Source organism: Aulonocara stuartgranti, assembly GCF_965226115.1.
Source record: "Aulonocara stuartgranti genome assembly, chromosome: 22".
Classification (NCBI taxonomy): domain Eukaryota; kingdom Metazoa; phylum Chordata; class Actinopteri; order Cichliformes; family Cichlidae; genus Aulonocara; species Aulonocara stuartgranti.
Genome location: NC_138957.1, coordinates 8273290 through 8345378, shown reverse-complemented (window position 1 = coordinate 8345378; position 72089 = coordinate 8273290). Strand labels below are relative to the sequence as shown.

At 44.3% G+C, this 72089-nt stretch overlaps 1 protein-coding gene across 1 annotated transcript; it reads right to left on the bottom strand.

The window, feature by feature from the left end:
• Positions 1 to 30570: 30570 nt before the first annotated feature.
• LOC309698356 (CMP-N-acetylneuraminate-beta-galactosamide-alpha-2,3-sialyltransferase 1-like) lies at positions 30571 to 52804 on the bottom strand. The gene is made up of 8 exons (XM_082520735.1): positions 52721 to 52804; positions 52376 to 52439; positions 51729 to 51997; positions 50386 to 50585; positions 44679 to 44846; positions 44287 to 44332; positions 43722 to 43841; positions 30571 to 31342 (listed from the first exon to the last, which is right to left on the bottom strand). The coding sequence occupies exons 3-8, from the start codon at positions 51978 to 51980 to the stop codon at positions 31175 to 31177; spliced, it is 954 nt and encodes a 317-aa protein (XP_082376861.1). The 5' UTR covers positions 51981 to 51997; positions 52376 to 52439; positions 52721 to 52804; the 3' UTR covers positions 30571 to 31174.
• Between the last annotated feature and the right edge of the window lie 19285 nt (positions 52805 to 72089).

Sequence of the window (72089 nt, the reverse complement as noted above, 5' to 3'; positions counted from 1 at the left end):
GTACTTGGTGGTTGCAGCCTTTCTAGCGGCCTCTTCATGGTTCCCATTCGCCTGCGGGATCCCCAGGTACTTGTAACTGTCCTCTATGTCTGCAATGTTGCCTCAGTTCTGACTACCTTCCCTCTCTTTGTTACCATCCGACTACACTTCTCCAGTCCGAACGACATTCCAATGTCATTGCTGTATAGCCTGGTAGTGTGGATCAGTGAATCGATGTCTCGTTCACTCTTGGCATACAGCTTGATGTCATCCATGTACAGGAGGTGGCTGACAACTGCTCCGTTCCGTAGTCGGTATCCGTAGCCAGTCTTGTTAATGATCTCACTGAGGGGGTTCAGGCCTATGCAGAACAGCAGTGGGGACAGAGCATCTCCTTGGTAGATCCCGCACTTGATGGTGACTTGTGCTATGGGCTTGGAGTTGGCCTCTAGTGTTGTACGCCACATCCCCATTGAGTTCCTGATGAAGGCTCTTAGGGTCCCATTGATCTTGTACAATTCTAGGCATTCCAGTATCCAGCTGTGGGGCATTGAGTCATAGGCCTTCTTGTAATCAATCCAGGCAGTGCACAGGTTGGTCAGTCTGGTCTTGCAGTCTCGGCTGACTGTTCTGTCTACCAGTAGCTGGTGTTTTGCGCCTCTGGTATTCTTGCCAATTCCTTTCTGTGTCCCACTCATGTATTGACCCATGTGCCTGTTCATCTTAGCCGATATGATGCCTGACAGGAGCTTCCATGTAGTACTGAGGCAGGTTATTGGTCGGTAGTTGGAGGGGACCGGTCCCTTCTTGGGGTCCTTGGGGATCAGGACCGTCCGACCTTCGGTTAGCCATTCCGGGTGTCTCTCGTTAACTAGCAGCTGGTTCATTTGTGCTGCCAGATGCTCGTGGAGTGCAGTCAGCTTCTTTAGCCAGTAGGCGTGAACCATGTCGGGCCCTGGTGCTGTCCAACTCTTCATACTGGAGACCCTTTCTTGGATATCTGCCACTGTGATGGTTACTGGACCCTGTTCAGGGAGGTCGCTGTGGTCTGCCCTCAGATCCACTAGCCACTGAGCATTGCCGTTATGGGTTGCGTCCTTCTCCCATATGCTCTTCCAGTGTTGCTCCGTCTCCAGCCTTGGTGGTGCTGTTCTCTTATTATTGTTCCCTTGCCACTGAGAGTACACCTTGCTGGTTCTGTGGAGAACAGCTAGTTTATTCTCCTGCCTTCTATCTCTCTGGTGTACCTCCTCAAGCGGCTGGCCAAGGCTGTGAGTCTTTGCTTGGCAGTTTCCAAGGCCTCAGGTATGGACAGCTTGCTGTATTTCTTATGCACCTTCTTTGTCGCACCTTTCTGCAACTCCGTTAGTTGGCTAACCTCCCTCCGTGCTACTTTGATCTTGCCCTCTAGCCTCCTTCTCCATGGAGGGTACTGCCCCTTGTGGCCGCGACCTCTCACAATGAACGTAATATGGCTAACACCTTGGAGATGCTTACAGCTGCTGTGAAGGCTCAAAATAACACCATTGAGCGTATGGGGGGATACATCAGAGAGAGGCCTGCTCAGAATGAGACCCTTGAGCGACAGTTGGAACACATCGTGGAATGGATCACTGCAGTTGTGAGGTCTCAGAATCAAAGAATGACAACACCATGGAACAGAAGTTTGATACCATCATGGGGAGGCTCGCGGCTCTCCAACGGGAGATTGAGAGACCAGCGTCGGAGTGTTAAAGAGCAGCCTGAAAATTCTCCTGGGCTGCTCGCATGGAAATTTACAAAATCAATATCAAAATTGACCCCCATCACGGCGCCAGCTGCAGGCCCAAGGCTGGAGCCGAACAATCACTCCCTGATAACGACTATGTTATGACTGTTCTTCCCATCCCATGCAAGGCCACCTGAGTTGGCTGGAAGACTGTTTACTTAGCCTGTCGGGGCGAACTCTGGATACACACACACACATACACTGATATGCACACACTGATCCCCCCTCCCTTTGAAGCTTGTGCCCTACCGGGGAAGATGGCAGTCAACTGGACCAGCGCAGATATGCTGCAGGACCGGATGCGCTGTCTACACCGGCTCTCTCTTACCCCTTACCCGCCCCTGTTGCTTGTCTTGTGTTTCTATGGTGTATTGACACTTAGAGTCCCCCGAGAGCAGCAGTGCCCAGCCTTCTACCTTTCTACCTTTAAAACCCGCCTTCCAGCCAAATGGCTGGTAGGTGTTTAGCTAGGCTTTAGCTTCAGCCAAGTGGAAGCTAAATTGGCTAGTCATTCATATGTAAATTAGGTTGTTATCTGGGAATTCTGGAGGGGAGTGGGGGTGTGTGAATGAGGGGGTGGGGGAGCTGCTAAAAGCTGTGAACTTCCTTTTATGTTCATCTTGATGCATTCTCAATCATCCAGGGAAATAAATCTCCAAAAGTCACCAACTTGGAGTGTTTCAGTTTGCCATCTTAGGGAGAAATCAACACACATGGGTGTATTTCCTTTGTTGCTGAGATTTATTGATAAAAACAGTACAAAAAACCAACCATTTGTACACATATTTACAAATAATAATAAAAAGTGAGTGAGTACATTTCAACATTTTCAGCAATCACTCACAATCCTGGCACTGCCATGGTATCTGTAGTCTGCATTTACCACATGTGTATCTGTAGCAGTGAACACATCGCACAGTGGCATGATTGTTCTTGCATTTGTGTTTGACCTGACACATGGCTCTTTTTCCAGGGCTAGGTGTGGAGGGTTGTGTCCAAAGCAACTGTTCTTTTCTTGCCTTCTTCCCAGCTTCCCAACACTACCAAAAGGAAGGCAAACACTGTCACCCTTTACAACAAAACAAAGTGTGGCGTAGATGTGATGGACCAGATGGTTCGGGAGTACACTGTCTGCAGAGGAACACGGCGCTGGCCAGTTGTCGTGTTTTACACGCACACTTTACTTACTTTTTATTTTACTTTACTTACAACATGATTGACATGGCAGCACTGAATGCACATGTGCTGTATCAAGCATGCACCGGGACGAAGGAAAGACGGGTGGACTTCCTGGTGGAGCTTGCAAGAGAGTTGGCTCACTCTCATGTAGCTGGGAAGAAGGCAAGAAAAGAACAGTTGCTTTGGACACAACCCTCCACACCTAGCCCTGGAAAAAGAGCCATGTGTCAGGTCAAACACAAATGCAAGAACAATCATGCCACTGTGCGATGTGTTCACTGCTACAGATACACATGTGGTAAATGCAGACTACAGATACCATGGCAGTGCCAGGATTGTGAGTGATTGCTGAAAATGTTGAAATGTACTCACTCACTTTTTATTATTATTTGTAAATATGTGTACAAATGGTTGGTTTTTTGTACTGTTTTTATCAATAAATCTCAGCAACAAAGGAAATACACCCATGTGTGTTGATTTCTCCCTAAGATGGCAAACTGAAACACTCCAAGTTGGTGACTTTTGGAGATTTATTTCCCTGGATGATTGAGAATGCATCAAGACGAACATAAAAGGAAGTTCACAGCTTTTAGCAGCTCCCCCACCCCCTCATTCACACACCCCCACTCCCCTCCAGAATTCCCAGATAACAACCTAATTTACATATGAATGACTAGCCAATTTAGCTTCCACTTGGCTGAAGCTAAAGCCTAGCTAAACACCTACCAGCCATTTGGCTGGAAGGCGGGTTTTAAAGGTAGAAAAGCCAAATGGCTGCTCTCGGGGGCTCTAAGTATTGATAGTCATGTGCTTTTGTGCTGAGGTGTTTTTTCTGTTCACAAACTGTTCTCCCACTAGGAACTCAGTCTGAGTGGAGTTTTTTTTCTCCTCCTCTTACCTCATGTAGTGTATTTTCGTTGTTTTTTCCTATCAGCCTACCTTTCTGACATGTCTCCCCAATGTGATGTTTGTGTAAAGTTGGTCAAAAGGTTCCTTTGTAAGTGCGCATGCGCCATTAGCGTGCTGCCTGCTGTAACCCTAATTTCCCTCGGGATTAATAAAGTACTCTGATTCTGATTCTGATTCACCCTCCACATCCTCTCGAGCTCTTCTCTAAGCCCTTGGTATTTCTCCAGCTTCTCGTGTTCCTTCTGCCTGATATTGCTGTCATTCGGAACCGCTACATCGATCACTACGGCCGTCTTCTTCTGTTTGTCTACCACCACTATGTCTGGTTGGTTAGCCACCACCATTTTGTCCGTCTGTATCTGGAAGTCCCACAGGATCTTAGCTCGCTCATTCTCCACCACCCTTGGGGGCATCTCCCATTTTGACCTTGGGACTTCCAGGTTATACTCGGCACAGATGTTCCTGTACACTATGCCGGCCACTTGGTTATGGCATTCCATGTATGCCTTGCCTGCTAGCATCTTGCACCCTGCTGTTATGTGCTGGATTGTCTCTGGGGCATCTTTACACAGCCTGCACCTGGGGTCTTGCCTAGTGTAATAGACCCCAGACTCTATGGATCTTGTACTCAGAGCTTGTTCTTGTGCTGCCATGATTAGTGCCTCTGTGCTGTCTTTCAGTCCAGCTTTGTCCAGCCACAGGTAGGATTTCTGGATATCAGCCACCTCCTCTATCTGCCGGTGGTACATACCGTGCAGGGGCCTGTCCTTCCATGATGGTTCCTCGTCTCCCTCCTCTTTCTTGGGTTTCTGCTGCCTGAGGAATTCACTGAGCACTCGGTCATTTGGGGCCATCTTCCCAATGTATTCTTGGATGTTCGTTGTCTCATCCTGGATTGTGGTGCCGACACTCACCAGTCCCCGGCCCCCTTCCTTCCGCTTAGCGTACAGCCTCAGGGTGCTGGACTTGGGGTGAAACCCTCCATGCATGGTAAGGAGCTTTCTTGTCTTGATGTCAGCGTCTTCTATCTCCTCCTTTGGCCAGCCTATTACCCCAGCAGGGTACCTGATCACGGGCAGGGCGTAGGTGTTGATGGCCCGGATCTTGTTCTTACCATTCAGCTGACTCCTCAGGACTTGCCTGACCCTCTGCAGGTACTTGGTGGTTGCAGCCTTTCTAGCGGCCTCTTCATGGTTCCCATTCGCCTGCGGGATCCCCAGGTACTTGTAACTGTCCTCTATGTCTGCAATGTTGCCTTCTGGTAGTTCAATCCCCTCAGTTCTGACTACCTTCCCTCTCTTTGTTACCATTCGACTACACTTCTCCAGTCCGAACGACATTCCAATGTCATTGCTGTATAGCCTGGTAGTGTGGATCAGTGAATCAATGTCTCGTTCACTCTTGGCATACAGTTTGATGTCATCCATGTACAGGAGGTGGCTGACAATTGCTCCGTTCCGTAGTCGGTATCCGTAGCCAGTCTTGTTAATGATCTCACTGAGGGGGTTCAGGCCTATGCAGAACAGCAGTGGGGACAGAGCATCTCCTTGGTAGATCCCACACTTGATGGTGACTTGTGCTATGGGCTTGGAGTTGGCCTCTAGTGTTGTACGCCATATCCCCATTGAGTTCCTGATGAAGGCTCTTAGGGTCTTGTTGATCTTGTACAATTCTAGGCATTCCAGTATCCAGCTGTGGAGCATTGAGTCATAGGCCTTCTTGTAATCAATCCAGGCAGTGCACAGGTTGGTCAGTCTGGTCTTGCAGTCTCGGCTGACTGTTCTGTCTACCAGTAGCTGGTGTTTTGCGCCTCTGGTATTCTTGCCAATTCCTTTCTGTGCCCCACTCATGTATTGACCCATGTGCCTGTTCATCTTAGCCGATATGATGCCTGACAGGAGCTTCCATGTAGTACTGAGGCAGGTTATTGGTCGGTAGTTGGATGGGACCGGTCCCTTCTTGGGGTCCTTGGGGATCAGGACTGTTCGACCTTCGGTTAGCCATTCCGGGTGTCTCTCGTTAACTAGCAGCTGGTTCATTTGTGCTGCCAGACGCTCGTGGAGTGCAGTCAGCTTCTTCAGCCAGTAGACGTGAACCATGTCGGGCCCTGGTGCTGTCCAACTCTTCATACTGGAGACCCTTTCTTGGATATCTGCCACTGTGATGGTTACTGGACCCTGTTCAGGGAGGTCGCTATGGTCTGCCCTCAGATCCACTAGCCACTGTTATGGGTTGCGTCCTTCTCCCATATGCTCTTCCAGTATTGCTTCGTCTCCTGCCTTGGTGGTGCTGTTCTCTTATTGTTCCCTTGCCACTGAGAGTACACCATTCATGTAGCCCCTTCCGCCAGGGTTACTTGCGTAGTAGCATTCCAACAACACCCTGTTTTCGTCTCTTGCCCACCTTCTTGTTCCAGTAGCCCACTTGTCGTCAGGGTGCCCTGGTTCCTCAACACCTGACGCGGACCTTGTTGATCCGGGCGACGTCCGAGCTGGCATGCCTTCATATTTATCTGTCTCGCTCATGTCTGCGGTAGGCTCGCTTAGCATAGGGGGTCTAGTCTTAGGACCCTTACTGGATACAGACGCCCCAGGCAGGAATCGAACTTGCAATCCTCTGGGACATGATGTTAGGGCCAAGTTTTGTTTTTTTACCTGTTTACTAAAACATATTTCAATTATAGTTATATAATGGAAATGGGTATAATGTGTAGACTCTCACTTTTTATTTGAGGGTATCCACATTCGAATTGGATGAAGGGTTTACTCGTTCCAGCTCCCGAACATGTGCTACCCTCTGTTTAAAGGGACCGAACCTAATTGGATATTTGACTCAAAGGCTCTTCCGTGGGCTGGTGTGCGCATTTTTTTCTTTATGTCATTATCAATTAAACAGATAAAAGGCCTGGAGTTGATTTAAGATCAACGATCGCAGTGGAGTGATCGTAGCTCAAGAGTTGGGAGTTCGCCTTGTAATCGGAAGGTTGCTGGTTCAAGCCCCGGCTTGGACAGTCTCGGTCGTTGTGTCCTTGGGCAAGACACTTCACCTGTTGCCTACTGGTGGTGGTCAGAGGGCCCGGTGGCGCCAGTGTCCGGCAGCCTCGCTTCTGTCAGTGCGCCCCAGGGTGGCTGTGGCTACAATGTAGCTTGCCATCGCCTGTGTGTGAATGGGTGGATGACTGGATATGTAAAGCGCTTTGGGGTCCTTAGGGACTAGTAAAGCGCTATATAAATACAGGCCATTTACCATAAGATGTGATGCTTGTATTTGGAAGATTTTGCTGTGAACAGACAACAAAGGAACTCTCCATGCAGGTGAAACATAACCCTGCATAACCCTGTACATTTTATATATATCTCCGTACATTTTTTTAAAAACATTTTTCAATCTTCAATTTTCTATACATATTCTGTACATTGTTAACTGTATATACCTATATATATGAACTTCGGTTGCTTATGTTTATAGGACCACCCAGTGTCTTCCTTTTATATTTTATTTTCCCTTGCTGTAAGAGCTCTGTAACACTGAAATTTCTCATCCGTGGGATAACAAAGGTTTATTCTATTCTATTCTATTCTATTCTATTCTAACAAGCCATCCTTAAGTTTCAAAAACAGAAAAAACAAAACAGAGAAATTGTTACAATATTAGTTTTTTGGCACATCCTTAGAAAGAAAGAAAGTACTACCACACTAGTGGTGAATGATCGCAGAATCATTTCCATGTTGACGAGATATCCCTTCACAGCAGCCAACCAAGTAAAAAACACTCTCCAGGAGGTGGGCGTAGCAATATCCAAGTCTACGATAAAGGGAACACAGCATGAAATTAAATACAGAGTGGTCATCTTATGTATGGACACATACAATGGCTAAGCCACCAAGCAATTGGAGTCCTTCAAGGCCAAGAGCAGCTTGCGATCGGAGAGCCTCAATTGAAAATTGAACAGACATCATAAGAAGAAAGATTAGTTTCTGGCTTACTATAAGCAGATGAGTCTGCTGTCTATTTAAGTATTGGTTATTGGTTCAGAGTCCCCCCGATTGAAATTAAAACCTTGTTATTCTATAAAATAACTAATTTGTACATTATAATTTCTATCAAATAGAAAAACTTTAGTTGCCCTGTTTGTGATCTGTTCTTCTGCCTTGGAAGTATGAAAGAAAGAGGGAGGCATGGGTGTCAGAATGGCCGTAACTACTTCGGTACCTGATACACTGGTGTATAAGGAAGATAATCACTCGTGGGATTTGATCAATCCACTGATCATTCTATTGAGAGATACGGAGCCAGCAAGGAAGAGAGGTGGTTTAGTCACATGCAAGTATTTTGAGTTGATTTTGGTCAGTCGGGTGGGTTTGCTAGGTTTCTGTTCTTGTTGTTTGCTTTTGCTTTGTGTGTGTTTATTTTTATCTGTAAACGTGAGAAAATGTTTTAACAAAACAACAATCACATTTTCATAATATAAGTATCATTAAATTACTTTAGAAAGACTACCATTTTACGCTTTAAATGTAATCAGTTTATTCTTTTTAGGTGATAGTCTGGGGGACCCAGGGATCTCCCAGAAAGGAAACAGACTTGGCCATTGCACCGTGGAACAAATTCTTTTTTTAAATAAAAACCAAACAGGATAACCTTAAATGCATATTTTCTTTACTTTACGAGTTTATAAGCATTTTCCCTTTCCAGTTCACAATTAATTCTACCCCTAGGTGAAAAATATGTGAAGGAAAATTGGCCTAATACAATATTATTGTTTTTACCAACATCAAGCAAAGAGCAACCACACCATGGTACATGTTTAGCTAAAAAAGTTTATTGATCAAATGTATTTATTAAACAAATAGAAAAAAACCAGCCAAAAAAAATACATGTTCAAAGCAACACAACGTTAGCCCGGTATAAGACAGAATTGTGAAGTCCACTCTGTAGAGTGGGCAGTCATAATGAAGCAGTACACTTTAATTTCTACATTCAAGACGTTCTTCATATTTTTGGCCACCAGATGTCACCAGACAGGACTATCTTGAAACGCTTCGATTAATGAACCTTAATGAAGCTTCAATGCTTCAGAAAGCTTCGTTTGGCCATCACTAGTTCTAGTTCAAGCAATCCAAATACAATGTTCTCCTATGGCCTATTCCATTCAATTGAGAAGACTAAACATTACCATCATAATCATTTACTTATGATGCTCCTCTTTACCAGCAATAAAACACGCTTCTAAGATATAGCTCTTACATTTTACAACAACACATATAACTCTCAAGCAAACAAATCCTTGACTTTATTAAACTACAACCCCCCCCCAACTACCCCCTCGCCTGGTCCCTTCCTGTGACATCAGAACTAAATAGGAACCTATAAATACAGGAAGTGAGACAGCACTTCCTCCTTTTGCTCCTGGAACACAGGTAAGTAAGGGGAGTTCAACCAAAGTAAACTAGGCAAACTAACAGTTGGAATAAATAAAATGTTAACTTAACAAACTATCAAAGTTGAAACGTTTGTGTCTGTGTGTACCTGTTCGTCTGTGTCTATATGTCTCCACCGCACTGGCAACATCTCAAGCCCTCTAAGGCAGTAGTTCCCAAACTGGCGTACGCGTACCCTTGGGGGTACTCAAGTGGCTGTAGGGGATACGCGGATCGGGGTTGGAGTGGGAATCAAAAATTTTAAAAGCCGAAATTTGCGCTAATGCAGTTTTATGTGGCTATCAAATACATGACTATATACCACCCTGTTATGTGCCAAGAGGTGTGGCTTTGCTTTTGTGTTCTATTTATCTTTCAGGTGTCAAGCCTCCACCTATTGGCCAATTCGAAGTTGATTGCCACGTGTCTATTGGCTGGTCTGGGCCCAGTTGGCCAATCACACGCCGAGGATTACTACAAATGAGCAGCTCCCCCTGCCAGCTGCTGGCTGCTGCTTTGACAAACATTTGCGAACAGGCTTCTTTATATTGTGTGTGGTGGGAGGCTGGACAGGTAAGCTGGGGTACCATATACACTGGTTGTAGGTTTTACTCTGTTAGTCACACTAGGTTATGCGGTTGATGCCACTCTTGTATGTTTTCACTGACCTTTTGTCGAGTAGCTAGGTAGGCCTTTTGTTTTGCATTTTTTCTTTCAGTTAGGCCCTGGAAGCTATCGACCTCTTTTTGTTTTATTAATTTCTTTGATTTGGATCAACCGCCCAGTCCTCCTCCCCCACCTCTTTTCTGTTAAGTTTGACTATCCAGGCAAGCAACCAATAAATCCTGCCTGATACTTAACTGTTCTGTGGTCTTCCTCCTTCATTGATTGTGGTTGTCCAGTATTGCTGTCTCCTTCCTACCTTTGCCTCCACCATGGTGGGGGGGACGTAACACAAGTGGGGGCTCGTCCGGGATCGTTTTATGCTGTGGACAACCTAAATTAATGGAAGTGCACCGTGATTTTAGGGTGGCCACATTTCATGGTTGCGGTTGAAGATGAGTTTTGACCTGCTTGATTTTGTTAATCAGCCTAGCGTTGAAAAAATTGACTTGTGTCGCAAAGACGACTTGTTAACCCTTGTATGGTGTTCGGGTCTGTGAGACCCGTGTTCAGTTTTTTTCAAAAGAAAAATTAAACAATTAATTATTTTTTCACGTGTAAATGTGTTGTGTCTTTCCACTCACTCCACTTGATTATAACTGATTTATTTATAACATTTTATATAAAAGAAAAACGAGAAGCACATTAATTCATAAATGTGATCTAACAAAGGTAAAGGGGAAAAAATTAACCATGTTTACTGTTCATATGTCTTGTAATTGGGATGAAGTAAACATCTGTTGAGTAATTTAACATAAAATTGTTTGATAGTGTTAATTTGGAAAGCCAAAACTCTAGCGGGTCCACCAGACCCATGAACACTGGCTGAGTAACAAAAATACGAACACCACACAAGGGTTAAGTATTGCTGCCCAGTATAAACTTTCCGTACCAAAATATGGAGTGAAGAAGGATATTAAGCAGGCTTTGTTGGAGGGGTTAATCGAGTTGGGTATCTTAATTAGCCCTGCTACAACTGAGGTACCTTCTCAGGATTCCTTAGCTTCCCCTGGATCCTCTGCTAATCCAGCTTCTCCAGAGAGAACTGAAGCGCAAGCTCTACTTGCTACACCTCCGGGTGCCCAAGTTAAATCAGATGTGGCTCCCCAAACTCTGCCTCGCTTTAAGCCTTTCACTCCAGAATCCCAGACATCTGGCAGTGATGCAAAGCTCAAGGTTCGCTTACTACGTTTACAGTTGGGGGCACAAGAGAAGGATAAGGTGCGTAAAGCAGATTATGATCTCCGGCTGGAGGTCCGTAGGCTTGAGATAGAAGCTGAAAAGGAAATCAGGTTAAAGCAGTTTGAAGTAGAAGCACTGAAGCTGTCATCAGGGCAGAAAACAGATGCCACCAAAGAAACCCCAAAAGTTTCCCCAAAAAGTTTTGATGTTAGCAAAGATATTGCTCTAGTACCTACCTTTCGTGAGACTAAAGTAGATTCATATTTCAATGCTTTTGAAAAGGTAGCTACTGCTCTGAACTGGCCAAGAGATATGTGGCCTATTTTACTTCAGTGTAAATTAGTGGGCAAAGCTCAGGAGGTAGTAGCTTCACTTTCGTTAGAGCAGAGCATGAAATATGAAGTGTTGAAGGAAACAATTGTACGTGCCTATGAACTGGTACCTGAGGCCTACAGGCAGAAATTTAGTAACCACAAGAAGTCCAGCAGTCAAACATATGTGGAGTTTGCACATGAAAAAGGGGCTCTTTTTGATAAGTGGTGTGCTGCTAACGGAGTTGGGGATGATTATGAGTCCCTGCGCGAGTTAATGCTACTGGAGGATTTTAAAAATTCATTACCTGAGAGAGTCATAATGTTCTTAAATGAACAGAACGTGACGTCAATGTCAAAAGCAGCTGTGTTGGCCGATGAGTTTGTGTTGACACATAAGAATGTTTGTATCCCTATTTCCCATCCAGATAGGCCCACAGCCTTGCGCTCAGCACGGCTTGAGTCTAGTCGCTCTGCTGCGAGGCCAGTGAGGTTACCTTCACCTCCCCATGGTGAGCGTGAATGCTTTTATTGCCATAAAAAGGGTCATCTTATTGCAGATTGTCAGGCATTAAAGCGTAAACAGCAACTATCCTCGCAACCAAAAGGGATGGGACTGATTAAAGCTACAGAGAACGGGAGGGCACTTCAACCGAACAATAACCACCCTGATCCCTGTTTCAAACCATTCATTCTAGAGGGAGTGGTTTCACTGACTGGGAATACAAAAGATCATCAACCAGTAAAAATACTGAGAGATATAGGGGCCTCTCAGTCCATCATTAAAGAAAATGTCTTACCGTTTTCAGAGGAGTCATTTTGCCAGTCTAGTGTCATTGTCCAGGGAGTAGAACTCGGATTTGTTTCTGCCCCTTTGCACACTATTCACATTCAATCTTCATTAGTCAGTGGGATTGTTAAAGTGGCTATTCGTTCTGCATTGCCTATACCAGGTATTGACTTCATCCTAGGTATTGACCTTGCTGGAGGCAAGGTCATACCCATTCCTGAAGTGTTAGACAGACCCGAGCTGAGCCTGGATTCTGACTCAGCCCAAGACCAGCCTGCCATTTTTCCAGCTTGTGTAGTTACGAGGGCCCAGACAAAAAAGTATGGTCCTGACTTGGCCGATTCCTTTATGAGGTCAGATCCCTTTGGTGACGTTATCAAATTTACCTCTGGATCTAAGGTTCAGGCCACAGTTCCACCTGCTTACAAAACACAAGCAATTCTGGATTTGCCAGTCTCCCGAGAGGAGTTCATTACTGCACAGAAAAATGATGTAACCCTGTCCAAGTGTCGTTCTTCTACCCTCAATCAACAGTTCTCAGATGGTCTTCTGATGCGCAGATGGACAAGTGAGGTCTCAGAAGACGCAGATTGGTCTGCAGTTTATCAGGTGGTTGTACCTACTGCCTATCGTACCCAGGTATTGTCCTTAGCACATGACCATCCATGGTCAGGACATTTGGGGGTTAACAAGACATACAGCAGAATCATGAAACATTTCTTCTGGCCAGGACTGAAATCTGATGTATGATGATGAACCAAATAATCCCACCAGCTCCTCTCTGTCCTATCCCAGTAGTAGAGGAGCCATTTCAAAAAGTGATTGTTGACTGTGTGTGGCCTCTACCTAAATCCAAAACTTGAAACCAGTTTCTGTTGACGGTCATGTGCGTTTCAACTAGGTTTCCTGAGGCAATCTCACTACGGAGGATAACAGCTCAGATTGTTGTCAAAGCGCTGTTGAGATTCTTTTCAACCTTTGGTCTGCCTAAGGTTGTGCAAACAGACCAAGGCACTAACTTTAAGTCTAGAGTAGTTGCCCAAGCCCTGAAAACATTAGGCATTGAACACATAACCTTGAGTTCTTACCATCCTGAAAGTCAGAGGGCGCTAGAGAGGTTTCATCAGACTTTGAAGTCCATGTTAAGGAAACGCTGTTATAGTTCTGAACGGGACTGGGATGAAAGTGTTCCGCTTTTTTTATTTGCCTGTCGTGAAGCAACCCAAGAATCTCTGGGCTTTAGTCCCAGTGAACTTGTGTTTGGGTGTGAGATGAGGGGTCCTTTAAAGGTTTTTAAAGAGAAGCTGGCTAATCCAGTTGATAACACCAAAAGCCTTCCAGAGTATGTCAAAACACTAAATGACAGGTTAAAAAGGGCTTATTCCTTAACAAGGAATGTACCAGCCACTTCACAAGCGAAAATGAAGAGACACTTTGATCAACGGGCTGTTGACCGTTCATTTCAGCCAGGTGACAGAGTGCTCCTTCTCCTTCCGGTGCCCGGCTCCTCTCTTTCCGTTAAATTCTCTGGTCCTTATGTTGTTGAGAAGAAACTCAGCAAGACCAACTACATTATTCAGACATCCTACTCGGGTGTGTCATGTCAACATGATGAAGCTGTACAATTCTCGTGAACCTTCAACTGTGCCATCTGTGGTCCAAGAGCAAGTGGTTACATCTCCGATGGCTTCTGTATCCAAGGTGGAGATTACTCCAGATGAAGATGGGTTGGTGTTACGAGGTGCTGAGCCTCAAAGTGCTCGACTAGGTAATTCTGTGATATTGTCAACACTTCCACAATACCTGTCCCACCTTCCTGCTGAACAGAGCAATGATATCATAACACTCATATCAGGATTCCCATCTCTGTTCAATCACATCCCGTCTCAAACCACTGTCATAAAACATGATGTGGTGCTGACTAACCCTACACCAATCAAACAGCGCACTTATCAGGTTAGTCCAGCAAAGAGAGAAATCATAAAACAGGAAGTTGAGTATCTTCTTCAGAATGGATTTGCGGTGCCAAGCTCCAGCTCTTGGAGATCACCATGTCTCTTAGACACAAAGTCAGATGGAAGCCCAAGATTCTGTACTGACTTCCAAAAGGTGAACTCTGTCACTGTACCAGATGCACATCCCTTACCTCTTATCGATGACTACATTGATGAAATTGGGCCTGCAAAATACATCACTAAACTTGATATGTTAAAAGGGTATTGGCAAGTGCCTTTGACACAGCAACCATCTGACATTTCAGCTTTTGTCACTCCTGACCACTTCCTGCAGTATACGGTTATGCCTTTTGGCATGTGCAATGCCCCTGCAACATTTCAGAGACTGGTCAATAAAGTGTTGGGAAGCATCCCCAACTGCAGAGCATACTTGGATGACATAGTTGTGTATAGCAGTGACTGGTCAACCCACATGGCTACATTGGAAGAAGTCTTCATTAGCCTAGAAAATGCATCTCTCACTGTAAGGTAGAGGACTCCCTTACTATATTTATTTATATTATATGTATAGCACTTTAGAGTAGTGATGTGACGTTCTGTATCGAGGCTTCGAAACTTGTGTCGAGTAATGGAGGGGGCGTTTCCGCGATGCGCGTATCGAGGTTTGCTTCATTGATAGGAGGAGCTGAAAATGATGACGTCCGAAGCCTCGCTGCCCGGCTGTACCACGTGACTGGTTCATGAAGTGGTTCGAACTTTGCCGCGAGCTATGACAGCGATATAAACCCCTCAGACTTATTCAAAATGTGGGTGTTTGATGGAGAGCTGCGGTTAGTGAGAGTTTGTAGACAGTTTGGAGGTTTAGGAGAGTGAGGAGAGAAAGTCAGGAGAGAATGGAGCCAGCTAAGAAGAAGAGGATGTCCTCCCCTGTGTGGGAACATTTTGATCTTATTCCTCCCAACAAGGTATGTAGATTTCTACAGAAGATGTATTTTCATAATACTGATGGTGCAATACAATTTATGTTAAGCTGTCTTGACTTTTGTACAAGGTGAAGTGTTTGCTATGTGCCAGGGAGCTGGGATATAACAACAACACCTCATCCATGCTTAGGCACTACAGAGCTTTGCATGAGAATAAGGGGAACACCGATTGTGGAGCAAGACCAGGTGAGCCATCAAATGCCATGACAATATAGCATGCAGTAATGTTACTAAATGATATAACAATATTATACAACTGTAATAAGTTACGTGTGTGATATTTATATTTGTGCTTTGTCTTTATTGTCTTTCCCCAGCAGAGCAATCTCAAATAGATGAAGACCTGGTTAGCATGGTGATTGAGGGCTCCCAGCCATTTAGCATTGTGGAGGACAAAGGATTTAAAAGATTTGTTAAATCGTTAAATCCTAGCTATGTTCTCCCCACTAAAAAGGCCATAAAAGCAGTGGAAATTTAGTTTTTACAGTATAAAATGTGGGCAGGACTGAGGCTCAAAGCCTCAGTGTGTAGCTGTCTATACCTCAACGTTACAAAAGCACAACTACTGTCCACACCCCAACCACACCTCACCTCACAGTAAATGATCGTTTCCATTTTAAGCATTTCCAAATGATCATTTTCTATACTTCCAGTATAAGTATACACAGTATACTGCCATCACTACAATATACATGTGTTACACACTCCTTTTGTTGTTGACATTTACAGGCTGTGTGCAAAAGGTCACACTCTTCAAATTCATGCCAACTAATATTTTTACGTCCAGTAGGTGTCCTACTAGAGCAAATGAAGCTTCAAGAAGCTTTGCGCTGGGGTGAATCAATTGGATGAAAAGCTTCAGTGCTTCATGAAGCTTCATCTGCCCATCACTACTTTAGAGCACACCTTTCACTTTATTAAAAGCACCTTATCAAGCACTTTATTTAGCATTGCACTTTAAGCATGGATTTGCACACAAGAAGTTTAAATATTTATTGACTATTTATTGGGAATTTTAAAATCAGTTGGTAGCCTTATTTCAGATCCTGCACAGCTGCTCCTCATCAAGGAATGTGGTGGTTGTCTGTCAGGAGAGAAGAATGGTGGTTGTGATCAAGGTTTACCAGTAAGGAAAACTAATGCAAATTTGTGTGTGAAATCTAGGGATAAAAGTGGTGCAAATAGGTGTTTGTAAGATAATGATTACTCACCTTTCTTGCCTGTGTCCTCTTCAAGGTGTTTGGGCAAATGTTTCCCCAGGGGTCCAGACACCATTTAAAGGTTCCGGGAGAGACCACTGGTAAAGAGAGTGTGGTGAATCTTGTTGTGCTTGGGTTTCTGGGTTTTTATAATATTGGGTTTGGTGTAACATTAAAATGTGAAATATTTATTAATATGTAAATGTGAAAATGTATTTATGTATTTATTTATTCTAATTAATATATTGTATACTATGGTGGAAGGTTGGGATTTAAGAATTTACCTGAGAGTGGAATAATGGTTAAGTCTGTGACAGCTGAACATATTTAGGGCTGCCATTTGTCATTAGAGGATGGATTTTTGTGCTGTGAAGAAGCTCGACAAAGTAATTGTTGTAAGGAGAGCTGTATAGCAAATAAATACTTTGTTCCACTACACTTGCCTTAGTCCATCTCACTGTGTTTCCAGCCGCTAAGGGCCGCCCTGTTACACTCACTTTGATCCTTGCCAAATGTGATTTTGCTAGAGGCAGTGTCCTGTACCTTGGCCAGCAAGTTGGTCTAGGAAAAGTGCACCCTGCAGATGCCAAAGTCACTGCGATTAGGGAGTTCCCCCAACCAACCACCAAGAGAGAACTGCTGCGTTTCCTTGGGATGACAGGATATTACCGACAATTTTGTAAGAATTTCTCTTCTGTTGCTGCCCCTCTCACCGACTTAACCAGTCCCTCAAAGCCGTTTATTTGGTCTGAGAGTTGCCAGCAGGCTTTCGAAAGCCTTAAGGGCTTACTTTGTTGCAACCCTGTTTTGTCCGCTCCTAACTTCTCTTTACCATTCAAACTGGAAGAGCAAGGGTCACCTTCCAACGTGACATGAGGGACTGCAACATTCTGTGCTTCACGGAGACATGGCTGACCCCCACCGTGCCGGACCAGGCCGTAACTCCGTCGGATTCATTCTTTGTGCTCCACGCGGACAGAACGGCAGAGTCAAACAAAACCAAAGGTGGGGGAGTGTGTTTCATGGTAAACAGAAAGTGGTGTGATGCCAGGAGCATTTCTACTCTCTCCAGCGGCTGCTCGCCACATCTGGAGTTCCTGAGCATTAAGTGCCGCCCTTTCTATCTGCCCCGTGAGTTCACCTCGGTCATCGCCACGGCGGTCTACATCCCACCCCAAGCGGACACAGGTATGGCTTTGTCCGAATTACATGATGTGCTGAGCTCGCTTCAAAACAAGGACCCGGGCGCAGCCCTCATTGTAGCAGGAGACTTTAACAAAGCGAACCTCAGACAAGTCATGCCAAACTTTTACCAGCATGTCTCGTGTCCAACGAGAGGGGATCGAATTTTGGATCACTGCTACACGCCATACAAGCAGGGCTACAAAGCTGTCTCACACCCGGCTTTTGGGAAGTCTGACCACAACGCCATCTTCCTCATCCCCCAGTATAAACAAAGCATACGGAGGGAAGAAGTAACCACGAGGGAGGTAAAACGGTGGACTGCCCAATCAGAAGCTACGCTACAGGACGCACTCAACGACGTCGACTGGGACATGTTCAGAGCATGCGCAGTCGACATCAACGAGTTTACGGAAGTAGCAGTATGCTTCGTCAATATGCTAGTGGAGGAGATTATCCCCACTGCGAGAGTCACCACATTCCCAAACCAGAAACCGTGGATGGACAGATCGATCCGCACTGCAGTAAACGCCAGGACCGCCTCCTACAATGCGGGTCTCGCCACTGGCGATATGAGAGCCTACAAAGCGGCCTCATACGGCGTGCGGCGCGCGGTGAGAGATGCCAAACGCCGGTACCGGGAACGTGTGGAGTCCCACTTCCACCAGGGCGACACACGGAGTATGTGGCACGGACTACGCACCATTACGGACTACAAAGCTGATCAACGCTGACTCTGCATTCACCAACGAGCTGAATCAGTTCTACACCCGTTTCGAGGTTAGCCAGGCGGCTAATGCTATCTACCGCCTGACTACCGAGGACAGTGACGTCATCAGCGAGAGACCGGTGACCAGCATCGCGGAGCATGGCGTCCGAGCGGCACTGAGGAGAGTGAACACAAGGAAAGCGGCGGGGCCAGACGGCATCACCGGCCGTCTGCTGTGCTGACCAGCTAGCAGGTGTGTTCACTTACATCTTCAACGAGTCCCTGGCGAAGTCTGTGGTCCCCACATGCTTCAAAAGATCCACCATCATCCCTGTGCCCAAGAACAGCAAACCCTCATCCCTGAACGATTACCGGCCAGTTGCACTGACCTCGGTAGTAATGAAGGTGTTTGAGAGGCTGCTGAAGAACATCATCTCCTCCTCCATCCCAGACACCACAGATCCGCTGCAGTTCGCCTACAGATCCAACAGATCCACAGAGGATGCCATCGCCCACGTCCTACACACCACTCTCAGCCATGTGGACAAGAAACAGGGTAACTATGTGCGAATGCTGTTTGTTGATTACAGTTCAGTGTTTAACACAATAGTGCCCTGCAGACTGTTCACAAAGCTGAGGGATCTGGGACTTAACAGCCGTCTGTGTGCATGGGTGTTGGACTTCCTCACTGGCAGAACTCAGGTGGTGAGGGTGGGCAGGTGCTTCTCCAACAGCATCACCATCAACACAGGAGCACCTCAGGGATGTGTCCTCTCGCCACTGCTCTACTCCCTCTACACTTCAGACTGTGTGGCCACCCATGGCTCCAACACCATTGTGAAGTTTGCTGACGACACAGTGGTGTTGGGTGCCATCTCCAACAACGATGAGACGGCCTACATGGATGAAGTGAAGAATCTGGCATCGTGGTGCCAGGACAACCACCTCCAGCTGAACGTCAGCAAGACCAAGGAGCTGGTGGTGGACTTCAGAAGGGGTCAGCATAGAGACTACAAGCCCATTATCATCAATGGAGCTCCAGTGGAGAGGGTGCAGTCCTTCAAGTATCTTGGTGTCCACATCTCCTCAGACCTGACATGGGCTGCCCACATTCAGGTCCAGACCAAAAAGGCTAGGCAGCGCCTGTATCACCTACGACAACTGAGGAAGTTCAGGGTCTCTCCAAAGATCCTCAGGATTTTCTATACAGGCGCTGTGGAGAGCATCCTCACACAGAACATGACATCGTGGTTTGGGAACAGCTGTGTGAAGGACCAAAAAGCTCTCCAGAGACTGATCCGTACAGCAGAACGCTGCTGCAGGATTGCTCTCCCCCCGCTTCAGGACACCTACACCAGGAGATGCCGGACTAGAGCAGCGCAGATACTGAAGGACCCGTCCCATCCTGGCAACAAACTGTTCCAACTTCTGCAATCTGGTAGAAGGTTCTGCATCTTCCGGGCAAGGACAGAGAGACTCAAGAGGAGCTTCTATCCCCAAGCCATCCGTGCCCTAAACACACACACCCGCCCTCTCACATCATCTATAATTGACTGAGTCAGGACTCTTCCAGACACTAAACCAAGGCACAATGTACATTTCAATTCCTTTAATTTTAAATATGTTTATATTGTCTATCCTGTAAAATAGTCAGATGTCTATTCATATTAATGTACAGAATTCACCTGCTTGCTGCTACTACTGCACATTCACCCAATGTATATACTACATATATATATATATATATATATATATATATATATACACTCAACAAAAATATAAACGCAACACCTTTGTTACTGCTCCCATTCCCCATGGGATGGACGTAGAGACCTAAAATTCATTCCAGATACACAATATAACCATCCCTCCCGAACAGAGGTCACAAATCAGTCCAAATGTGTGGTAGTGGGCACATCTGCTATATTGAGATAATCCATCCCACCTCACAGGTGTGCCACATCAGGATGCTGATCTGACATCATGAGTAGTGCACAGGTGTACCTCAGACTGCCCACAACAAAAGGCCACCCTGGAATGTGCAGTTTTTTGCGCTATTGGGGGTCTGGGGACCCAGAACCGGTCAGTATCTGGTGTGACCACCATTTGCCTCATGCAGTGAAACACATCGTCGCATGGAGTCTATCAGATTGTCAATTGTGGCGTGTGGAATGTTGGTCCACTCCATTTCAATGGCTGTGCGAGGTTGTTGGATATTCGTGGGAACTGGTACACGCTGTCGTATACCCCGGTCAAGCACATCCCGAACATGCTCAATGGGTGACATGTCCGGTGAGTATGCTGGCCATGCAAGAACTGGGACATTCTCAGCTGCCATCTGCCCTGAACAATGTGAACCATGATTCATCCGTGAAGCGCACACCTTTCCAACGTGCCAGACGCCATCGAATGTGAGCATTTGCCCACACAAGTCTGTTACGGCGACGAGCTGGAGTCAGGTCAAGACCCCGATGAGGACGACGGGCATGCAGTTGAGCGTCCCTGAGACGGTTTCTGACAGTTTGTGCAGAAATTGTTTGGTTGTGCAAACCAATTGTTCCAGCAGCTGTCTGGGTGGCTGGTCTCAGACGATCTTGGAGGTGAACCTGCTGGATGTGGAGGTCCTGGGCTGGTGTGGTTACACGAGGTCTGCGGTTGTGAGGCCGGTTGGATGTGCTGCCATATTCTCTGAAACGCCTGTGGAGACGGCTTATGGTTGAGAAATGAACATTCAATGCACGGGCGACAGATCTGGTTGACATTCCTGCTGTCAGCATGCCAATTGCACGCTCCCTCATTGCTTGTGGCATCTGTGGCATTTTGCTGTGAGACAAAACTGCACATTCCAGGGTGGCCTTTTGTTGTGGGCAGTCTGAGGTACACCTGTGCACTACTCATGATGTCAGATCAGCATCCTGATGTGGCACACCTGTGAGGTGGGATGGATTATCTCAATATAGCAGATGTGCCTACTACCACACATTTGGACTGATTTGTGACCACTGTTTGGGAGGGATGGTTATATTGTGTATCTGGAATGAATTTTAGGTCTCTACGTCCATCCCATGGGGAATGGGAGCAGTGACAAAGGTGTTGCGTTTATATTTTTGTTGAGTGTATATATATATATAATGTAGAGGAAAAACATTATATATATATAATGTTTTTCCTCTACAACCCCCCCACCCCCACCCCCACCCCCAATTTTTTTTTTTTTTTTTGCACATGTCGAGGAGCGTGTCAGGCTACATTTCACTGTGTGTTATACTTGTATAACTATGCATGTGACAAATAAAGAACCTTGAACCTTGAACCTTGGAAATAGATGCCAACGCAGTTGGGGCAGGAGCGGTGCTTCTCCAGGAGGATACCCAGGGCATTGACCATCCTGTAAGTTACTTCTCTCGGAAGTTTGATAAACATCAGCTCAGGTATTCTACCATTGAAAAGGAGACCCTTGCTTTGTTGTGGGCCTTGCAACATTTTGAAGTCTATACAGAGTCAGGTCAGAGTTCAGTTCAAGTATTCACAGATCACAACCCTTTAGTTTTCCTCTCTAGAATGTATAATCACAACCAGCAACTTATGCGTTGGTCACTGATTATTCAGAATTATCCCCTCAATATCCATCACAAAAAAGGTTCAGAAAACATTGTAGCAGATGCACTCTCCCGTGCTCTTTAGAGATGTCACCAAACCTTTAGTTTGGTTCTTAAAGGGTGGGGGTGTTACGTGGCAAGAGGTGTGGCTTTGCTTTTGTGTTCTAGTTTGTGCTCTCAACAAAACAGTGAATTCTAATAAATCTTTTGATACACTGCTAGTATTAAGTAGTAAAGTTCCTTATTAAAATTCTGTCATAACTAAAATATATTAATAAATTCATTTGGTGGTGAGAAATAATAGACTGCAGTATTTATTTTTATGCATGCGGTATTGCAATGTATTTCTAGATGCTAATTAAGAGTCGTTCGTAGCAAGGGGTATGCGGCTGAGGGTGACATGTCTCAAGGGGTACGTGGCTGGAAAAAGTTTGGGAAGCACTGGTCTAGACAACCCAAAATGTGATGTCCACATATGTGGACGCCAGGTCCTAGGAGGTTAATGTTATCTGTCTGATTTCAAAGTATCTGTCGCATCTGAAACTTGCAGCTGAACTCTGCACTGGTCCAGCTTAACCAATATATCTGTGCAGCAACGCTAATACTGGGATTACCTAATTTGTAATCTTTTTAAAACCATCTGTTTAATCTTATTATATGTAAAAAGAAATAACAGAAATAAATAAACAAAAACACATTGAGCCATCTCCCAAAATAAAAGTACATGACACCCTACAGGGAGTGCAGAATTATAAGGCAAGTTGTATTTTTGAGGAATAATGTTATTATTGAACAATAACCATGTTCTCAATGAACCCAAAAAACTCATTAATATCAAAGCTGAATGTTTTTGGAAGTAGTTTTTAGTTTGTTTTTAGTTTTAGCTATTTTAGGGGGATATCTGAAATTTGCTGAAATTTGATAGCTGAAATTTGGAGGAAAACACATCGGGGATGCAGAGGTCAAGGACAGAAGAGAAGAAAAAAGGTGACGGTGAGACAGCAGAGGCTCGAAGCGAGGAGGAGGTTTAAACCGTGTCTGCCGTCTATCGTGATGGGTAATGTGCGATCGTTGGCAATTAAAATCGACGAGCTCTCAGCACTGGTACGGAGTCAGAGGGAATACCGAGAGTGTAGCCTGATGTGTTTCACCGAATCATGGCTGCACCAGGACATTCCCGATGAGAATGCTTCCGTGGAAGGCTTCCACACTGTTCGGGCGGACAGGGACAGCATCGCTAGCGGTAAGCGGAAAGGAGGTGGGCTTGCTGTTTTAGTTAACAACCGGTGGTGTAACCCTGCCAACATAACAATCAAAGAAAGGATTTGTTGCCCGGACACTGAACTGTGTGCTGTTGGACTCAGGCCGTATTATTTACCCAGGGAATTCTCTCACGTCATCTTGGTGGCTGTTTATGTACCCCCCTCTGCTAACCCCACAGCTGCATGTGACACTATCCACTCTGCCATAGCTCGGCTACAGACTCAGCACCCGAGTGCCTTTATTGTGATCTCGGGTGACTTCAACCATGTATCACTGGACAATACACTACCAACATTCAAACAATATGTGGACTGTCCCACCAGGGGAGAGAAAACTTTAGACTTACTGTATGCTAACGTCAAGGATGCATACAGCTCCTCCTCCCTCCCCCCACTTGGTAGGTCAGATCATAACCTGATTCACCTCACCCCCCGCTATGTGCCAATTGTGAGGAGGGAACCTGTGACCACCAGGACTGTCAGGAGGTGGTCAGAGGAGGCCTTAGCAGAACTACAGGGCTGTTTCGAGGTGACCGACTGGGAAACACTCTGTGAGCCTCACGCCGAGGACATCAATGGGCTTACTGAGTGTATCACAGACTACATAACTTTCTGCACCGACTCCATTGTTCCAGCTCAGACTGTTCATTGTTACCCAAATAACAAGCCGTGGGTGACTAAGGACATCAAAGCCCTCCTCAACAACAAGAAGAGGGCTTTCAGAGGGGGCAACAAAGAGGAGGTGAGGAAGATCCAGGTGTTACTAAAGGACAAGATCAGAGAGGCTAAGGACAATTACAGGAGGAAGCTGGAGTGGAAACTCCAGCAGAACAGCATGAGAGAGGTGTGGAGGGGCATGAAGACCATCACTGGATTCAGGCCAACCAACAGCAGGGGAACTGAGGGAGGTGAGAATAGAGCCAATGAGTTGAATCTGTTTTTCAATAGATTCGACACCACAGTGTCTGCTCCTACCCCCACAACCTCACCTGTAGTCAGCCTGGAATCCAGAGCCACACCACTGTGCCAGCCTCTCTCTTCACATGGCGCTGTTGCCTCCTGTGAGATTCCTGACACCCCTCCCCCACCCATCACCTTCACTCAATACCAGGTTGAGATGCAAATGAGGAGACTTCACTCAGGCAAGTCTGCTGGACCAGACGGAGTGAGTCCCCTTGTCCTCAAGACCTGTGCCCCCCAGCTGTGTGGAGTCTTTCATAAACTGTTTATGCTGAGTCTGAGTCTGCAGAGGGTCCCGGTGATGTGGAAGACATCATGCCTCGTCCCTGTACCAAAGACGCCACGTCCCAGTGGCCCCCAGGATTACAGGCCCGTGGCATTGACCTCCCACATCATGAAGACCCTGGAAAGGCTCATCCTGGACCAGCTGCGACCCATAGTAAGACCACACCTGGATCCCCTTCAGTTCGCTTATCAGCCTCGTCTCGGAACTGAGGACGCCATCATCTACCTGCTCAATCGTGTCTACACCCATCTGGACCAGCCTGCGAGCACTGTGAGGGTCATGTTTTTTGACTTTTCCAGTGCTTTCAACACCATCAGGCCGACCCTCCTGGGTGATAAGTTAGCAGCGATGCAGGTGGATGCTTCTCTGGTGTCCTGGATTGTTGATTACCTGACAGGAAGACCACAATATGTACGTCTCCCACAGTGTGTGTCTGACAAGGTGATCAGCAACACAGGGGCACCACAGGGGACTGTCCTCTCCCCCTTCCTCTTCACCCTCTACACCACAGACTTCAGCCACTGCACAGAGACCTGCCATCTTCAGAAGTTTTCTGATGACTCTGCGGTGGTTGGATGCATCAGCAGGGATGATGAGACAGAGTACCGGGCTGTGGTCGACTCCTTTGTCACGTGGTGTGAGCAGAATCATCTGCAGCTCAACGTGGCAAAGACCAAGGAACTGATCGTGGACTTCAGGAAGACCAGGAAACACTTGACCCCTGTTTCAATTCAGGGGGTCAGTGTTGACATTGTGGAGGACTATAAATACCTTGGAGTACACATTGACAATAAACTGGACTGGGCTAAAAACACCACAGCACTTTACAGGAAGGGCCAGAGTCGTCTCTATTTTTTGAGGCGACTGAGGTCCTTCAACATCTGCCAGAAAATGCTGAGGATTTTCTATGAGTCTGTTGTGGCCAGTGCGATCCTCTATGCTGTTGCATGCTGGGGGAGCAGGCTGAGGGTCGCAGATGCCAACAGACTTAATAAACGAATCCGTAAGGCCAGCAATGTTGTGGGGATGGAGCTGGACTCCCTCAAGGTGGTGTTGGAGAGGCGGATGCTGTCCAAGATAAAGACAATGTTGGATAACACGTCCCACCCACTCCATGACATGCTGGTCAGTCACAGGAGCACGTTCAGTGAGAGACTGAGATTACCGAAAAGCACCACTGAACGACACAGGAAATCATTCCTGCCTGTGGCCATCTCCCTGTACAACGCATCCACTTAACACACTGTTTGCTGCTACAACTACACATGTTTATTTTCCAACTATTTATTTATGAGTGACTTATGTATGTATGTATGTATATATATGTATATATTGTACTATTCTTAGTTAGTGTATTGTCTGTCTTGTCTTAATGTTGGTTTAAAATGGAGCACTGTAACAAAAAATAATTTCCCCCAGGGATCAATAAAGTATTCTGATTCTGATTCTGATTCTGATCTGTGTGTGAAGGTGACTATTACTGTGCATAATTATTAGGCAACTTAACAAAAAACAAATATATACCCATTTCAATTATTTATTTTTACCAGTGAAACCAATATAACATCTCCACATTCACAAATATACATTTCTGACATTCAAAAACAAACCAAAAACAAATCAGTGACCAATATAGCCACCTTTCTTTGCAAGGACACTCAAAAGCCTGCCATCCATGGATTCTGTCAGTGTTTTGATCTGTTCACCATCAACATTGCGTGCAGCAGCAACCACAGCCTCCCAGACACTGTTCAGAGAGGTGTACTGTTTTCCCTCCTTGTAAATCTCACATTTGATGATGGACCACAGGTTCTCAATGGGGTTCAGATCAGGTGAACAAGGAGGCCATGTCTTTAGTTTTTCTTCTTTTATACCCTTTCTTGCCAGCCACGCTGTGGAGTACTTGGACGCGTGTGATGGAGCATTGTCCTGCATGAAAATCATGTTTTTCTTGAAGGATGCAGACTTCTTCCTGTACCACTGCTTGAAGAAGGTGTCTTCCAGAAACTGGCAGTAGGACTGGGAGTTGAGCTTGACTCCATCCTCAACCCGAAAAGGCCCCACAAGCTCATCTTTGATGATACCAGCCCAAACCAGTACTCCACCTCCACCTTGCTAGCGTCTGAGTCGGACTGGAGCTCTCTGCCCATTACCAATCCAGCCACGGGCCCATTCATCTGGCCCATCAAGACTCACTCTCATTTCATCAGTCCATAAAACCTTAGAAAAATCAGTCTTGAGATATTTCTTGGCCCAATCTTGACGTTTCAGCTTGTGTGTCTTGTTCAGTGGTGGTCGTCTTTCAGCCTTTCTTACCTTGGCCATGTCTCTGAGTATTGCACACCTTGTGCTTTTGGGCACTCCAGTGATGTTGCAGCTCTGAAATATGGCCAAACTGGTGGCAAGTGGCATCTTGGCAGCTGCACGCTTGACTTTTCTCAGTTCATGGGCAGTTATTTTGCGCCTTGGTTTTTCCACACCCTGTTGACTATTTTGAATGAAACACTTGATTGTTCGATGATCACGCTTCAGAAGCTTTGCAATTTTGAGACTGCTGCATCCCTCTGCAAGATATCTCACTATTTTTGACTTTTCTGAGCCTGTCAAGTCCTTCTTTTGACCTATTTTGCCAAAGGAAAGGAAGTTGCCTAATAATTATGCACACCTGATATAGGGTGTTGATGTCATTAGACCACACCCCTTCTCATTACAGAGATGCAGATCACCTAATGTGCTTAATTGGTAGTAGGCTTTCGAGCCTATACAGCTTGGAGTAAGACAACATGCATGAAGAGGATGATGTGGACAAAATACTCATTTGCCTAATAATTCTGCACTCCCTGTACTAACGTCTAAGACCCGAAGTCTTTCATGGCATGCATTTTTAATTTCTCTTTGCCATTTGGGCTGATTGGGACCTGATGAATTTAAAAACCAAGAATTACCAGATTTTTTTTTTTACCTGATTTTTGTTTCAGAGAAAAAATAATACCACATAAGAGGAAATTCACTTTAAATTTCGATAGAACAGTGGCAGTGTAATGTCCTCGTAAGTGGATATCAGGTCCTTGTAGAGTGAAATTTAGTATTTTGGTCTACACCAGGGGTGTCCAAACTTTTTTCACTGAGGGCCACATATATAAAAATATAGGAGGGGCTGGGCCACTTATTAGAAATTAGGTATATAACCTTAAATTTAGTGTATTAAAGTTAGAAAAATCACTTAAAAGTGGTCGAATATGTTATATTGTTGAAAATAATTAAAGAACTGCCTTCATCACAGCTTTCCATAAATGGATCTTTATTGATTTATTCAGAAAAAGCTTTGGTAGCTCATTCTCAGAACAGCAGCCTCAGATTTCTTCTTAGACAGAAGATTTACAGTACAAAAAAAAAAAACAAAGAGAAAAATGGGACGGGTACATTTCAAGTTTGTTATTTAAGTTATTAGGTTTAGCAACACACCTATTAACGTTAATTTGAAACCGTTATCAACATTAACAGACTGAACTGGACTTAATAACAGGAGTGCATATAATTTTAGTAAACTATTCTGGTGAGTATCAGCTGCGCTGGGTATGTAAATCGGGCCATCCAGCTGCGGTGCTGATCATACGCCAGTCGTGCCAAAAATCCGGACAAATGTCACTTGATCAAGGAGCAGGTCTGCATCAGATGAGAGAAGCTGACTTTGCGTGTGCGTGCGCTGTGCACAGCGGTGTGTACTCTGTGTGTTAAGAAGAAAAACGCATATAAGAAAGTGGTGCGCAAAAGCAGGGTAGTGACAGAATTGATGCGCATTATTGATATTTGAAGCATGTGTACCTGCACATTAACACACGGGTACTGTGGAATATATTTTTTACTCACCTAAAGTGCTCGTGCTCTCGTCCACTCCCCGCAAAAAAAAAGCAGCTGTGCGGTGTCTGTGGCATCGGTGCTCTCATCGCATGCGATGGAGTAAAAATCAAAAGCACAGCTTTATCAGACAGTTGCAGTTTAATGTTGGCTGAAAAGTCTTCAATGCGTCGCACAACTGGATTTCTGGACATGCTGATGTTGTTGAAGTCCTGCACCTTTTCCGGGCACATTATTTCGGTGATTTTAACGAGGCAGTGTTTTATGAGGTCTCCATCTGAAAAAGGCTTGCCATGTCTTGCAATGAGTTGGGCGACCTCATAGCTGGCTATTGTAGCCTTTTCCTGGACCTTTTGAGCACGAAAATAATACTGTTGCTGACCCCGCAGGAGAGCTACCCTTTGCTTTAATTTCTGCTCTCGCTCAGCACCACTGTAGGATGCATAGGCCTGATGTTTGGTTTCATAATGACGTCGTACATTATACACTTTCATAACTGCCATAGTTTTACTGAAGAAATATTCAGTCTCCCACCATGTCTGAAATTTTCTGCATTCACTTTTCTACCTTTCGCTTCTTTGGTTCTGCCATGTTTAGTATCGTGGGGTAAATTTCTTCTGTGATTGTCCTTTTTGGTGGAGCAACTGCCTTGATCAACAGTAGCTCCCCCTGGTGTTAAAACTAAGAAGTGCAATACACTCAAGCAAAAGTTGAAGTGCGGGCCATATTCTATTCTACTTATAAAATTACTTGCGGGCCAATTAAAAATGGATCGTGGGCCGATCGATGTCACTGATCAATTAGTGACATCATATCCCCACAATTAGTTGTAACCAAATGAAGGGCTGTTTTTTTGTGTAAAATTGTGTAAAATTGTTAATATAACCTCCAGAGTCAGATTTTGTGAAGAGATTGACTTCACAAACCGTTTAGTTGAGTGAATGAGTTTAAGTGGAAGAATGATTTTATTCCGGTTTCCTTGTTTAGACTGTGTCATTTAGTCTACCCTGTTGTCTCAGTGGTAAAGGTTAATGAGATTTAGATGTGAATGGAATTCTGTATAAAGCAGGTGAGATTTTGACTGTCAGGTCTTATGTTTTGCGAGACAATTGTTGAAAGGCGACGCCAGAAAATAAAGGACACTTGAACGAAACTTGATGCAGTTGATTGCAACAGGATGTCAGTGGCCACAAGAAGAATGGGCACTTCATCTAGCTCCACTTCTCAGTGGTAAAGCACGTGCTGCATATGTTGCTATGGACACTGAAGAGACAGACATGATAAAGTAAAAACAGCTGTTCTTGAAAGTGCTGAGGCTTACCGAATGAGATTCCGCGACATGACGGTGAAGGACCCAAAAGAGCTACGATCGCGCCTTCAAGACCTGTATGAAAAGTGGATGCTTCCAAAGGAGAAGACAAAGGACCAAATAGGAGATGTTATAGTGATGTAGCAGTTTCTCAGGGTTCTTAGCCCGGACCTTAGGACCTGGGTGAAAGAGCACAACCCCACCGTTGTGCCATCTCTGGCAGCCTCTCTGGCAGAGGCTTTCCTTGCAGCCCGACGCCCACAAAAAGGGTACATGACAGGAAAACCCAGTTCAACCCCGTAATCATGGGTAAGTCAGGGGGTGGGAATGTATACAGAGCTTAAGGCCCTAAACAAAGTTCTTGTAACTGACTGTAAAAAGTAAACTCCACCTAAACTTGGTTTATATCTGACCCAGATAGACTGCAGGTCATAACTTCTTACCTGAAGTTCAGTTCACCGCCTCGGGTCTCTGCTCCTCCTGCCTTTCCATCATCCACCTGCCAGCGTGTTGCATCTGCTGGCCTCCACTACTTGCTAATGTTACTGAATCTGTGGAAGCTCCGCAATAGCCACCACCAAACAATTGAGTTATTTTTACACATCTCCCAGCATCTGGCCAATCCGTTACCGTGCTGGTCCCCTTCTTCTCCACAGTGTGACTCACCGGGATGTCGAAAGTGAGCGGCACCTCGTCCATGTTAGTGATGTGGCTGGGCTGGATGTGTTTGTCGGCGATGTGTTTGCTGCAGTAGGAGTCCTGGTCCGGATGGAAAAATGGCACCGTTTCATGAAACGAAAGCACCAAGACGGACCTCCTTGGAAATGTTAAATTTTCATTTCTTCTGCTAGCGTTACTGCTTTTAGTCGAATGGTGACCGTCGAAACGCTTCTGCCACTCGTTCTTTGCTCAATGATCCACTGCTCGAGTCTTTCCTCCAACTCGGGCCACCTCCAACTCTCCCACAACCCTGATGAGGATAAGCGAGAATGGATCGACGGAAAATTGGCATTCCCAAAAAGAACACAAATCAAACACACTGCTCTCAGGCACATCTGTTTATTTAAAGACTTGTTCAATCTTTATTATGGAAAGGTATGACTTGTCTTGAAAGGTATACTTGAAAGGTATCAGAATCAGAATCAGAATCAGAATACTTTATTAATCCCGAGGGAAATTAGGGTTACAGCAGGCAGCACGCTAATGGTGCATGCGCACTTACAAAGGAACCTTCTGACCATCACATTGGGGAGACATGTCAGAAAGGTAGGCTGATAGGAAAAAACAACGAAAATACACTACATGAGGTAAGAGGAGGAGGAAAAAAAACTCCACTCAGAGTTTTTTCCAGTTTTATCCAGTATGACTATCAAATGTATTCAATAACCCTTTAGCAACAAACAGCTATACTTTTCTTTTTTTTTTTTTCATGAACAAGTTACAGGGGATTATGACTGCACTTTGAATTTTGCATTGTATTTTCTATTATTTTGGAGGCAAAATGTATATAAGATTACTAGTGATAAAGTCAGATATAGATAAAGTTAGTATATAGTGGTATTTATTTTGAAGGGGGGGGCAATTACCATCACTTATTCATTTTTATAACACAGGTCTATGGTTAGGTGATTTGCAACTGATAAAGACAGAAATGAAAACATGAAAAAGAAATTACCATCCTTTAAAAAAAACAATTGTCTTCTTTTTGTGTAATTTCTCTATCATTTTATATTCTTCTTCTCCTGGATGTGCTCCTGTTTTAAATTTTTTGTTTTTGAAGATTTCAAAGTAATGGCTCCAGCTTCCCCCGCTGTCTGCTCCAAACCCAAAGATAGTGACCTGGGGAAAAAAAATTGAAGTAAAGATTTAATGTATTGTTTCCACTAGGAGCATTCTATTTATTTGTTTATTCATTCATTCTTTTATATATATTAACTAATAGCATTCTTAAAAGACATCATTATCTCCATGTCCTATTGAGGACATGAAGAATCTGTCTCTTAGTAGCTTGTTTAAGTTATACCACAAAGCTGACTGAGGAGTTAATGAAAATCAGCCCATAGAGCACTTTATGCATAAATGCTGTTATGACAGGGATTCTGCAAAATGAATAGGGATGGGTAGTATCTTCACTGACAGTTTTAGCGTTAATGAGAGCACTCACTGGAGTGAAGGTTCTTCTAACAGTACAACAACCCTAAGCATGCAACCAAGATAACAAAAAAGTGACTTCTTGACCACTCTGTAAATGTCCTTGAGTGGTACAGCCAGATTCCAGACTGGAACATAACTGATAATCATTGATAATTGCTTGTCAGTCCTGGGATCCCCTAAGTGTCATGTTTCTGGGTCCTTTTGACCCAGGCTTTTGTTTTCTTTTTTTTCTTTTTTTTTGGTGGGGGGGGGGCGTTGTGCATTTTTGGTCATTCTGTATTATTTTTGAGTTCACTTGTATTCTATGGTTCCTAGCTTATTCTGTTCAGTATGGTTTATTAGATCTCCCCTTGTGTCTTTGTCCTCTGTCTCACCTGAATGTCTGTGTTTATACAATGTGAGCCTTGTGTCTTGTTTCCCCTCCATGTGTTTTATTCCTTCATATTTCCCTAGTCCATCATTTTTGTTCTCTCTCTCCCTCGCTCCCTCTCGGTTGCCTCTCCTCCATACTTTGATAGTCTCCCGTCAGTGTGCGTTATTTTGTGTTTGCTCTTCCCCTGTCTCTTTATGGTTATTCATGTCAGCTGTGCTTTACATGTGTTTTCACTTCCCTCATGATCCGTCTGTGTATTTATGTCCGCATCTCCCTCAGTTCCGTGTCCTCATAGCTTTGTGACTCTCCCTGTGTTTCCCTGTGTGAATGATTATTAGAATTCCCCAGTTTAGTTCTGTACAATTTTTCCTTTTTCCAGCAATAAATCCGTGTTTTTTGAGTTCACTTCCTGCTTCTGGGAGTCTGCTTTTGGGTCCTATTCCTGCCTGCACACAGCGAGTTCATGACACTGAGGCCACTTGCCCACTTTGTTGTGTTGCCTTCACCCACCAGATCTTCTCAAGGTCCAACATGTTGTGTCCATCTTGCCGATGTACTCATGGATCTTTTGTTTCATCCTAGTCAGTGGTTGTGACACTCAATAGACCTTGGTCACCTTCCCTTCTTAGGACAATGTCTCAGGTGGCTGAGTTGCAGCTTTTCCAGTGGCCTCTTCATGGTTCCTATTTGCCTGTTGAAGTCCCTGGTACTTGTGGCTATCCTCAGTGTCTACAATGTTCTGGTAGTGCAATTCCCTTGGTTCTGAGTAGTTTCTTTCTCTTTATTACCATCTGACAACAGTTCTTCCGTCTGAATGACATTCCAATGTCATTGTTGTACATCCAAGAGAATTGATGTCACTCCTGGCATACATGTAACACCTGTCTCATGTAGCTGTGAGTGGGGCCTGGGTCTCAAAGGTGTAATTTGCTTTTGATATTGTCTTGTTCATGCTTATAACCCAAAATATAAATCAACAAGCAACGAGACAAGCATATCAATTGAAATGCACTTCACTTTAGTGAGTGATTCCCAGTAGAAAGAAAAAAACGAAATAAAGTAAAAACATTTGAGTTTAGTGGTAAATTAATATGTAGAACTGATAAAGTGGTGTTCACTACATTTCATTCACTATGATCAGGGGCGCACATAAGTGGTCCGCAGGTGCGCATGCGCTGTCAAAATAAAAGACGTGCACCAGATAAGAAGTTGCAACGCGCGCTTGCGTACATATAAAAAGCACTGTTTTTGTTTGCTAGAGTGGGATTTTCACGGCATATTCTGCACCACTTCTCTGTGCGTTCATCATTTGTTTGAAGCCAGCTCACCTCCTGCAACCACTTTTCCGAGAATACGCGCTTCTTTTGCGGGTTCAGACTCCTTCTGACATTTCTTTGGAAGTGGAGGAACACCAAAGTAATTGCTTAAAGGAGCTTGCTTCTTCGACATCTTTAAGTGTTCTAAACAAATGTCTGTCCTCCTCCAGAAAATCTTATGTACGCAAATGCGCGGGTAGCCCACGCACACTCAGTCCCAGACGTTCTTAAAAATAAAACCCTTGTTGCAGGCCTAAATCATGGCTGGGGTGCACTGTGGCCACTTCACTTATAAACAACCAATAAAATAAAAGGCGCATGCCAACATCGATATTCAGAGCTTCAGACAATTCAAAGGGACAGATGGGAAAAAAGGGCATCAAGGCTACCAGCAGGGTTCAGCCACGACACACAAAACCCACAGTCACACTAAATTCAAAACTCAAATCAGCAGAAGAGACCATATGAGCTTTGCTTCCATCACACTGGTAAAACGTCTGTCTCCTCCTCCTCTTGGTAGGTTACAACAGCTCCACATATGAGGTACTTTCAACCATGAAAGTAACAGCATGTTGCTAGTTTACAGACTCAAATGTCCACTCGATAGCAGTAGCTTATCTCTCCTCCCTCTCTCACACACAGTAGACCCCACAGCCCACGCCAAATCCCACCCCTTTACCTAAAACTCTTATGGATTGGCTGGGGGCACACGAGCTTTATTACATGCCTATAAAATTAAACAATATAATAAAGGACACTTCAAAATGTAAATAAGAAGGCAGTGAGTCTAAACAATACACATCACATACGTTAAACACGTGCATTCCAAACTTTTCCACTTAAAGGTTAAATGATATAATTTTTAAATAGTTTCTCTCTACATTTTAACTATTTGTCATGGTCCTGGGTCAGTGACCCAACGCTTATGATGATGATTATTATTTTTTGAGTTCTGTGTTATTTTTGGTCTGCCTTTGAGTCTGTGTCTCTGTCTGTCTATGGTGTCACCCCATCTGTTTGTGAATCTGTCTGTTTAGTTCAATGTCTTGTCTGGTTCCATGTTTCTGAGTTTCCTGTTTTATTGTGAAGGTCTGTGTCATATGTGAGTGTGCTCAGTTTACGTTTCCCCTGCCTCGTCAGCTGTGATTTCTCCCAGGTGTGTTCCCCTCCTGTCTCTCATCCCTTGATTACTGCCATCTGTGTATTTAAGCCCTGTGTTTCTCTGTGTTAGTGTCGCGTCGTACCCTCAACTAGCTGTGTGTTCTGCTTCTATGTTCCTAGTGTTTGGTCTTCTGCTCCAGTTTAGTGTTTCTTTCCAGTGTTTCAGTCCTTGGTTCCTCTGTTCTGACTTTTGGTTTTCTTTTGGTGAGTTTAGTTTGTACGAGGTTTTTCTCAGCAATAAAGCTGCGCTTTAAGTTTCACTTCCGTGTCTGAGTTCTGCATTTTGGGTCCACCACTCCTGCTTGCCTGCCACACAGCGATTCATGACACTATTAATATACTTTTTAAAATTTAAGAACATAATGACCTGAGATCGCTTTTTCAGTAATCAAAATAAACAATTTGTTTTGGCAAAGGCTACATACAGCTTGATGTCATCCAGATTGAGTTGTTGAATAACAGTTGCACTATTCTGTAGTTGGTTTCCATAGCCAGGCTTGTTAATGAACTGGCTAAGGGGATTCGAGCTTATGCAGAACAGCAGTGGGGACAGAGCATCTCGTTGGTAAATGGCACATTTGATAAAACTTGTGCAACTGGCTTGAAGTTTGCCTGTATTGTTGTTCACTACATCTCTATTTAATACACTCAGTACAGTTTTCACAATTTCTGTTGCTGGGATCTTAGCTCCACTAGCCACTGAACATTGTTGTTATAGGTTGCATCCTTCTCTCATATGCACTTCCACTTTTGTTAAATCTTCAGCCTTGGTGGGGCTGTTGTCATATTGGCAAGTGGTACATTTATTTATATATATATATATATATATATATATATATATATATATATATATAAAACACCCAGCACGCCCCTGCGGGCGGTTTATCCTTCAAGCTCGGGTCCTCTACCAGAGGCCTGGGAGCTTGAGGGTCCTGCGCAGTATCTTAGCTGTTCCCAGGACTGCGCTCTTCTGGACAGAGATCTCCGATGTTGTTCCCGGGATCTGCTGGAGCCACTCGCCTAGCTTGGGAGTCACCGCACCTAGTGCCCCGATTACCACGGGGACCACCGTTACCTTCACCCTCCACATCCTCTCGAGCTCTTCTCTGAGCCCTTGGTATTTCTCCAGCTTCTCGTGTTCCTTCTTCCTGATATTGCTGTCATTCGGAACCGCTACATCGATCACTACGGCCGTCTTCTTCTGTTTGTCTACCACCACTATGTCCGGTTGGTTAGCCACCACCATTTTGTCCGTCTGTATCTGGAAGTCCCACAGGATCTTAGCTCGGTCATTCTCCACCACCCTTGGGGGCATCTCCCATTTTGACCTCGGGACTTCCAGTTTATACTTAGCACAGATGTTCCTGTACACTATGCCGGCCACTTGGTTATGGCGTTCCATGTATGCCTTGCCTGCTAGCATCTTGCACCCTGCTGTTATGTGCTGGATTGTCTCTGGGGCATCTTTACACAGCCTGCACCTGGGGTCTTGCCTAGTGTGATAGACCCCAGCCTCTATGGATCTTGTGCTCAGAGCTTGTTCTTGTGCTGCCATGATTAGTGCCTCTGTGCTGTCTTTCAGTCCAGCTTTGTCCAGCCACTGGTAGGATTTCTGGATATCAGCCACCTCCTCTATCTGCCGGTGGTACACACACACACACACACACACACACACACACACACACACACACACACACACACACACACACACACATATATATATATCATGGCCTAAACCAATCATGAAGGCGCTGCTTAGAGTAGCTAAACGTGCCACTAAAGCACCGCAGCACCGACTCCGTGCTGCTGCTGTTCGATCAATTTATCTGTCACGCACGTGTCTCTGCACAGATGTGCAGAAAAGGGAAATGGCGTTGGGAATTCCCACAATAATCCAATAGCGCACATCGACGCTTGCACATTCAACATGCCAATGTTCCGCCATGAAAATCCTAGGTCGCATTGGTGCGACCAGCCGTTCAAGTAAAAAAAAAAAAAAAAAATTCTCTGCAACTCTGAAAGTCTCTGTGTGGTCAACAACAGACACACATTACGCCAATGTCGTCGTCTAAACCAATTAGAGATAGTCAAGGGCAGAACCTCTTAGATGTCCATGCCCAAGGTAAAATGTTCAGATATTGAAATGTTCAGTTCGAAGCATTTGAGGTACTTCTAATTTTGACTTCCTTTTTACTTTATATATCTTGAGATATTTTAAGTTTAAATTTCCGCTCAATGAAGCACTTTAAGCACAATTTAGCTGTATGCTAAAAGACAACCCCACACCATAATGTTCCGACATCCAAACTTCACAGTTGATATGATGTTTTTGGGTGATATGCAGTAACATTTTACCTCCAAACATGGTGTGTATTATAGCATCGAAAAAGTTTAATTCTGGTCTTATCTGACCAGACTATATTCCCCTTGTCATGGTTCTGGATCATTGGATCCAGTATTTTGAGTTTATGGTGTTTTTCCAAATTCTTTTTTGTTGTAATGTTTTAGTTTTATATTATTTAGTATTGAGTTAGTCTTCGTATTGCTGCTATGTTTAGTTATATTTCGGTTTCCATGTTGTCTTTTCGATGTGTCTTGTCTCCCCTTCCTGTTTACATGTTTCTCTTCCCGTGTTTTGTTACGTTTTCCTTTTTCTGTCATGTGCGTTCATGTATGCTGCTGCTCTCTCTCCTTCGCCTTCTCTCTCTCTCACTCCTTCTCTGTCTCATCATCCATAATAGTTTCTGTGTTTCCCTTTTTGTCTCCTCCCTTTGTTTCCCCAGTCTGTCTCGTTCCCCTGTGGATTCCTTCTTCCCAGCCTGTGTTTAGCCATTAATTCTTAGTCTCTGTCTTAGTGTTCCCTGTTTTACTTTGACGGTGTTGCATCCTTTGTTAGTGTGTTCAGTTTTGTTTCCTCCTGTCTTGTCATTATTATATTTATTTTCCCCAGCTGTGGTCCCCATGTGTTTCCTCTTCCCTAGTCATCCTCTTGTGTATGTTGTAAGCTGTCATTCATTCATTGTCAAGTTGTTCATTTGTTTCATGCAATGTCCCAGGTATCTATGTTCAGGTTTCATGTTTAAAATTCCAGTGTTCTAGTATTTAGTTTGTCCAGTTTAGTTTTATTCTTATCCATTTTTTAATCTTCTTACTCTATTTATATTTATATTGTATCCCGTTCTTATTTATTTTATCATTTTACCGTGTATATAGCCTATTGTGGCATATCTCCAGTGTTTCCTCGGAGGGGGCTCTCTGCACTGGGGCTGTGATCGACCGTGGCTGCTGGGTCTCTGGGGGTCCTCTCAGCCTGGCTGGGGGGCTCCTTTGCCTCCCTTCTGCTGTGTGCCCAGCCTGGAGGCTGTGGTCCCGGTGCAGATGGCTCCCTGTTATAGTGTTTCCTCACTTGGCTCATGTGAACCCTGCCCAATTTTTACTCTTTAAGTGTGCGCGCGTGTGTGTGTGTGTGGGGGGGGGGGGGATACGTGTGTATGGTCTGTGAAGGTTCTCAGTCATCCAGGTCATCGTAGTCAAAGGAGCTTGCAAAGAAAAGCGTCTGGACTTCTTTAAGTTACTTGAAGACGTTTCACCTCTCATCCGAGAAGCTTCTTCAGTTCTAAGGTCAAATGGTGGAGAGTCCCAGATATAAACCTAGTGGGAGTGACCCCCCACAGAGGGACAAAAGGACCCCCTGATGATCCTCTAATCACCTGAGCCAAGGTGTGAAACTGGGTGTGGGTCCCAATCAGCCAGAGTTTCGGGTGTGTTCATTGTGAAACCTGGCCCCACCTTATCATGCGAATTCCTGAGGTCAGATGGCCCAGGATGTGAGTGGGCGTTAAGGCGTCTGGGAAGGGATCTCAAAACTGGATTATAGATGGCAGAGAGTTGGTGTCGTAAACCCCCACCTCTGTTCAAAGATGGTCGCTCACAGTGGACATAGATGGCTTCTTTCACTCCTCTTTCAAACCATCTGTCCTCTCTGTCCAAAATGTGAACATTGGCATCCTCGAAAGAGTGTCCTTTATCCTTAAGATGCAGATGGACTGCTGAGTCTTGTCCTGTGGAGGTGGCTCTTCTGTGTTGTGCCATGCGCTTGTGAAGTGGCTGTTTGGTCTCTCCAATGTAGAGGTCTGGGCATTCCTCGCTGCACTGTACAGCATACACCACATTGTTAAGTCTGTGTTTTGGCATTTTGTCTTTCGGGTGAACCAGTTTCTGCCTGAGCGTGTTGCTGGGTCTGAAATACACTGGGATGTCATGCTTGGAGAAAACTCTCCTGAGTTTTTCTGATACACCGGCTACATAGGGGATGACAATGTTGTTGCGTCTGTCCTTCTTATCCTCCCTCGCTGGTGTCTGGTCTTCTTTTCTGTGCCTCTTTGCTGACTTTAAGAACGCCCATTTAGGATAGCCGCACGTTTTGGGACTCTCCACCATTTGACCTTAGAACTGAAGAAGCTTCTCGGATGAGAGGTGAAACGTCTTCAAGTAACTTAAAGAAGTCCAGATGCTTTTCTTTGCAAGCTCCTTTGATATGTGTGTATTCACATCATTTATGTTAATGAGAGTGTGGGGAGTGAGTTGGAGGGTGGGGTGGGCTGCTTTTAACTATGTAAAGCACTTTGTGCTACATTTTTTGTATGAAAAGTGCTTTAAAAAATAAAGATTGATTGATTGATTGATTGTGTGACACGTTGGTAATGGGACACCTTTTTTATAGTTTACGAGTTGGAACTGAACCAGCTGATTTTAATTTGCACTAAGTGGCAGGATTTACAGTTACTGATAGATTTTAGCTGGTATCATGACTTAATGATTTTTTTTTTAATAGAGCTGGCAGAATTTCAAGAAAATTTTTTCACTTTGTCATTATATTGTGCATATTGTGTGTGAAATTCTGAAAAATGAGTTTGGAACAATAACAAATGAAGGGCTGTGATACTTCCCAAACAGCCTGTATATTTTGGTATGAAAATAATGTTTTAATGTTTAGATTGAGTTAATGTTAATTTTCAATGTTTAAGTGATCATCATACTTGTTACTTTAGCAGACCTAGTGCCTACAGATTATATTCAGACATTTAAATATATTCAGCCAACTGTTAGATTTTAAATAAAATATTTTAGTAGAACTGAAAAAATATATACATCAAACATAAACTAAGGAAATTTCTGAATGTGGTAACCCTTGATTTTTAAATGTCAACTTAATTTCCCTTAAAGTCCCTAAGGGTCCCAAAGCGCTTTACATATTCAGTCATCCACCCATTCACGCACACATTCACACACTGGTGATGGCAAGCTACATTGTAGCTACAGCCACCCTGGGGCGCACTTACAGAGGCGAGGCTGCCGGACACTGGTGGACTCTGACCCCCACCAGTAGGCAACGGGTGAAGTGTCTTCCCCAAGGACACAAGATCGCCCATTTAAACAAAACCTGACACAAAAATTGTTTTTCAGGCAAACAAACACATTCAGCTCAAAAATCATGTTACACTGTTCTTGCCAAGTTAAAACTAATTGTTGAATCTGGTTGACTCCAACACTGGCCCTGTATTTAGCATTGAATCAATACCAAGTGTAGTGGCGGCACTCCATCTCTATTTCACTCTTCTGTACCACCTTTAGGAGTCAGTCTGGCAACATGCATTTGAAACGCGAGCAAGTCCAGGTACTTTTCTTGCAAAAAAGATGTTTATTGAAACTTTTAATTTACATGGCAAGACTCGGTCAAAAAACTGTGTTGCTTCCAGCTTATCCGACTCCCCAACTACGTAATTACAGTGTGCCGGAAGCCCAAAATACTAAAAAGTGCATTAGAATGTCGCACTTTTATATTCTATACCTTTAACAAAACAGTTTTTTGAAATTAACTAGAAATTATATTACTAATATCAAACGTATAATGTATATTTCTCATCTAATCATTTTACCAGTACCAATAAAATTAACCTTTAACACTAGAATTACTGAGCCTCTTTTTTTTCCTGGTACAAGTCCCTACTACTAGATCTATTAGCCCTGCGCAAATTTGCGTAAATCCCCTGAACCTACCGGTAAGACCTCCTAGAATTACTGACTTTTTTATTTTCTGGTGGATGTCCTGAGGTGTTAATCACCCCTGCTGAAATTTTCACAGGTCATCAGCTCGATTCTCCTCCTGTTTTTGTTGTGCAAACCACCCATTATCTTTGAGGCCTGGAAGATTTGCATTTGTTCACTCAGAGTAGCTCAGATCCAAGGTAAGAGAAAAATCTGTGTTACAACCCTACAATGGAGCTGAAGGCCTCTCAGCAGAGTACTAGGAGGTGTTAGGTTCAGGGAATTTACGCAAATTTGCGCAGGGTTAGTAAAAATTCAAATTTTTTATTTGTCACACACACACAACCATACACAGTATGACATGGGGGTGAAATGCATGTATATGTATGTATGCATGAAATAAATGTAGTAGCTCCATTGTTCTCCTGCTTTTGTTGTGCAAAACACCCTCCCCCAACCAGGAGAGATTTGTGTATGTGTAGGAGTGGCATTGCTTGACTACAGCACAGTACTGTGCATAAAAGCAGACCGACCAGGAGGGAGAATCATTTCTTCTTCGCATTTCTGAGAACGCACATCAGGATGGCCTCCGTATCACTGCCATGCAGGAATAACCTATCGGCGCAACATCCTTGGGCCTTGCTTCAGGAAATGGACGAAGCAGATTCTGTTGGAGGAGAGGTTTCATTTGTCCAGCAGGCCACTGATACCTCCTCAGAAGAATCTGAAAAGGAGACGGAAGAACCCAACATGCCTCCTCGGAAGAGGCCCCCCTGGTACTGGGAAGCCCTGTCTGAGCCAGACGGCAAAAGAAGGCACTGCGTGGGTAGAGGAGGACAATGGAATGCCCAGTACAGGAGCAAATCGCTCGTGCTTCACTGCGCAAGCTGGACCCACAGAGTCTGCTAAGGTTTGTCATTGCCATATTACATATGATATTTATATAAACCCATTTAGAGTGAGGTTCATGTAAATTTACCATTCTCTATTTGTTTATCTTCCAACAGCGTGAAATTACATGTGTGCTCCAAAGCTTCCTTTGCCTGTTAGACGTGGGAATGCTGCACACCATCAGAGAGTGTACGGTATACCGTACACTCTCTGTAGCAACCGTCTGGCCTCACGGTAACCTTTGTACACAACTGCGAATTAGCTCCTGTGGTTCGCCAGCAGTGAACTGTTCCAAAAAATACAGCTTATCTTGATCGTTATCAGTCTTTTGCTCTACTGCTTGTTCGAAGGCTCTTATGAAGGCCTTATACTGTAGTGCATCACCTTTAAAAACAGGAATGTCCTTTGATGGCAACTGAGCCAGCTGCTGCTGTTTCACAAGTAACTCAGTGATTACATTCTGTTTCTGCATGACTGACAATACATCATCACTTCTGTTAACGTGACCATTAAGCCCATGAGTGGAGACTGGATGTGGTACCTGTGAGTTTTGCACTTGTGAATTAGCGTGACTACTCACATCATCTTGTTGTGGGAGCATTATGCCAACTCTTTCCTTTTTAACTCCTCGACCTTGGGATCTTTGTATTGACACATAACTGCTCAGACCATCTTCAGATCTTTCACATTCTTTGAGCACCTTTAATTTTGCTTGACTTTCTGCTAATGCAGTCTCCAACTCTAACTCTTCTTTTTCCGCTTTGACTCTTGCTGTTTCAAACTCAAGATGTTGCCTAATCCTGGCCAACTCTAACTCAGGTTCTTGCTTTTTCTTCAATGCTGCGGCTCTTTCCAGCAAGGCTGCGTGTTCTGCCTCCTGTTTAGCACGAGTGGAGGAAACTCTAGATGTTGTAGATGCTTGGCTGACTTGAGACCCACGCGAGCTATGAACTGCATCCTTTCTAGCTCCAACCTGTGATGCGCTGTCATCTGGGTTAACAGCTTCCTCCAAGCCAACTGTAACGTGCTCCTGCTGCTCAGCTTCATTTGGAATCATATGCTTATGATCCTCTGCTATCCATTTCTTTGTTGTTTTCATAAACTCTCTTATTGATGCCATTTTGGGCTCAAACCAATTGTCCTGGTCAAATATTTTTTCTTCTTCAGACAAAAGGCTCATAACCTGGTTATTGTGACTTTGAAACTCATTCAGAGCCTATGCAAAGTTACTTTCCACCCTTTCTTTCAAATTTTGAAGGTTCTGAGCATCACTCATCATTATCTTTATCTCCTTTATTTTGCCTGTGATTGTTCCTAATGTTCGTCTTCTTAAAGCAATACATCTTTGTAATTTTTCTTCCAAAGCCTTCTCTGTTAACTTACATGTTCTTCCCACCTCTCTTTCATCTGCCATCTTATAAGTTGCAGGGGTTTATTGGCTCAAGTTGCATGCACTATTTGTCTTCTGCTTAGAATTTTTAATAGACATAGTGTAAACCAGCTTCATAACATGCCAAAAACTCCACATTGACTGTATCTGTCACGGTTTTGGGTCCGTTGGACCCGGTATTTTGAGTTTATTATGTTTTGGTTTAATTTTGCATCATGGATTGTTTTCTTGTTCTCTTGTTGTGGTTGTGATTATTATTATTACAGTTTCATGTTTCTGTTATCCATGTTTTAGGAATTGTGGCTTCATGTATAGTTCAGTTCCATGTGTCATTTTCTGTCTCTCTGTGTTGAGTCCGTGTCTCTGAGTTGTGATTCATGTTTCCTGTTTTATTGTGAAAGCCTTAACTAGAAATTATATTCTTAACATCAAACATGTATATTTCTCCTCTAATCATTTTACCAGTACTAATAAAATTAACCTTTAATTGGCTCTTACATCAGGTATGGCATTTTTACACATTGCTATCCAAGAGTTATGTAAAACTACTTTCAGCTGTTCTGTTGACACAAGCGGGTAGGCTCTACATGTTCGATTTGGCAATACTTTTAACACTTGATATCCTTCATGGTACCACCTTTAAACACAACCCATGTGTCTTTAGCTAGAGTAGTTGCTGCCTTTGGTTTGCAGGTAAATGTGTCAACCATCAGATGTCCACTCTTCTTGACTCTTCTTGAAATAACCATAGATTTCTGTTTTAGTCATGTAGTCATCTAAGGCAGACTTTTCTCAACTTTGCTGGTAAATCAGTGTTTCTCAGTGTTTAACTACCACCACTGTCAGTCAGATGCATAATGTACAAATTGTTTAAAGTGAACATACCTCATCACACATCACTAGGCTGAGAACCACAGCAAGAAAGCCAGTGGATGGATAAGCACCCTTCTTTCCCAGCCATACTTGATGAACATATTTCATGAAAGCCGGATGGAGGATCCAGATCTATTATGAATCAGACATAGCCTTAAATCTGAGTTTTATGAACTATTACTTTCTGCAATGAATTCACAAAATACTTTACATTAGCACGACTGTAGCTAAAAGAAGCCAGTATTTGTTTTTGGTGGTATGGCTTTGACTATTGACCTGCATGACCTTCCAGGCACATAAATGCCAAGTATGAGAGATTGGGAAAACCATAACAATACCTAATACAGAGCAGAGTAAACAGTAAATACTGCAACAAAGAAAAAGCTGAGGTGCAGGTGACTTGTGAAATGGCTTGCACATCTGTAGCAATACTGGATATGCTAAATCAGGTTAATAGTAAAACCTACTGTATATGAGATTATCCAGTTCAGTGTGTAAAATCAGCTGACTTTGTTTCCTGCCTGAATTAATGGTAGCTTATATGCCAGTTTTGTTCATGTAAACCTAAAATACTCACCAAATCTTTGTTAGCTATCTTCTTTAAGTTTGGAGCACCATTTTCCCTGTTAAAAAGATGAAATGAACTGATTACATAAATAAATGCTAATAATTACCTAAGACTAGCACATCACAACAAAAGATTAAGTTGTTCATATAACAATTCATATAACTTTATGCACTTTTTGCTGTTTAAAAAAAGAAAGGCTGACCTCTGATGGGTTGTCTCAAAAACTGTTTTGTTTAATTTGGTTGTTCTAACAACAAAACAAAAAAAAACTATACTGCATTTTTCCGTACAATTAGCTAAAACTATGTTGCAAACCAGTTAAAATCTGATATTCAGAGCAAAACAGTTGCAATACAATTTCTGGCAACATAGGTTTTAAGACAGTAGCCCTTTTAGCCTACCCTCGATTTAAGTCCTTCATGAGCCACAAAAAGTCATGTGTTTTGAAAGGAAAAAACAAGAGATGAGTGGTATTGTCCAGTCTAGTAGAACTCTCTGGATACATGACATGATGAGTTGTTTTGGTTCCAACATCTGTTTCATAGCCTTTGGTACGCCCCCGATTGATTCTAAATAATACAGAAGGATACATATTTAGCACACATTTTTGCATTTTAGATACATGAATATACATAGACTTATATTATATTGTGGCGAGCTCAGACAAGGAGGAGACGGAGGTATCGTTTGGTCTTGCTTCCCGTGAGCTAGCCAGGGAGCACAGCCGTTTATTCACATTTTCAGAAGAACACTGCCGCTAGCTAACTGCTCAGCGCGGCAACAACAACAACAACACAGGGCGCCCTCTGACCCCCGAAGGACACACCGTCGCAGCGAGAGGGCGTCACCTGTCACTATGGCAACATAAACAAAACATAACTGTACAAACAGAACCCCGAACAGCCCTGACCCGCTACATAGCCCCCACCTAAGGGGTCAGTCGTCCCCGACGACCCCATCACCCCACACAAAGTCCTGCAAATGTCCAGGTGCCTTCTTTTGGCCATGCGGTGCCACCATCATCTCCTGCTGGAGTGAGCGGTCGGTACGGTGAGAGCCTGTCCCGGTGCAACACCACCATGCGCCCCGGGCCCGGCATGCGGATACGGTACACCACGTCTGTTAGCCGCTCCACAACCTCTGCCGGCCCTTGCCAGTGACTGCAGAGTTTGGGGGACACTCCTCTCTTGCGAACTGGGCAGTACACCCAAACCTTGTCGCCAGGCATGAAACCCCCCCTCGGCACTTGGTGTCGTAGGCTCTTTTCTGTCGTACTCCGGCGCTGGCCTAGGCCTGGCGGGTGTAGTCATGAACCACCTGCAGCCGCTCCCTGAGCCTCCTGTAGTAGTCCATCTCTGGCCCACCATCAATCTCCGGCTCGGGGGGGGACCCGAACACCAGATCCACAGGCGTCCGGAGCTCCCGTCCAAATATCAGAGCGGCAGGTGTACACTAGCTGGACTCCTGCACCGCAGTCCGATACGACCAAAGGACCAGGGGCAGATGTCGGTCCCAATCTCGCTGGTGGCGGCTGGTGAGAATGGCGAGCTGGGTGGCCAGTGTGCGGTTGAAGCGCTCAACCAAGCCATCGCTTTGTGGGTGGAGCGGTGTGGTTCTCGTTTTCTCCACCCCCAGTCGCCGGCAGATCTCCCCGAAGACCTTCGATTCAAAGTTATGCCCCTGGTCACTGTGGAGCTCAGCCGGGACCCCAAAACGGGTGAACATCTCCTCCACCAGCTTCTCGGCCGTCGTCGTTGCGCTCTGGTCCGGCACCGCGTAGGCCTCTGGCCACTTCGTGAAATAGTCCATAGCCACCAACACATACCGGTTCCCTGACTCTGTGACGGGGAAAGGCCCTAGGACGTCCACTCCCACTCTTTCCATTGGGGCCTGTTAAATTATAATATTATTTTATGCCATGTTATACCCCTAATTAAAGATTGTGAATTATTATGTAGTTTTAGTTTGCAGTATTCTCCTGAATTAGAAGAAGCGGATAACTATTGCATTAGTTAAACTGATTTGCATTACATTAGACTGCTGATTTATTGTGGATGAATGATATTGTTTTATGATGTTATAAGAAATACTGTTTGCAGAAAGTCATCGCCTTATTTGTCTGATTAGAAGAGAACAGAGCATGCTGGAGTTTTCTGCCCCATCTCAGCAGGAGCAGATAAACAGGGAGCCAAGGTCATAACCTAGGCGCCGTGTGAGAGAAAAGCATGTGAATGTTTAGGCTTTTATGATAAGGTGGGGGCACCAGAGGCTATAAGAGTTTGATTAATGCTCCACCATTTTGAGATCTGAGGCTGTCTGCATACAGTGTCCATCTCCCACGTGTGTGACTATTAAAATCATCGTTTGACTTAACCCGGCCGGACCAGTGTTGTTATTGTGGTTTTTTCTCTTGTCTCCATCCCCAATGTTTGAACTCGTAACAGGCCCCCACCAGGTACTGCTGAAGGGGGGCAGTGGAGCGTTGAGTTGGGCCCTTCTGTGCCGTGCAGGTGTCACAGCAGTGCACATGAAGTTCCACATCCCGTCGACAGCCAGGCCAGTAGAACCGTCCCCTGAGGCGGCGGACAGTTTTGGCGTTCCCATAGTGTCCTGCCCCCACCGAGCCGTGGACCAGCTCAAGCACCTGTGACCGCAGCGACCAAGGCACCAACAGCTGCAGGAGATCTCTGCCCTGACCGGGGGCCCGCCATCTCCGGTACAGGAGGCCGTCGTGGGTCTCCAGATTGTTGTGCTGAGAGTAGTAGGCTTTCACCTCGGGCTCCGGTCCCGACACCCCCGTCCAGGCGGGGCGTTGCGCCGCCTCCAGCCAGGCCCCCACCTGAACCAACGTCGCGTCGGCCTCCTGCTCCCGCTTCAGCTGCTGCGTTGTCAATGGGAGCCACCCCCCTCATCCGGCTGTGGCCTGAGCAGTAGCCACCCCCAGCACCTCCTGGGCCCGCTCTTCCTGTCGCAGGCAGTAGCGGCACTCGACGGCTACGCAGGGCCGTCTGGAGAGGGCATCAGCTTTGCCATGCTGTCGACCTGGCCGATGCTGGATCTCGAAGTCATAGCCCTGAAGGAACTCCAGCCAGCGGGCCACCTGCCGTTCTGGGTGTTTGAAATTCAGGAGCCAAGTCAGAGATGCATGGTCAGTGCGCAGGAGGAACCGGCAGCCATGCAGATATGGCTGGAAGTGCCGCACCGCTAGCACTACGGCCAGCAGCTCCCGCCGGGTCACGCAGTAGTTCCTCTCGGCTCGCCCCAAGGCCCGACTGAAGTACGCCACCACCCGTTCTCCAGCCTCGTCCTGCTGGGAAAGGACCCCCGACCCCTGCATTGCTAGCATCAGTGTCCACAATGAAAGGTTGCTGGGCGTCGGGGTAGGCCAGGACTGGGGCTCTGGTGAGGGCCTCCTTCAGCTGTGCAAAAGCCGCAGCACAGGCATCCCCCCAGCCAAACAGCTGTCCCTTGTCAGTCAGGCGGTGGAGGGGGTTGGCCATTGTCGCGAACCCTTTGATGAACCGACGGTAGTAGGAGGCTAGGCCCAGGAAGCTCCGCAGTTCTTGGACGTTCGAGGGAGTCGGCCAGTCCCTGACCGCAGCCACTTTTGCGGGGTCAGTGGCGACACCTCGAGCGCTGATCACATGGCCCAAGAACGTGTTCTCTCTCGCCAACAGGCGGCATTTTGCGGGGTTGAGCCGCAGCCCAGATCGTCAGATGGCACTCAAGACCTCGCTCAGGTGAGACAGTGCACTGTCGAAGTCACCACCGTGCACCAACAGGTCATCCAGGTACACAACGCAGCGGCTACGAGGGATATCCACGAGCACCCTCTCCATCAGCCTCTCAAACGTCGCTGGCGCATTGCAGAGCCCAAATGGCATGACCCTGAACTGCCACAGCCCCTGTCCAATGGTGAATGCCGTCTTAGGCCTTGCGTCGGGGGCTAGCTCCACCTGCCAGTAACCGCTGCGTAGGTCGAGGGAGCTGAACCAACTGGAGCCGGTAACGTAATCTAGGGCCTCGTCGATCCGTGGCAGCGGGTACGAGTCCTTCTTGGTGACTGCATTGAGACGGCGAAAGTCCACGCAGAACCTCGGGCTGCCATCCTTCTTCCCCACCAGAACCACGGGTGCCGCCCATGGGCTATTGGACGGCTCGATTACCCCAGTCGCAGCCATCTCACGGATCTTCTCTTCCGCTACCTGCTGTTTCGAGAGGGGCAGCCGGTGTGGGCGCAGACGGATCCGAAATCTGCTGAGCGGCAGCTGCGAGACGCCTGTCTCGTCTGGTCCCCGCTCCCTGCTTTTGACCGCGCTGGAGAGCAAAAGTCTCTGCGCCAAGAGTAATAGCCAGCTTTGCGGTGTCGACGCAGGCCCCCCAGTGGCTCAGCAAATCCAGGCCAATGATGCGCTGGTCTTGAATGTCGGCGAGCCAGAAGTCGTGCACCAGCTCTAGACCCTTCACTCGGATCCGCAACGGTTTCTTCCCCCGCATAACAGTTTTCTCCCCCGTCACTGTCATCAGCTGGGTGTCTGTGGGCAACCAACCCTTCACCAGTGGCCCGGATGTTTCAGGGAGCACGCCAGGTCGTATCAGGGAAATGGTAGACCCCGTGTCCACCAGGGCCTGGCATGGCTGGTCCTCAACACAGCAGCTCAGGTAGAGTCCGTTGAGGTGCCCAACTCGGCCCACCACTGTGCATCGTCCTTGGAGGGGGGCAGGAAGATGGAGCAGTGGTCCCCTCGCTACACCGCTCCCTCCTCGTTTTCCTGAGGCTGCATAGTTCCGGTCTTCGGGGCTGGTGCTGGGCAGTCACGCGCCACGTAGCCAGGCTCATCGCACCGGTAGCAGCGGTCGGTTGGTCGACGAGGAAGCCTCCGGGGCACCGAGGGTTGCAGCTGGGACATCTCGGTGACCTCCCCCTCCCCGTCGCAGTCTGCGGCTCTGATTTGGGGGTAGTTTGGGGAGGGCGCCTGCTGGTTAGGTCGCGAGGTGAGCACCGGCTCGGCCCTTTCAGCCTCACGAAGCGCCTCACGGAGGGTCTGAGGCATGGCCAGGCGGACGTGTTGGCGTAGTCGCTCTGGGAAAAGTCCTCGCAAAAAAGCATGCAGGCTAAGCTCACGGGCCGCTGCTGGAAACTCCGGGTAGCCACGACGAGCATACAGCAACACGTCTGCTGCAAAGGTGCCCAGGCTCTCTCCGGTTGGTTAGCTGCTCTCTGCTCTGATCAGTGGAGTGCCGCTGCCCGAATCGCCTCTCGAGTGCCGCGGTGAGGGCCCAGAGCTCATGCTGCTCTGCCGGGGCTAGGTCAAGGAGTATCTGCAGTGCTTCTCCCTCTAATGCTAGCGCTAGGTGTGTAGCAGTCTCCTCTTCGCTCCAGCCACTATGTCTGGCGGCTAGCCGCACTTGTGAGAGGTAGGGCTCTAACGGGGTTAGCCCGTTGTATTTCGGTACCTTAACTGGGGTGGTAGGCATAACTGCTCGCGGTTGGGGGCTCGGCGTGTGGGTCGACAGAGGTAGCCCATGAAGCATTGCACTAGCATCTGTCGCGATGGGCCGCCACCGCGGTGTGCTCGCACCATCGGAACCCGTCGGAGGACTTAGATGGCCGCTCACATCCTCTCTCTTCCATCGCCAGTTTACCAAGCAGGGAATGTTGTCCTCGACGGCTTGCTCCAGCCTCTGAATGTCTCTCTCCATTACGGCGAGGGTGAGCCATCCCACTTCTGACACCAATGTGGCGAGCTCAGACAAGGAGGAGACGGAGGTATCGTTTGGTCTTGCTTCCCGTGAGCTATCCAGGGAGCACAGCCGTTTATTCACATTTTCAGAAGAACACTGCCGCTAGCTAACTGCTCAGCGCGGCAACAACAACAACAACACAGGGCACCCTCTGACCCCCGAAGGACACACCGTCGCAGTGAGAGGGCGTCACCTGTCACTATGGCAACATAAACAAAACATAACTGTACAAACAGAACCCCGAACAGCCCTGACCCGCTACAATATTATACTATATTATATTATATTATATTATATTATATTTTTCGTCTTGCAAGAACATTGTTTACATTAGATTTTGTGTTTGTGTTAAATGATTATTACCTTATTACGGTATCATGGAAATCAATCAGAGGTCCATAATGCGATCCTCTCAAATTTCCAGAATTCCCCACCACGGCACAACTCCTGCAGTGATCAGGACGAGGTTCTCCAATATCTGCAATTGGTGTTATTGTCTGAAATAGCCTCTCTAGAGTTTTATTGTACAAAGTCAAGTTCTGAAGTCTTGCCCCCTGTAAGTTCTGACAAAGAGGAGAAAGTTATTGAAAAAAAATCAAACTTCCCCACAGAACAAAAATACTATAGGATTTCCCAATGATTACAAGTTCATGAGTCACCAGTAAGTCTGGCAAAGATCCTTTCAAACATACACTCCTCTTGATTAAGCTCACAGTTAGATCTTGTCTAAATGCCCACCCCTGTGACTTTTTCCATATCAGCATCAATATTATGATGCACCATTTACAACAACTGTGAAAGATCACTGAAGCTCAAGAGTAAAAAATGTATACTAATTTAGGCAAAAATCTTTTTAGGCCTGAAGTTTATTTCAGTACTTTCATTTGGTATTTAGAATTGTTCTGAAAAGTTTAAGACTGATCTGCAAGATACAACATCAGGATTAATCTGTAAGTTTATTCAAGCATATGAGTTATGCACATTTATGCAATGATAGATTATGAACAGTACTTACACAAACATATTTTTTTGTCTTTCAATTCAGATAGAGTCACAGTTTTACCTCAGAGCTCTAAGTTATCATTAGTGAGAACCTCAACCCCTGGGCCTGAACGCTACCCCTTTCTTGAGAGAAACAAAAAAATACTCATTGCTATATTAAGCCATTTCTTTTGACAGAAGTTATATCCAGAAACACTCCATAAAAGGTTGCAGACCAAAACAATTACCTTACTGATTGTCTTACTGATGAGTGGGAATTCACTCACATGCTATTTTGCCCCATTTAGTAAATCTGGCCCTTTAAAGAAAATGCCAACAATCCAGTTTTATGCGTAGGGAGGCGCTTTCATATTGTGATATTGCGACTTTCACTAAAGGAACTAAAAAGGTTTTCCAGAACTTGTCATTGCCAGTAAATGATAAGGATTTTACCATTCTTCAGGTAGAAATACAGGAGGATGAAGAGTGCAGTATATTTAAAAAAAAAAAAAAAGATAGTACAAGGTGCTTTAAATTTGTGTAGTTTGTTTACTTAAACAATAGAGGAATATTTGTGCTTTTTTTTGGATGGAGGTAGACCATGTCATTTAACAGCAGCAATATGTTGTTAAATGTCATGACATACTTGAATAATAATAATACCTTTAACATCACCACAGAAGCCAAAAAAGTGATATGTTGATATGTTGTTTTTTATTATTTACCTTCCACCAGAGGAAGTCTTTCTCTGAAGGTATATGTTTCTGTGACAGAAAGGGTTCAGGAGCTTCGCTGATGATGTCATTAAACCAAGGATCACTGTCTCTTAGACATTTCTGACAGCCACAAAGACTCGGCTCGCGATGACAGAAGGTATATCCAGAAAAACTCCATAAAAGATTGGAGACCAAAACAATTGCTGTGATACTCAGTAGCGGGAAAATGCTAACTCTGGATCTTCCCCATTTGAAATACATATTGGCAGAGTTCCAATCTGAGAACAAATACATGTATGAATGTGAAAAATAGGACTAAGCCTTTAGAATACAGTAATAGAAACAATAACTCTTTACTTATAAATATTTATAGTTTGCAGCATATTAAGAGCATTGCACTGGAATGCACAAAATCGGATAAGCATAAAAAGTTGGTTTGTGTCCTCTTATATTCATGGCATTTGAACAGATAGCATTTACCAGCATAAATCACCTCCCACATTATTAGTTCATGTAAGTAACAAGATCTGTTGTTTGAAGTTGAATAAAACAGTATGACACCCAACAGAATGGAAAACACAGTACAAAATATTTCTAGATCTTGGTCAGATTCTGCATTTGCATGAACTGTTTATCTCATTGTTTTCTCTGCTTACCTCTGTTGCTGTTGAAAAACTCCTGTTCAGTTAAACTTTCATTGTGGTTCTGGTGCTGATTAACCTAAAATGAAGTAACATAGCAACAAAAACAACACAATGATTAAAAAGCAAAACAACTCAAAATGGCACTCATTAAAATTATCCCATTTGCTTCTGAAGAATTTGACTACACAATATGAGGCCACTCTATTTGAGGCAGAACAAGATAAATTGCTAAACTGTTTGAAAAAATAGGAAAAAAAGAAATCTGGGAAATGCATACTAAATAAATGCAAACACACTTCAGAGGTTCGCTACAGATTAGTGTGAGATAAGACAGAGTGTAAATGTAATGCATCTTACCAAAAACACATCAAAAAACCAGGAATATGAGTCAAGAAGAACTTGTAGGATATATCTATTAAGCTATCCATGTAGCTATCAAGTAATGAGCAACTGCTCAGTGGGAGAGGGAGGGAGGGAGGGAGGGAGGGAGTGGTTGTTGACTATGTGCAAATAACTATAGAGGTTGTGTCTGACTTGTGCATTGCCACACAGAGAAGTTGTGGCACTAAATTGTATTTTATTATGACAACCCACAAAACCGACACACATGCAAACACATAGATATACATAAATACCTTTAAATATATATTCTATCCGGTTGTTCAGTGATGACGCGACAAATCCTACTTCCGGGTCTAAAGTAGTGTGCGTTTAATATGGCTTTTAGAATAGAATAGAGAATAGCCTTTATTGTCATTGTACAGAGTACAACGAAATTGGAGTGCCACTCCCTTGGTGCAAGTTTCAATAATAAATATAAATGTAAAATATAAAAAGTACAAAAAAAAACAATCGTAAGTACTCAAACAATAGTATGTACAATATATACAGGATAGCAGCATTAATATAATGACAGTATGAATAGCAGCATAATATAATGACAGTGACGGTATGGAATAGGTTCAATTGTTTTTGTGCTTATTTACTACGGTGATAGCTCTGGGAAAGAAGCTATCCCTGAATCTGTTTGTCCTGGTTTTATGTGACCTGTACCGTCGGCCTGACGGTAATAGTTCAAACAGTTGGTTGCTGGGGTGAGAGTGGTCCTTGATGATATTGCCAGCTCTGCTGAGGTACCGAGAGTTTGCAGTGACCTCCAGGCTGGGCAGAGAGCAGTTGTGTTGTTAACATGTTTAATGTTATGTATTTTCTTCTATTTGATCTCAAAAAGCTCCTAAAACAGTGAGTGATCCCTGTTGACCTCCCTCGGCTTTTATTACCACTAATCATTTATTTAAGCTCAGTTTTTAAAACCTTAGGATGTAACTACAGCCCAGCCCATGCAGCAGTATATGAATGACTAACCTCGTATTGTGGATGGATTATCTCAGTTGTTCTCCTGGCTGAAGTTTGGTCCTTTTACAGCATCCTGCCATGCGATTACATTTGTTCCTGACCACCGAGAACACTCACGTTAACTTTTATCGAGTGGAAAAAAGTTAGCTTGTTTATATTATGCTAACATAGCTGTGTCACTAGCGGTCACGTAGCACATCATTATATACCAGCTAGCCAAACTTCAGTAACCTTACAAACGTCACTGCTGTTTAGTTTTCTGTCTTCATTCATGCTGGAAGTGATAGCAAAGCTGTACGTTTTAATTTGTTTCCAAAACCCCGCAGTCAGGACATGCTATATTGTATTTAGAAAGAAGCTAGCGAGCTAACTCCCTGCTAACTTCTAACTCCGTTAAATGTCTTAAATTCCGTTTTCATGGATGCCTGGATGTTAAACTCAATTGTTATACCTGGTAGCAGAACGCTGATCATTTTATTAAAGATGAAAGACTTTAGACAGTTTTGAACGCTGATCATTTTATTAAAGATGAAAGACTTTAGACAGTTTTTCAACTCTCAGTAATGCCACAGTGATCGTTTGATATATGGACCTGCAGCGGAGTTTAGACCCAGACACGGCTAGTGACGTCAGACTGAACAATCGGATTAGCCTCTTATCAGCACAATACAGCTGATATTTGAGTCCATGTTTTACACCATAACATTTAACGCATAACTCTTACTAGAGGTTCTTTATTATTAGCTGAAAACTTAAGATTCCACCCTCATATATGGTCATATGGTAAATGGTAAATGGCCTGTATTTGTATAGCGCTTTTACTAGTCCCTAAGGACCCCAAAGCGCTTTACACAACCAGTCATCCACCCATTCACCCATTTACACATACATTCACACACTGGTGATGGCAAGCTACATTGTAGCCACAGCCACCCTGTGGCACACTTACAGAGGCGAGGCTGCCAGACACTGGCGCCACCGGGCCCTCTGACCACCACCAGAAGGCAACAGGTGAAGTGTCTCGCCCACAATCGCCTATCTTTAAAACCTCTAACTCTAAAACACTATGCAACATGGTAGCTACAAATACTAACACTCACCATTCAATGAGGCTACTAAGAACACAAATGAACAAGTAACAAAGTAATAGAAAACCCAACATAAGTTGTCTAAATTAGGCTGCCAAAACAGCCTCAAGAGGATAGTGTCATTGATATTTGGGCAGGACCCCTTCACATGTCATTGTCTGATGTCATTTTTTGTGTCCTTTGCTGCTAGTATTACCATGCAAAGGACATGCTAACTGTAATAAAAAATAAATGGAGAACCTTTATCGTTGTGTAATATCCAGTGTATAATGTGAAAAAGTGTTTCAATAATAATAATAATAATAATAATAATAATAATAATAAGAGTTCTTATTGTTGTTGTAATTGTTATTGTTATTATTATTATGATTACTTGATAGGACTAAATGTTCCAATCCCTAAAATAAATAGCATCATTCTTGAGTGGGCTTGATGATCGGATCTGTTTTCATACATAAGGTGCACCGGATAATAAGGCGAATTAAGCTAAACAAAACGGTCAGATAAGTCAAATTTTACTCAACTCATTGTTCTTGCTTCCTCCACTTCCCTTTGATGCAGTTATTTCTGACCTTTGCCACTGTTCTTACTGTGATGTTTTTTTTGTTTTGTTTTTTTTTCACATTGATGTCTTCAGGTGAAACTTTGGGTATTTATTTCAACCAATTGTGTGTTTTTGTCCTCATCCAGCATTAAGCCATTCTTTATGGATGTCTCTCTGCCCAGAGTGTATCACATTTTGTGTTTTAGTTTGCAAAATACTTCTTCCAAAACCTAATCTTTTTTTTTTTCATTGATATGCTTCATAAGTGGCTTCTATCATCCAGAAAAATAGATTTAATAAAATTATTCAAAAATAAAATAGTTGTTTGGGGGGTTTTTTTTCAAGTAAATTTTAAAAGAACTATTTGTCATACTAACTAATTTGACTTAAACACTGGAAAGCAATTTATTTAATATTTACAAAACAGTAGTGTTATATGATATTTTTGAATTAAGATACAGATTATTATCTTTGCTTATAATGTGTTAGCTGATTTGGATCAGTAGAGGATCATGTGAGTGCAGCTGGCTTGCAAAAGACACATGATGCTTAATATTTATTTTTTTTTCTCTCAACTGAAACATTACAAATAACATCACTTAGAAATGCTTGCTTGCCTATCCCATTTAAGTTTATTCTTAAATGGGACTAATGGCAATATTTTTCTCTCTTGCAAAATTTAGATTTTCATTTTTTAAATTTAGGTGAAAGGAAGGTGTAGGGAATTTTAGGGGTTTATCTCTGCCATTTCCACTATGTGGAAACCATTGGATGTAAACTTCTTAGAAAAGTCACTGTTTTTACAATCACCAGCTGTGCCCTGAGGCATCAGGTTTGTTGATACTGAAAATAATGTTGACAGAGAAGGCGTGGACACAACCTAAGGTTGTCAACACATGAAGTGTCAATAGTACAGAAGAAAGGACTGATAATGATTAGATATGGCACGATACCACTTTTTTATGTCCGATACTGATACCGATATAATAAATTTGGATATCTGCCGATACCGATATGAATCCGATATAGTGTGTTTTTAAATCAATAAAACAGTTTTTTTAATATCTTGCTGCATTTTGTATAAGTTCAAATAAACAACAACACTAAAGCTATTCTGTTATACCTGTATGTAAAAGAACACACTGCACCCAAAATATTTCATAGTTCAGCAACACTGATCAATCTAATAAAGTTAAACCTACTCCATCCTCCCTAATCTGGTTTTTTTTAAAGAGTACTTAGCAGAAATATTAAGCAACCTAACTAATAGGGTTGCAAACTCCCAGCAAAAGAAAATAGGGAACCACCCTCTTCCTCATGATGCTTAATCTATGTAATCAACTTTAATTTGATGCAGGGTGAAAAAAAATGCACAGAAATAAATTATTTTTCAAGAATAATTAAATAGATTCAACATCTTTCTTCAACAGAATTGCAGAATTCACAGATGGTACTTTCCCAAAGGAAAAAGTACTACAGCTTACTAGGGTATATTAGACTTAACAGTTACTATATACAGTAATGGACTTCTATACATTTTACATCAGATTAAAACTTTGGGTGTAAGATTCAGATAATTATTAAATAATTAAAAGCTAGATATTTTAAATGAGAATAAGAAAAAAAAGTATGTCTTTGTGCCCCCTTTTCCCTGTTAATGCCCTATCGGCCCCCCTGGCTAAACTTTGCTAGATCTGCCCCTGCACAGCTACGTAGATCCTGGTGTAGAAAGTAATATTAAATAAATTCTAACAACAGCTTATCAAGGTTAAACGTGCTGCTGTTGTTCAGCCGCTGGTTTCCTCTTTCTGGTGCAAAGTGGGCAAAAAACAAAGAAGAGAGACTGACTCACGACAGAAAAGCCGATCAGCTGATCATTAAGCAGTTTCACAATTGAAGTACCAGCAGGAGAGAGAGAGAGAGGCAGTCGCTCCATATATCGGTTGTTAAGCTTAACATGGGAATGCTTTACAAACATTCAGAGATGAACTTACACACTTGCTTTACTTCTCTCTGGGATAACTTTCTCGGAGATGAAATGCCGGTTTGGTAGAGAGGCTACAAATACACACAGCCGCTCTTATGGGCAGAAATCTGTGCCATCAGAAACTGAATTTGAATAAGTTAAATTTGAATTTGAATTGCTCTGATTGAATCTGAATTGTAACTTGAATAAATGCTTTTGAAAACTGAATTTGAATTAGTCTAATTTGAAATTGAATTTATGGTTTGAAAATGATCATCACTAAATTGAAATTGAATTTTATATTTTGAAAATGAATTGATTTGCTTTGAAACTGCATTTTATCCTTTAAAAATTCAGCTCTCGAATAATTTCAGTTTCACTTCTCACCATTCAGTTTCAGTTCTACAATTCAATTTCAGTTCCAAAATTCAGTTTTTTGGAACTTACATCCGGTTCCGGTTCAAGCGCAGATTAATAGAACTACGTTTTACTAGCGGACCGAAAGTGTTACTGACGGGAATCTACAGCGTCTTGAGCTGAATTAAGACTTCAGAAGTCATTCGTCATGTCGAATGACCAGCGGATAAACTCTCAGGTTGGTAATAAATGTATTACATGTATAAGAACAAGCGTCATGTTAACAAATGATAGCCGTAAGGTAACTTTTATGCTTATTGTAGCTGCTAGCTAAAAACGCTAATTTAGCGTAGTTTGCCCTGAATTCAGCTTTGACAACAAATATGATCGACTGTTTCTAGTAGAATTCCAAAGTTGCCATCTTGTACCCTCTCAGAGTAGCCCCTCTGTATGCTTGCAGAGACCCCTACAGTAGGGAAACATGCAAAACGGTGTCCAAACCTTTGTATTTTAGCTTTATTTATGTCTTACACAGCATCCCAACTCTTTAGCTAACTTAATAACTTTAGCTAAAGTGAATAGTTAGTCTAATTCATTAGTGCAGCATTACTGGATCATCTCTGTTTGAAGTGATATAATATGATATACAACTATCACTGTGTTTAACTACCATAATAATTCTTAGGGTACTGAGTGCATGCTTAATTAGATTTTTTTTTTTAAACATACTGCTCCATTACTATGTTTGACAGGCTGAAGTTGTCGGGTCACCTCCTAAATCGACCATCTGTTACAGGTGTTTTGTGCCAGAAATGGAGTGTCCACTGAAGACTGAAGATACTGAATCTCTACGCCTTGCCATTGATCCCTCTTGTGCCTTCATCTAGACAAGAGACATTAACTTAATCACTCTCATATGCTCTGTACCTACATCACCTTCCCTGACAGTTGTAGCTTGGCTCATCTGAGGATGAAATTATAAGAATGTGTTATTTTGCAAAGTGCTCTCTAGGGTTCCTAAATAAAATATGGCATTGAGGTAATTTCTTTTGAATTAATCCCTTATTCTGAAATATAAGAACCTCTCCTGGTTTTAATGGCACTTTGGATTTCCTTACTTTCTGTTCCACTTCCAAGCCCAAATAAATGGTAAATGGTAGAGGTGGGAATCACCATACAACTCGCGATACGATATTATCACAATACTTAACGCACGATACGATATTATTGCGATTTTTTTTTAAATATTTTGCGATATTTAAATTCTGCACATAAAGGTAAACTTTATCAATATTCATTTTATCTAATATCAAAGTCTCACACTCAGTCTCTCATTTCAGTCAGTTCTATTGTTGACAAACTGAACGGTTTGTATTACAGTCTAGTCCAACTTAACTGAATGCAACCATCTGGTACAATTATAGCTATTCTGAACTATGAAATTTATGAAAACTATGCAGCCCCTTCAGCAACTGAAGAATTTGAAAGTAGATTTAAAAAATATATAATTTTACATTAAATAAAAAAGTTTTAAACTTAATTAAAATTAAACATGTCTTAAATTAAAATAAGTAAACTGTCATGTTTATTGCTGCCAAAAAAAAAAGTTAAACACATTTGGACAGTGAAGGAATGTCAGGATTCTTGCTCAGAAAAAGGATCAACATGCTCTGAATTTTTGCTCTGAAGTCAACATGCTCTGGAGTCAGAGCATGTTGACTTCAGAGCATGTTGACTTCAGAGAAAAAATTGTTTGTAACAAAATATCGATTTCTAGTCCCTAAGGACCCCAAAGCACTTTACATATCCAGTCATCAACCCATTCACACACACGTGATGGCAAGCTACATTGTAGCCACAGCCACCCTTGGGCGCACTGACAGAGGCGAGGCTGCCGGACACTGGCGCCACCGGGCCCTCTGGCCACCACCAGTAGGCAACGGGTGAAGTGTCTTGCCCAAGGACACAACGACCGAGACTGTCCATGCCGGGGCTCGAACCGGCAACCTTCCGATTACAAGGCGAACTCCCAACTCTTGAGCCCCGAACGCCCCACATCATAGATGCTGACAAGCTGACACAGTGACATGGAAGAGGGAAAGAAGTAGTAAAAGGACTACTAAAATAAACCCAATGCCTAACAATGAAAAATGTAAAATAAGAACAATAATAATAATAATAATAAAGATAAAAGATGAAGTAACAAGTTTTTAGTTTTTTTGTTTATTCCAAATGATCATCCAGATGTCTGTGACATGTGATGAGAAACACCATAATGGAAGGCCTTAGTCATCACATGCTTAAACTCATATTTTTTGCATATGCTGAACAGGCAGTCAGACATGCTGTAACTGTGGGGTAGAAAACAGCATGAACACCATACGGCAGGGGTCTCAAACTTCAATCCTCGAGGGCATGGAAAAGTTGCATGACACTTTGACCCTTGAGGACTGGAGTTTGAGACCCCTGTCATATGGAATATGACAGGTGTGGTTGAACTGCATGAAGACTCTGAAGTTTCTCTTCTCTTCTGGCAGGACAGGAATGTGTCCTTGTCCTGTGAGCCACTGTAAGGATATACTTAGAGTAGAACTGGACTGTCACCGGCCTCAGGCTCTTCACCCTTTTCAAAGACAAAGCAGTCATTTAGATAAAATATTAGATATTGTTTACCTGTAAATGCACAAAGTAAATTTTGAAATGTAATTATTGTCAAGAGTGAACAAGCACTGATAGTGTAATCTACAGCTTTGGCCAAACGTTTAGAGAATGAGAAGTGTTGTTTACTTATTTACAAAGTTTGCTGTTTCAGTGATAGTTGTATATCACATTATATCTGTGAAGGTTCTCAGTCATCCAGGTCATCGTAGTCAAAGGAGCTTGCAAAGAAAAGCACAATGAGCTCACCCGAAACTCTGGCTGATTGGGACCCACGCCCAGTTTCACACCTTGGCTCAGGCGATTAGAGGATCATCAGGGGGTCCTTTTGTCCCTCTGTGGGGGGTTACTCCCACTAGGTTTATATCTGGGACTCTCCACCATTTGACCTTAGAACTGAAGAAGCTTCTCGGATGAGAGGTGAAACGTCTTCAAGCAACTTAAAGAAGTCCAGACGCTTTTCTTTGCAAGCTCCTTTGAATATCACATTATATCACTTCAAACAGAGGTGACCCAGTAATGCTGCACTAATGAATTAGACTAACTATTCACTTTAGCTAAAGTTATTAAGTTAGCTAAAGAGTTAGGATGCTGTGTAAGACATAAATAAAGCTAAAGTACAAAGGTTTGGACACCGTTTTGCATGTTTCCCTACTGTAGGGGTCTCTGCAAGCATACAGAGGGGGTACTCTGAGAGGGTCCAAGATGACAACTTTGGAATTCTATTAGAAACAGTCGATCATATTTGTTGTCAAAGCTGAATTCAGGGCAAACTACGCTAAATTAGCGTTTTTAGCTAGCAGCTACAATAAGCATAAAAGTTACCTTACGGCTATCATTTGTTAACATGACGCTTGTTCTTATACATGTAATAGATTTATTACCAACCTGAGAGTTTATCCGCTGGTCATTCGACATGACGAATGACTTCTGAAGTCTTAATTCAGCTCAAGACGCTGTAGATTCCCGTCAGTAACACTTTCGGTCCGCTAGTAAAACGTAGTTCTATTAATCTGCGCCTGAACCGGAACCGGATGTAAGTTCTAAAAAACTGAATTTTGGAACTGAAATTGAATTGTAGAACTGAAACTGAATGGTGAGCACTTTTAATTCGTATTCTCATTTTTATTTTCATGTCTATTTAAGCTTAATTTATAACAGTATGTTTGCACTGAAGCACCGCAGCAATTTCCTAATGTTGTAAACCCGCTCAACATTTGGCAATAAAACCCTTTCTGATTCTGATTCTTCTTTCTGAGAAGTAAAACTGAAATAATTCGAGAGCTGAATTTTTAAAGGATAAAATGCAGTTTCAAAGCAAATCAATTCATTTTCAAAATATAAAATTCATTTTCATTTTAGTGATGATCATTTTCAAACCATAAATTCAATTTCAAATTAGACTAATTCAAATTCAGTTTTCAAAAGCATTTATTCAAGTTACAATTCAGAATCAGAGCAATTCAAATTCAACTTATTCAAATTCAGTTTCTGATGGCACAGATTTCTGCCCATACGTTCTATCACGTGCTACAGTTATGAGCCAAGTTACGCCATGTAGCAAGTTTTGTGAGGTGCTTTTTTGATATTTAATGGATCGGATTACATTTTTTATTTCTCGCTGATATCCGATCCAGTAATTTAGGTCAGTATCGGACTGATACCGATACGTAATATCGGATCGGTCCATCTCTAGTAATAATGCGTTAAATTTGCTTTCTAAAGTTCTAAACTTTTACTTTATTTTGTGACCAGTATGACTGCTGACATGTTAAAAGGTTTGTCAGCTGCTTGCAATAACTGTCATGAATCGCTGTGCGGCAGGCAGGAGAAGGACCCAGGATGCAGACTCACAGACACGGGGATAAACTTAAAGAACACAGCTTTAATGCTGGCATGGCAGAATACAGGAAATACAGAACTAACTGGGAAAAAGTAAACTAACATTCGCAGGAAGGCACAGGAAGATCCACACAACATGAGGGACGACGTCACGCTGAACAGAGGGAGACGCAGACAGAAATACACAGAGGGTTAACGAGGAAAGTGGGAACACACGGGGAACACAGGTGACACTGATAATCATAACGAGACAGGGCGGGGTGAACTGAACATGACATGTACGGGCGTGAGAGTCACAAAGTAAACAGGAAGTGCACAGAGGTTCAGACAGGAGGAGAGAGAGCACGGGAAAACACAGACATAACGGGCTGGGGAAACATGAAACAACCACAAAGGGAGACGAGGGCTCATAAATACATAGAGGGCACACAGGGGGAAGAGAGAGCACGGGGAGAACTTAGACATAATGGGCAGGGGAAACATGGAATAAAACATAAGGAGAGACGAGGGCTCACAGATACACAGAGGGGCACACAGGGGGTAAAAGCCATGAAGGGAAAACACTTAGGGAACAACACAACAGGGCAACTCAGAAAACATGGCCTAAGCAAGGAACAAAATACAAACATACAAGAAAACTAAGAACACTGGGCCAACATGGCCCAGGACCATGACAGTACCCCCCCCTCAAGGGCTGGCTCCAGACAGCCCAAACACAGAAAAACAAAACCAAACAGAAAACAACCCAGGGCGGGGGCACAGCAAACACCGGAGCCCAAGAAAACAACCCAAACACAGAGCAGTTCAGGGGGCCGACCATGCGGAAGGCAACGGCGGAGACGTGGAAACAGTTCAGGAGGCCGGCCGTGCGCAAGGCAACGGCGGCGACGACGTGGAAACAGTTCAGGAGGCCGGCCGTGCGCAAGGCAACGGCGGCGGCGAAGGAGACAACGGAGCAGTTCAGGAGGCCGACCGCGCGGAAGGCGGCGGCAGCGGCGAAGGAGACGACGGAGCAGTTCAGGGAGCCGACCGCGCGGAAGGCAGCGGCGGCCCTCCAGTCCCAGGCGTGCTGGCCATGGCCTGGTGGGCACAGGACCAGTCGAGGCAGGACCAGACGAGGACGAAGACTCGGAGGCCGGACCAGACGAGGACGAAGACTCGGAGGCCGGACCAGACGAGGTTGCAGAGGCTGAGGCCGGACCAGACGAGGTTGCAGAGGCTGAGGCCGGACCAGGCGGAGCTGCAGAGGCTGAGGCTGGACCAGGCGGAGCTGCAGAGGCTGAGGCTGGGCCAGGCGGAGCTGCAGAGGCTGAGGCTGGGCCAGGCGGAGCAGAAGCAGAAGCCAAAGCTGGACCAGAAGCAGAGGCTGAGACTGGACCAGGCGTAGCAGAAGCAGAGGCAGAGGCTGGCCCAGGCGTAGCAGAAGCACAGGCAGATGCAGCCGGACCAGGCGACGACGAGGCGGTCGCAGGTGGCGGCTGGACAGGCTCCTCGGGCCCTCCAGCTGATGCGGCGTGAGGCTGAACGGGCCCCTCGGACCCTCCAGCGGAGACAGGAGGCTGAACGGGCCCCTCGGACCCTCCAGCTGACGAGGCGTGAGGCTGGACAGGCCCCTCGGACCCTCCAGCGGAGACAGGAGGCTGAACGGGCCCCTCGGACCCTCCAGCTGACGAGGCGTGAGGCCGGACGGGCCCCTCGGACCCTCCAGCGGAGGCGTGAGGCCGGACGGGCCCCTCGGACCCTCCAGCGGAGACAGGTGGCTGAACGGGCCCCTCGGACCCTCCAGCTGACGAGGCGTGAGGCTGGACGGGCCCCTCGGACCCTCCAGCAGAGACAGGAGGCTGAACGGGCCCCTCGGACCCTCCAGCGGAGACAGGAGGCTGAACGGGCCCCTCGGACCCTCCAGCTGACGAGGCGTGAGGCTGGACAGGCCCCTCGGACCCTCCAGCGGAGACAGGAGGCTGAACGGGCCCCTCGGACCCTCCAGCGGAGACGGGCGGCTGAACGGGCCCCTCGGACCCACCAGCGGAGATGAGGAGGTGCTGGCTGGGCTCACTGGAACCCCCAGCGGACGAGGTAGATGGCGGCACGAGAGCCGCGGAGTGCTGGATGAGCTCATCCGAGCTTCCAGCAGGAGCCGATGTAGAGCCAGAGAGAATTGGGACCCCGGGCTCAACGTTAAGCTGGCTAGAAAACTGCACTGCTACGGGGAACTGGGCCAAAGGTTCAGGTGCGAGCTGAGCTGCTGGACACACGGGGACCTGAGCTGCTGGACACACGGGGACCTGAGCTGCTAACGGTGGAGAAGTAAATGACTGCACAGGGGACTGAACTGATGTCTGTAGTAACGGTGGTGGTGAGAGTGGAGTAGGTGGTGGAGTTAATGACTTCACAGGGGAATGAACTAGAGGTAGTGACGGTTGTGGTGCTGGTGGTCGAGTGGGTGACTGTGCTAAAGGAGGCTGCACCGGGGACACTGGAGACTGCACTGGGGAAAGCAGGGCTGCAGGAGGCTGCACTGGGGACACTGGAGACTGCACTGGGGACACTGGAGACTGCACTGGGGAAAGCAGAGCTGCAGGAGACTGCGCTAGAGACTGCAGTGATGGTTGTAGTGGAGGTGTGACGGGTGGAGGAGTGGCTGAAGTGGCTGCGGGTCGGGCGGCTAGTGGCTCAGCTACAGAGCATATTAACGGCAGGGCTATGGGTTGAATGTCTGACTGAGTAGCAGCCTGAATGGCTGGGTGTAGTGATGGTGGTGGTGGAAGGGAAACAGGTGGTAGTGTGGATGACGGAACTAAGGGCGACTGAGTGGCAGACCGAACTGATGACTGAAGCGATGGTAGAGGTGAAAATGGAGCGTGTGGTGGAGTTAATGGCTGTGCTAGCGGGGACACAGGAGACGCAGCTTGTAGCTGGGCAGCTAAGAGAGCTTCAGGAGGCTGGGCAGCTAAGAAAGCTTCAGGAGGCTGGGCAGCTAAGAGAGCTTCAGGAGGCTGGGTAGCTAATAAACTGTTCACATTTCCATCCGTAGCACAAAACACAACCCCTGAACGAATAGTCCCACGGTTCGACACAGAAAAAGAGTCCTTATTCACCATAGCCGGCGATGTACAAGTCTGAATGTCCGGCTGTGGGGTGGCGCGCTGGCGGCGTGATCGTCGTTTCTTTTTTGATGATGGTTCTGACGGGCCGAGCGGCTCCACATCCGGCCCTTCAGGCAGGTGGGTAGTAGCAGCTGGGGGATGAAGGTGGAGTTCGTTGTGGATTAAATCCTGTTCGAGTGGGTGGAGCGCACTGAGTAGCCAGGGAAGACCAGAGATTAAACGCTGTAGTTTGGTTTCCACAGCACGGTGAAATTCCTTCCCCTCATGTTCGAGCCACAGATGCAGGAGTCTTTCCACGGAGTAGATAATGTCCAGACGCAGTTCTTCTGGTGGGTTGAGTGCTGCTGGGTCCATATCTGGTGACGTCGTACTGTCATGAATCGCTGTGCGGCAGGCAGGAGAAGGACCCAGGATGCAGACTCACAGACACGGGGATAAACTTAAAGAACACAGCTTTAATGCTGGCATGGCAGAATACAGGAAATACAGAACTAACTGGGAAAAAGTAAACTAACATTCGCAGGAAGGCACAGGAAGATCCACACAACATGAGGGACGACATCACGCTGAACAGAGGGAGACGCAGACAGAAATACACAGAGGGTTAACGAGGAAAGTGGGAACACACGGGGAACACAGGTGACACTGATAATCATAACGAGACAGGGCGGGGTGAACTGAACATGACATGTACGGGCGTGAGAGTCACAAAGTAAACAGGAAGTGCACAGAGGTTCAGACAGGAGGAGAGAGAGCACGGGAAAACACAGACATAACGGGCTGGGGAAACATGAAACAACCACAAAGGGAGACGAGGGCTCATAAATACATAGAGGGCACACAGGGGGAAGAGAGAGCACGGGGAGAACTTAGACATAATGGGCAGGGGAAACATGGAATAAAACATAAGGAGAGACGAGGGCTCACAGATACACAGAGGGGCACACAGGGGGTAAAAGCCATGAAGGGAAAACACTTAGGGAACAACACAACAGGGCAACTCAGAAAACATGGCCTAAGCAAGGAACAAAATACAAACATACAAGAAAACTAAGAACACTGGGCCAACATGGCCCAGGACCATGACAATAACAATAGCTGTTAACTACTGACCAGAGATGGGCAGTAACGCGTTACTTGTAATGCGTTACTGTAATCTGATTACTTTTTTCAAGTAACGAGTAAAGTAAGGGATTACTATTGCAAAAATGGTAATTAGATTACCATTACTTTCCCATAGGAACGCTGCGTTACTGCATTACTAAAACCGTGATTTTTTGCGAGAATGTCTCACGACAGTGAAGTAAGCGAGTGCGCCGTTAGTGACAACAGCTGTGTGCAGATCAACAGTGGATCATATATCGAGTGTGGGAGAGAGTATGAGCGTGCAGCGTTTAAAGCATGGAAGTACTGACCTTACTTTGAGTTTGATTCCATAAAAAGTGAAGAAAACATTAGCGTCCATCGTGCGTGGGAAGAAAACTTCTTTTTACAGCGAAAAAAACCCCTAAACTTCCAAGCAAGCACCGAGAGCGCAACGATGTAATGGGAAACTCACAGAGACACTGCCGTATCCTTCCACTGACCGCTGCACACCTGCACCAGGGTAAACCTCCGCCTACCGCAGTCGTGCTTTACAGGTGAAGATAGAGCAACAGGACCGCTGAGACTTTGACTTTATTTATGTTCTGCTGTGTTTTACTTGCATCTATTTGAAAGAGTGAGTGTAAACAAAAGAAATATTTTATTTTATGTGCTGGAATGTGCAGAAAATAGGTTTAAATGTTAAACTCATTTATTCAACTCAGAGAATGTTGCATATAATTACATTTTTGCTTGATGCATATAGTTAAAAGATTAAAACTGATAAAACAAGTTAAAAAAAAGAGACTTTTCCATTTGATTACATTTTGTATGATGGATTATGTAGAAAAAGTAGAATTGGGCTGAAAGATATATCGCTTTATCACCTCTTCAGGTTGTAAATCGTGTTTTTAAAAAGTAACTAAGTAACTAAGTAATTAATTACTTTTGAAAATAAGTAATCAGTAAAGTAACGGGATTACTTTTTGGGGGAAGTAATCAGTTATTAGTTACTGATTACTTTTTTCAAGTAACTTGACCAACACTGCTACTGACTAACGAATACAATATGCATATTTCATGGTGTGTGAGTGATTCAGTGGTTTAGTAGACAAAGAAGTCAGCAGTGACTGTGATATACACATATCATCACTATAAAGAGGTCTCTAAATAAGTAACAGTATTCTATTATTAAAACTGATGATGATTTGTATGCTATTTACGACACTGACAAATGTTCAAATCAATCACAATATTGGAGTAAAAGAAACACTTCCAAAAAAGGATACTAGCATACATTTTTATACTTCCTAGATACTGAATTTTTGAATTAAAAATGAATAATACTGATATTAAGCCATTTATTAGTTGTGTAGCAATGTATATACAACTCCAATTACACTATGAATTACATTTTTTTAAGGTACTTATCTATCTATTTATTATATCCTGGAAGATGATAACTTTGTCACAGACGGCACAGAAATTGACCCAAAAGCAGACACAATGCACAGAAGTGATCGAGTTTACAATCAGTTTATTTACAATAACAATCTGCATGGGAGTCCAAAGCGCTGGGAAAGGAGAGCTTCAACCCCAGCTACCCAAGCATCCACCTCTGCCACAAAACATAATCTAGTGTCGGAATGTACCAACAATGGTGCTGAGGTGAACAGAGTCGTTAATCTTGAGAATGCTGGATCCGCCTCTGTGAACCAAACAAACAGAACTTTGAGAGACGTACGTCTAGAAAGTGGCACTGCTACCCTAGTGTAACCTCTGATGAAGAATCAGTAAAGTTGGCAAATCCCAAGAAGCATTGGAGCTGTTTCTAATGAGGCTTAGACCAGCCACTGAGCGATTGTCTGAACCTTGGCTGGGTCCGTCTTCACCTGCCGTCCTTAAATAACAAAAGCCCAGGAAAGAGACTGTGGAGGCGTGAAATTCACACTTCTCTGCGTTAACAGATAGGTCATGTCCACACTAATACGTTTAGCTTTTCTCCAAATTCTTTTATTCTCACTTCCTTTTGCAACTTTGTACTTTTGTGTTAGTCGCAGCAACAACTCCACCTCATTGTCAGTCAGATCAGTGGTCCCCAAAACCCAGGCCATGGACCGGTACCGGTCCATGAGTCGCTTGACACCTGGCCGCGAGAGTTGAGGCTCACGTGTGAAATTTATGGTTTTCAGGGTTTTTATCATTAACTTGGTTTCCCTGAGTCTTTTCACGTGTTGTAGTTGTGTGTCTTAATTTGAAAGAAATGTTTACATATTACCATAGCAACCAGAGAGCATTAAGTGGCAAAGAGGAGGCTGTTACTCTCAGTGTTGTTGGCCTTTTCTGGGGAATGGTGCCAATAAAGTTACACAATTACGCAGTAAATTTGCGTTTATTATATATACAAAACACCACAGTTTTTGTCTTGGTCGTATCATTTTATTTTGTTGTATTTATCTGGGTCACCGTAAAGGCTGGCCTGTGAAAGTATTGTCTGCAATTAAACCGGTCCGTGGCGCAAAAAAGGTTGGGGACCGCTGGGCTAGATCACCCCACCTGCTGTTGCTCTAAAAGTACAACATCAGCTAAACTACAGCACAATTAACAAAGATGTCCTTGCCTTGTTGCTTGCTTTGAAGAGCTTTCAAGTGTAAATAGAATCTACTTTGAAACCTATTCAAGTTTTCACTGACCATAATCCAAAAACAATAACTGTGACCAGTGTTTGTTTGTTTTTTTTCTTGTGATGCAAAACACAAACAAGAGAATTGGGCACTGGTCTGGTCTGCAGGATTGTAAGCCACAGATTAATGTTAAACACTGTAACTGCAGATGCGTTATCTAGATCTAATTATGTGTTCAACATTTTCCACACAGCTCAACGTTGTGGGGAATGTTTAATTCTTGGTAGAGAAAATGGACGGAGGCAAGGTGGAAAACTGTTCTGTGGTCAGATAAAAAAAAAAAGTGAAAATCTTTTTGGGAACTGAGAAAACCACATCCTCTTGACTAAAGAAGAGACTGACCATTGAGCTTTTTGTAAGCAATAATGTCTACATTTTCAGTTGGTATCAGCTTGCCCTGCCACCAAGGAGATGTTTAAATGCCTCAGTGACCTTGCCTCCGGAGATTGGTGGGTCATCCCCTTCGTCCCCAGACTGCTTCCTCCACAGAAGACGTGCCATTGCAATTAAGGAGGTCCTCCATTTCCCGACAATTTTCTCAGTCGAAGTCAGCAATGCTCCACCCGTACAATACAGAGTGCAGGTAGGAAACCGCTTTCCCCTCCTGAGCCCCCTGACAGTTTGACAGAATCTCTTCGAGGCAGTCCGAAAGTCTTTTTCCATGGCCTCTCCAAACTCCTCCCACACCCGAGTTTTTGTAATCAGTTGCGAGTTGGTATGTGTTGGATTCAGTGCTTCAGTGTACAGTAAGAGTGCATGTCAATCAAAATCAGCTGGGATGAAATTATGTTAACTTTCAATTAGCCATTTAAAACATGTTCAAATTAGCACGATTACAGTCTGTATAACACACATCACACAAAATACACATCACAGCTTTGTCTATAAATGAATATCAATGTCTTGGAGCCCTTTGCCTAATTTTCTTCTGATCCTTAAACATTTCTTCTAAACCTTAATCATCTTCCACTATTATTATGCTTCATGAGCACAATACACATAGTGTTCAGCTGGTATGTTGCATAGTTTTGTTTTATTTGTTTGGGGGGTTTTTTGGTGCAAGTCATCATTTGACAGTCACCGTCAGGCTAATCATAACAGCTGTGCTGTGATGGAACATTTCTATTGACACTGAAATGAATGTAGACAGAGAAGGTGTGGATGTGCTAGCACATGAACTGCCAATATTAGCCAGATGTAGTCATAAACAGATTGCAGGTTACATTTTAGATTATTGCTTGATTTTAGCAAAGCCAACCGGCAAGAACAATGAATAACTCAGTAGTTTAATGCTCAGTAGTTTAGTGCTCAGTAGTTCAGTAGAAAAAGGAATAATTACAGAAACACAAATCTCATCAATAGAAAAGGCAATCTAAATACTACTTGACAGCACTTTATTATGGATTAAAATTTTTAAAATTTACAACTTTTAAAATAGTTTGTACTGATCCCATATAACACAATGCTACACACAAATTTACTTTTGAGAATGTGGTGGAGTGTGGTCTGCGGCTCCACTGCAGAGGAGAGGTGGTGCAGTGGATTCCAGGGGCAGTGCCAGAAGGTTGGCAGAGCCACTGGTGATTGATTGTGTGATCGGTATTTCAGTAGCCAGCTTGGACTGGAGGACAGAGCTTAACAAAGCTAAAGACACAGCGATTGTAAACTCTGCAAACATTCCAATCCAAACGCAGATGTTAAAATATTGAAAGAAATTAATTAATTGTTAATTTTGATTTACATCTATAGTACAACCAAAATTATATTAGAATGTCATAGTCAAGCATGTCTTTCATACTCTTTCTTCCTCTGTGCCTGTTCTCTTCTGCACTTTCTCTCTTTCCCATTTCCTTACCCGCAGGTTGATGTATGTACGGTTGCTGGCACACCTCTCCAATCACCCCCTTCTGGAGACGTGGCTGTACTAGCTGTTTCAAGAGTTTAGCACCAGCACCTGTTTTTCATCAAACAAGGATGGGTTCCTACTTCTACTCTCTGTCAGATCCTTGTTACTTGAATTTTTTGTCATCAGGGTCCTGATGAATTGTCTTTCTTTCTTTTTTTTAATTCCAGATGTCAAGTTTTCTGATCTCTCATTCCCCCTTCTACCACAGTTGGTGTTTTAGTGTAGTTCACCAAAATTCTCGCAACTTAATTTCTGCTATTCATTTCCTTTTCTATTAGAAAATAAGTACAAACAACCTGCCTGCTAAAAGCAAAAAGCAAAATTTTAAAGCTGTTAGTCATATGTGACAATTTAATGATCTAAATGCAATTTAGAACATCACAAATGTTTCACTTCAAACACTTTTTCTAATGTTTGGTACAATAGTGTATGGTTGAACTGGCCCAGGGAAACTTTAGGCTCTTTGAACTGTTTTAACTAGAGGTGGCTAGACCAAGCCAAATAACGATAATGTAGAGACCAACACTGGTATTGGAGTAATATTTTAATATAATTACCAAGCTCACGGCATTGTTCGTGTTTATGGTAAATGGTAAATGGCCTGTATTTATATAGCGCTTTACTAGTCCCTAAGGACCCGAAAGGGCTTTACATATCCAGTCATCCACCCATTCACACACACATTCACACACTGGTGATGGCAAGCTACATTTGTGTGTTTATCAGATCATAGGCATCTCTGTGTAAACACTGCTCCTCTCATGCAGGTACATGCTGCTCCATCCCCTCCTCCATGTTCTGCTGTGTTTAGCTATCACTTGAGCCCATGGGACTGAGCAGTGAAATGCAGGCTGCAGTGAGTGAGAAAGCAGCGCATCATGTAAGAAGTAATTTACAGTTGTAAATGCTGGAACAAGCAGCAAAAGATGAAGACGGGAGGAAGGAAATCCCTTCGACAGACTAAGACCTCCAGCAGAGAGCCTACAGACAGAGCCCAGTCTTACTGTCCTTTCTAACAGGCAAAGAACAACAAGGTACTTCATGTAGTGGTTAAAATATTTTTTTATTCGGTTCTTCAGCATTACTTAATAGTAAAGTGTTATTGGTCATCTTAGTTGTTAGGTAAGCAGATTGG

What these genes read in the sequence shown, in the direction of transcription:
- LOC309698356 (XM_082520735.1), bottom strand. Translation starts at nt 51,980, where the DNA reads ATGTATTTCAAATGGGGAAGATCCAGAGTTAGCATTTTCCCGCTACTG. An exon ending in AAGACTTCCTCTGGTGGAAG is followed by an intron (nt 50,586 to 51,728) that starts GTAAATAATAAA and finishes CCTCTTTGTCAG; the next exon opens with AACTTACAGGGGGCAAGACT. An exon ending in AGATAGCTAACAAAGATTTG is followed by an intron (nt 43,842 to 44,286) that starts GTGAGTATTTTA and finishes GATTCATAATAG; the next exon opens with ATCTGGATCCTCCATCCGGC.